Source organism: Archocentrus centrarchus, assembly GCF_007364275.1.
Source record: "Archocentrus centrarchus isolate MPI-CPG fArcCen1 chromosome 18 unlocalized genomic scaffold, fArcCen1 scaffold_23_ctg1, whole genome shotgun sequence".
NCBI lineage: Eukaryota > Metazoa > Chordata > Actinopteri > Cichliformes > Cichlidae > Archocentrus > Archocentrus centrarchus.
In genome coordinates this window covers 7,871,337-7,941,690 of record NW_022060145.1, presented here as the reverse complement: position 1 = coordinate 7,941,690, position 70,354 = coordinate 7,871,337, and the positions used below count along the sequence as shown (strand labels likewise).

The following is a 70,354-nucleotide window of genomic DNA, read 5'->3' as shown; positions in this document are numbered from 1 at the left end:
CACGTACACACACACACACACGTACCAGTCATTCCCTCATGTACACACACGCACATACACACGCACGCACATTCGCATGCACCAGTCACACACTCATGCATACGCACATGTAACATACATGGACACCTAATGTGGGAGAGCGGGTACCAGCACTAAGCCAGCGGCAACCCAGGGAAGCAGCCAACCCAGCCCCGAACAATGAGCCAGTCCCCATCCCAGGCGGGGTGCATGGAACCGGGGTGTGAGAAGGCCCGCCCGCCCCCTCCTCCCACTCAGCGTGTTGGGGGGGTGATGTGAATGTATGTACTGAGAAGAATGTGTATGGCTGTGTGAAAACTACAGTGCTTTTAAAATTGGAGGGACAGATGTAATATGAGCACTGAATAACAGCGCCCATCCACACCGTCCCCCCAAGGCCCTCAATGTCTAAAATGTAAATAAAATTGAGGTGCAGGCAGCAGTGAACAGACAAGTGGGGCCACCTCAGCAGTGCCACCCACTAACCACTGTGTGACACACCTGCCCCCCAAGGCCCTATATGTACTATGATGTGTTGTGAGCTGTATAATGCAATTAAAAAAGGAGGAGTGGGACATCACGCAGCACAGCGAGCAGAGCCGAGGTGATGGCCCTACTCACTGCAGCACGAGCCCCCCACCCCCGAGAACCTATGTGTGCATGATGTGATGTTAAACTGAGTGGGAGGAGGGGAGGGGCCAGGATAAATATGACCGGGAGGCAGAGGACTACCCCCCGGAGGAAGAGAGCCAGCTAGCTACTGGCTCACTAGGCACCCCAGTTCCCTACACCCCCCCGCAGCCCAGGGAAGGCAGGTCCAGGGCCTGAAGTGACCGCACCCCCAGGACGCCACCGTACTCCAGGCCGGCACCCACTGCCCCCACTGCAAACAGGACACAACACACACCCCACATGCATACAAAGGACAACAAATATCGCACACACACACACACGCACGTACGCACACATACACACGCACGTACACACACGCACACACACACAGACACACACCCCCACATACATACTCACACATACACACACACGCACACAGTGGTCCTGAGTCAGAACCAACCGGCCCCGTGTGGGGCAACTGCTGCTCCCTCACCTGAGCGCCCCACCACCCCATGGGGGAGGGCACCCAGAATCCCGGAATGCCAGACACCCCGACACAGCCAACCCACCCCACACGGCGGCGCGCCCAAGGGGGCACAGACCCCTCCAGCGCAGGGAGGGGCCCAGCCAGGAAACGGGCAATCCCGGACACCAGGGCCCCGACCCCCGCACCCCGGCCCCCACAGAGGAAGCCGGCCACCCGGACGGGGCCAGCACCGCCACCACGGGACCCCGAGCCCCACACCCCACGACCATAAGAGCACCATCCAAGTCCCCACCACCAACAACCAGGGCCCGGACACAGAAACCACAAAACGGTAGCCACCGCCTCCAGGCCAGAGCCATCAGACACCCAGGCCCCCCCGGCCCCCCCGGCCCACCCCCAGCCACCTACCGGGTGCGCCATGAAACTAGACCACAGCTCGTCACCCCCATCATGCGATGGAGCTGATCAGTGGGGACCAGAGAGATTCAAATTTTGCCAGTTGATTTTTAGAGGTGGCAGACATTCTTTCCAGACTAATGTGGTCTAAAAGTAGATTCTTATAGTGAGTAACGCATAAATCATTTTTTGATTTCCAATTCATGAGGATAGTTTTCTTAGCGATGCATAAGGTAGTAAGAACTATGTGTGATATATTTGTTTCCATGTTTAATTCACTTAAATCACCTAGAATGCACAGTTTTGGTGATGTTGGGATATCGCAATTAAAACATGTGGATAATTCCTCACATATCCTCTGCCAGAACCTCTGAACAGGTGTACAAGACCAAACTGCATGCATATAGTTTTCAGTATGGTTGCCTGAACAGTGGGTGCATATATTTGTGTCTCTGAGGCCCATTTGGAACATCCTGTGTCCTGTATAATGTATTCTATGGAGAGTTTTGTATTGTATAAGTTGTAAATTCGGACTTTTAGTCATTTTGAAAGTGTTTAAACATATCTGTGTCCAGAAGTTTTCCTCTGGGTTAATGGAAAGATCTCGCTCCCATTTTGTAGTTGGGAGGGATATTGAATCATTAATTTTTAATAATAACTTATATATTTTTGATAGTAATTTAGGGGTATAAAGATTTAGAAATTCTGTTACCAGTACAGGGGTTTCTAATTTTAAATTATTTAAATTAAACCTTGCCTGTATGATAGACCTCAACTGCTGGTATTCGAGAAATTTGCTATTGCTAATTTCATATTTGGAAATAAGTTCTTCAAATGAAATAAAGGTCCCATCGTGAATAACATGTTCTAAGTTCTTTATTCCTTTCTCTTGCCATGTTGAGAAGTTCAGTACTGTTTTTTTCTGACATATATCTGGATTGTTCCAAATGGGTGTCAGTTCACATGGGATAAGTGAAGACTTTGTTATCTTTAAGAATTCCCACCAGGCTGTCAGAGAGGTGTTTATGTTAAGACTTTTAAAACCGCTATGATGTTTAATACTGACGCTAATGAAAGGTAAGTCAGAGATTTTCACTTTTCCACAGAGTGTTTGTTCTAAATCCAGCCATGGGCTGTCTAAAGGGCTTGATTTGATCCATCTTGAAATATACTGTAATCTATTGGCTAAGAAATAGTGATAAAAGTTTGGGAGTTCTAGACCACCACTACATTTTAGCTTTTGTAAAGTTTTTAAACTTATTCTTGAGGTTTTATTTTTCCACAAAAATTTTGAAATGTTTGAGTCTAGAGATTTAAACCAGGCAACAGAAGGTTTATTAGGGATCAGTGAAAACAAATAATTGATTTTAGGCAAAATCATCATTTTTACTGTGGCAACTCTCCCCATGATAGATATAGGTAGAGAGTTCCAACGTGTGAGATCATCCTCTACTGTTTTTAATAGAGGAATATGATTCAACCGTACCAGGTCTGACAGCCTGGGGGAAAAATTAACACCTAAATATTTAATATTGCCAGATTGTAGTGAGGTGGTCGTGGTGTTCTGAAAATTACAATTTAGAGGTAAAACGTTTGATTTACTCCAATTGATGGAGTAGTCTGATATAGATGAGAACTTATCTATAAGTGTGATTGTTTTTAGAAGAGAAGTTTGTGAGTTCTCAAGGAAAAGTAATACATCATCAGCATAAAGGCTTATCTTATGGTCTGTGTTTTCTGTTTGAATTCCTTTAATATCTACATTTTGTCGGATTGTTGCTGCTAGTGGTTCAATGAAAATGACAAAGAGTGAAGGAGAAAGTGGGCAGCCCTGTCTGGTGCCTCTCTGCAGACTGAAGCTTTGGGAAATAAGATCATTTGTTCTAACACGTGCATTTGGAGAGCTGTATAATGTTCTGATCCAGTTTTTGAAGGATGAACCAAATCCAAATTTGTGTAGAACTGCTAACAGAAATTTCCAATTTACCCTATCAAATGCCTTCTCTGCATCTAAAGAGACAACTGTGGTTTCTAATTTATTAATAGAACAGTAATCTATTATATTTATCAGTCTGCGTGTATTATTGGCAGAGTGCCGACCCTTGATAAAACCTGTTTGGTCTGGATGTATAATAGATGGAGTGATTTTTTCTAACCTTCTGGCAAGGACTTGCCATTGATTTGCCATTTTCTGGCTTTTGAGGAACCTATAAAGCTGCGGGTATCTTATAAACTCAGTGGAAAAACTCCTGCAAATAGCTGTGAGCAGCAAACACATTCATCAATGAATCTCCTTAATAACATACAGACAGATCTCTGTGTGTGCATCTCAGCGATTTTATCCTGACGGACAGTTTAGGAGTGCTTATTATTGTGGTTGAACAGCTAATTTGTGTTTTAATCTCAGCAAATGTTAGCCTGCTTGGTAAACACAGAGTTTCTGTTTTGAAGCATTGTTTCTGCAAACTTTTCAGCTGTCTGCCTTTTTTGCTAATGTGAAATAATGCATTTGGCACCATTAGTAAAGTTACGTGCATGATTAGCACCCCCACACCCTCGTCAAAACACATGACAACACTTTGAGGCAGGTTTCACTGCCCGTGAGGGCTTACTCAGAGGTTAAATATGGACAAGCTAGTGGCTAAGCTTTAAATGGTGACAGACAAAACAGGTTTTGATTAGCCAGGAAAGCAGCAGATTTCTTTAAAATGTTACAATTTGCTGTTATCAGTAAGCAGAGGTGGGAAGTAACGAAGTACAAATACTTCGTTACTGTACTTAAGTAGATTTTTTAGGTATCTGTACTTTACTTGAGTATTTATTTTTCTGAGTACTTTTTACTTTTACTCCCTACATTTTTACACAAGTATCGGTACTTTCTACTTCTTACATTTTCAAACAGACTCGTTACTTTTTAACACGTCAGGGAGAAGTTTGCGTTTCCGGTCAGTGCGCCGTCAAACATCAAACGATCTGAGCCTAAACGGAGGAATATTAACATATACTGTAAGAGACAATCGTACTGCGTATCCTCCATCATCGGGGCTTATCGGGTACAAAGGGATTAAATACACAAACCCATGTAATTAATGTCTCATTTACAGCGCTATAATCAGGGGTCACAGCGGGCCGGACCGAATCCGTAAGTTATGCTCGCAGGACATAAACAGCTTAGCTAGCGCTACTGAAGAGGAGCGAGCATGAAGGGAGTAACGTGTGGCAGGTAAATGCAACGTTTTTAAATGCTCAACAAATATCAGCAAACACACAAAGTGTGTGCAGTTTGTCACACAGTGTGTCTGCTAGCTAAAAGAAGAGCTGCTGCATGTCAGGGAGAGCAAAGAGAGAGAAGTTCACTCAGAGATGGAGAAAGAGGACAGGAGAGGAAGAAGAGAGGCTAGAATTAAAGGTAAGGACTGGAAAATAAACTGAAGTATGCTGACTTTGTGTTATTCAAAGATTGGATGAAAATACTGCAGTTTAGTACGTAATAAACAGGTTATCTAGTTGTACTGTATTTACAGTAAAGCTCTGTGTTGGTGCACTTTGTGTTCATGGTCAGAGTTACAGGTTACATCAGTGCAGCAGAGATGAGTTTGAATCAAAGCTGCTGATGCTGAGATTCATTCACTGAATCCAACATTTCTACAGCCTGTATGCTGTCAGTGTAGGGGATGGAGATCAGCTCAGAGAGCTGTGAAATACTGGGTTACATCTTTGTGAGTTCAGTTCATCCACACAGAGCAGTAAACCTCAGAGCAGCAGCAGCAGGTCAGCTGATCACAGCCTGCACACCAACATCATTTACTGGAGCTCACAATAGAAAGTTGTGATTCTTCTCCCCATGCAGAGCCACTACAGCTGATCTTAGGGTTCCTCCACCTTCTGAATCCCACTGTAACCCCTGAGTATCCTCATGTTGGTGTTTAGGTGGAGACACAGTCACCCTCTACTATGGAGGACACAGAGAACAGAGCTGTGTTTAAATTCCCTTTCACAGTTTGTGATTCAAGCTGAGTCCATTCATTAGAATTAAAATTTAGATTGGAATAACGTTTGTGTTCTCATGTATTATTTTATATTATTACAATAATATATAATAAGGTTCAGTTAGCTTTACACAAAAATAGCAGGTAGAAACGTCCTCCAAAGAGCTACTTTTACTTTCTTACTTTGAGTAAATTTCAGAGCCTGTACTTTTTTACTTTTACTTAAGTAAAGAAGTTGAACCAGTACTTCGACTTTTACCAAAGTATTTTTTAACACAAGTACTTGTACTTCTACTTAAGTACAGAATGTTAGTACTTTTGCCACCTCTGTCAGTAAGTAGCTGATGAAAGCTGAGCCTGTACTAAACGTGCAGAGCATCAATAATAATCTGGCTTTCTTTTAACCATTACATGTTACTGAATGAGACACCTGGCGTAATGATACTTTGATAATAGTTCAGATGTATCAGTGTGTCAGGAATGGAGCAGAGCAGATGGAAAAGGAACTGACAGCACTCAACAGTAACTGTCCATGTCTTAATAATATCTGTCTAATAAGATTTATATGTGTAATAATTTGATATACTTAAAAAAGTAGAAACATTTGCATTTTTTTCCTCAGCCATCCTCTTCTCTTTATCCAGTCCCATGACAGCCTATCCCAGCTGTCATATTGTGAAAGGCGGGTACACCCCAGGAAGGTCACCAGTATGGCGCAAGGTTAGCACAGGGACACAGACAACTATTCACACCTACAGCCAATTTAGAATCACCGATTAACCTAACGCGCATGGTTTTAGACTGTGGGAGCAAACCGGAGCATTCACGCAAGCAGAGGGGGAACATGCAAAACGCCACAAAGAAAGGCTCCATCTGGCTGGTGGATTCAAACCCACAACCTTCTTGCTGTGAGACAACAGTGCTAACCACTGCACCAAGGTGCTGGCCAGCATTTTTTTTTTTTTAACATAATAGTAATTAAGTAAGAATAAAGTAAACGTGATGTATCAGAAAAGTGTTTTCTGTTTCTTTTCCATATGAGATCACATAGAAAATAAGGTTTCACTGTTCGGGGATGTCACGGTGCGGGAGCAGACCGTGTGGAGGTGAGGACCCAGAAGCAGGACTCAGGAGCCAGCAGAATAAATGAATTAAAGGAAAGCCTTTATTGGGGCTGTAAATGAACCAGCAAACAACCAAAGGTAAAGGGACAAACTGAGATAAACTTAAACTGGGAGATACAACTAGGGAAACAAGGAGCAGCACACAGCCACTTAGACAACAAGATTGACGTCTGACCAGGGCAAAACTGAGACAATAAATACACAGAGGGAACGAGGGGGTGAGTGGAAACAGCTGGGGCAAACAGGTGAACAGAATGACACTAAGGAGACTCAGGGAAGTAAAACAAAACACAAGCACGCAGGACACAGGACTGTCAAAATAAAACAGGAAGTAACCAAACATGGTACACGCATACTTGACACATGAGGAGACTGGCACACAGAGGGATTCCAAACATGACTAAACAAAGACAACACATAGGCTGACACAAGACGGGGAAACAACTAAACAGGGAAGACAACGAAGGCTTGACACGAAAGGGATAACAGACACCAACACACAAGAACACGGGGAGACAGATACACAGAGGAGCACAGACACAGGAGCACAAGGACACGGGGAAATCAGAATAGCATATAAATACCTAAAACCAAAAACAATACAAAACTACAACAAACCGAGAAACTAGAAAACTCAGAAACACAACCAGAAAATACAACAAAACAGAACATCACTAAAAGAGCTCAGAACACAGGGCCACCGGCCCAGGACCATGACAGGGGAGGCCTGAAAAAGGTCGAGCCTTTAAGAGCACGGTGACCTGTCTTCTGTTTGGTGCTGTTTTGTTTTGGCTCAAGGACAGCTGAGCTGCCTGCTGATAGTGCAGAGACATCCTCCTGTCTACTCTCCTTATCTGGAGAGGATGATTAGGAGGGGGTGTGCGAAGCTCTCTGTGAGATTAGAACTTCAGAACGGGAGGACCATGCCTACTTTAACACGTGTGTTCAGTTTTTCTCCTTGACATCAATTTCATATTCCATAATAAACATACCTGTATATGACACGCTTCATCTCCATCCCCTGAACAATTATTTCTGCATGAGCGGCAAACCTGGCATTATCATGATTTCCATAATGCTGCGGACCCTTTTCAGTGTCACAGGAAAGATGTTTGTATCTTTCGTTTCATCAGACAACTCCTTTACATGAAGAAGAGCTTAAAAGCCAGTGCTTGTCTTTACAATGACGCTCTCCTTGAATGGCCTAAACACAAGCAAAACTAATTAAATTTCCACTGCAGCGCTGGTGGTAAACTGCTTCCCGATGAACATGCTGCTCTGTGAGAAGACAATGCTTCCCCCCTCCAGCGGCTTTCAAAGACAGAGCTACTCAAAGAAGAGCCAATCGTTTGACCTTCCGGCAAGGTGACTGTGTTGCCTCAAGTCTTTACTTACCTGTCAAAAAGATTAGCACATCACACGCTCGCAACAATCCCCTGCGCTGTTTGAGTCAGCGTACAGTAGTTGCTCTTTAACAGCCCTTCCTCTTGACACAGTGGTATGACTGTAGATAAGCTGGGTGGGGGGGCTTGTTAGTGACAACTGGAGACAAATGTGACAGATGGCTTCGGGAGAGCATTTATCTGAACTGACATTGTGAATGGCTGGACTGAGAGTAATTAGATTATTAATAAAGATTGGAATGTGAGGACACAGCTCACTATGCCTATAAGATTAGGATCAAACTGCATGTTTAAACTTTACTGACATGGGCCCTAATGATTAATGATTGAGGCCAAATATTACCTAAGACTAGTAAACAAGTCTTATATTTCAAACCCACAGTGAGTAGCAGGCCTGTTTGCTGCTGGAATGAACAGGGAACGAGAAAAAACCCCCAAAAGGCTCTGCTTATGTGGCGCTTTCATTTTTTGACTCTAGCGTTTCACATCTGACTTTGGCGCCTTGTTTCCAAAGCGTATAACTACCCTCTTTATATATGGTGACAATTATATTTCTCCAAGTAAACATCCAAACAAACAAACACATACTTTCCGTCTTCTCCATAACCCCAAATTATGTCAAAGTCATACTTTGCAAGCAGGAAGCTGAATGCTGTCATGATTTACAGTGAGGTTTTCCTCCTTGCGAGGATAGCTACAGGTCATTGCACAGTCTCACATTCCTTGACTGTCAAAGTAAACCTGGGAGTTAGCCGAATTACATCATGCAGGGTCAGATTTCTACCTCACCTTCGGTGTGTTTGCACAGAGTGGAGCGTTCAGGCCGAATACGGTGTTTACACAGGCAACGGGAGCACATGTTGGACGCAGGGGCGCCAAACGCTGGCGTTAAATGTTTGGTACTGACCACTTAACTGCACTTATTACATGCAGGCAATACAAGCAGTTCAGCACTCGGCTCAAACCAGACAGACAAGACAGTGTTAATGAACCATCTCACATGGACTCTCTCTGAGTGTGCAGCAGGTAATGGTTAGCTACTTCGCCCTCGCTTGCCTCAAACACACCTCGCGTGTTTCTCTTGGTATGTTTGCATTTCAGTTACAGCCTCAAATTACATCACCACAGCTGAGGCCAGATAAGACCCGGTGTGTAATCATTGCTTTATGAGCTGTGTGCAAAGTAATGCAGTGACACAGTCACTGGGAAATGTTTGCTGAGCTCAGGGTGGGGGAATTACCTGTGTTTGCCCGTTGGAGGTGCACATGGGCCTATCAGATTTTTTTGGAAGGAAGTTGCTGCACGACTTTTGAACAGCATGCTGATTGTTCATGCTAGGTATTTCATCATCAAATACCCATTTAACTGTCAGAACATAACCCTCAGCTGTTATTTTTAAGCAAACAGTCTACAGCCATATTACATGCTACACTACACTGCCAAAAGTATTCACTTATCTGTCTTCACACACATATGAACTTGAGTGACATTCCCATTCTTAATCCATAAGGTTTAATATAATGTCGGCCCACCCTTTGCAGCTATAACAGCTTCAACTTCAAGGTTCAGCAGTGTGTTTATGGGAATTTTTGTCCATTCTTCCAGAAGCGCATTTGTGAGGTCAGACACTGATGTTGGATGAGAAGGCCTGGCTCACAGTCTCCGCTCTAATTCATCCCAAAGGTGTTCAGTCAGGTTGAGGTCAGGACTCTGTGCAGGCCAGTCAAGTTCTTCCACACCAAACTTGCTCATCCGTGTCTTTATGGTCGTTACGGTTTGTGCACTGGTGTGCAGTCATGTTGGAACAAACCACAAATTTGGGAAATTTTCCAAAATGTCTTGGTATGCTGAAGCATTAAGAATTCCTTTCACTGGAACTAAGGAGCTGAGCCCAACTCCTGAAAACAACCCCACACCATAATCCCTCCTCCACCAAACTTTACACTTGGCACAATGCAGTCAGACAGGTACTATTACATGCTACCTTACCTTGTTCAGATGAAGATGACATTGCATTGCTCAAGGGACAATCTCTGCATTTTTTTTTTTTTTGTGTACTCCAGAGTTCTTGTAGAGAGTTTTGTAGAGAACCGACATTTGGTAATGAGCACTGAAGAACGTACGTTTGAGGCTGATGGAAGTAAGTTTGTAAGGTAGTGTTTTAGTCACATGTTGAAGTATGGGCCAAACTACATTTTTCAGTTGCTGTTGTTGCTGGAGGAAAAGTTGGGTGTCACCACAGACTATAAAGACTGATGAATATAAGTATATGGATAAAAGTATAGGGCCACACCTCTTAATCTTTGAGTTGAGGTGTTTTCAGTCCCATTGCCACAGGTGTATAAAATCAAGCACCAAGCCATGCAGTCGGCCTTTACAAACATTTGTGAAAGAATGGGTTGATCTAAGAGCTCACTGAGTTCAGGTGTGGCACTGTAATAGGATGTCACCGTTGCAACAAGTCAGCTCGTGAAATTTCTTCCCTTCTAGATATTCCACAATAAACTGTAAGTGGGATTATTGCAATGTGGAAGTGTTTTGGAGCCATAGCAACTCAGCCGTGAAGTGGCAGATCACGTAAAGTTACAGAGCTGGGTCACTGAGTGCTGAGGCTCATACTGTGTAAAAGCTTTGCTGACTCAATATCTGCAGAATTCCAAACCTTCTCTGGCATAAACATCAGCTAAAAAACAAACAAACAAACAAAAAATCCTGCAAGCCATGAGCTTCATTGCATTGCAAGTGTCAGATGGAGTGTTGGAATTGGACTCTGGGGCAGGGAAAATGTGTTCTTTGGAGGGATGAAACAACCTCTACCTGGTGGTCTGATGCATAAGTCTGGGTTTGGTAAATACCAGGAGAATGTTAACTGTCTGACTGCATTGTCCTAACTGTACAGTTTGGCGGAGCTATGAGGTTATTTTTTTCTGGGTTGGCCTGGGCCTCTTAGTTCCAATAATGGAAAATCTTAATGCTTCAACTTACCAAGACATTTTGGACAATTCCACAATTCCAGCTCTGTGGGAACAGTTTGGGGAAGGCCTTTTTCTGTTCCAGTCCACAAAGCAAGGTCCATAAAGGCCTCTGAGATGAACTAGAATGGAGACTGAAAGCTAGAATTTCTTGTCCAACATCATTGTTGGACAAGAAATCCTGTTTTAAGGCCTTGACTTTAAAATTGGCTCTGTGGTTTTTTATTGTTTTTTGAAACAAAACTGAACAACAGGTATTTGGAAGAGAGGATGGAAGCTAACCCTAGCAAACCTGGCTAGCTAGGTGGTAATTAGTGCTAACTGACATATAACAAAGATTTCAATTGCCAAACCTGCAGCACAGACTTCTTGGAAAGTGGCCCTAAATGCACAGTATAAACATATAATAAACAACTGCATTAAAAATGCTCCAAAAAGCCCCGAACACCACATACACGAGCGAATGATACAGTACAAATCTTGAGCCATGATGCAACATGAAAGAAAGTCCCCTTCACAGTTGTCACAAAGGAAGAAATTAGAGAGAAAATTTTCTTTCTTTCTTTCTTTCTTTATTTCTTGTGCCAAGCTGTAAATATCATTTCTGCCATAAACTTGGGTATTTTATTTAAAGTGTTGGTACTGACTCCTCTTTGGAGACAGTCTCAACTGGACATTCAAGGAACTTCAGGCACTTGTCTGTGCCCATCATTTTGCAGCTTCAAAGTTTGCCACTCTGGTATGGAGGGTGAAGGTGGGTATGACATTTAATGGATACGTATCCACTGATCGTCAGCTCAGAAGCACATATATCATTCTAATGATGGCAAATTATTAAAACCTAGGAGATTACAAAAGTCATTAAGGCAACAATCACCAAAGCCAGTCAACTTCAGCATTTGACAATCTCTAATGTCCAAATTGCATTAAACAAGCCATCCAATTGCTGTTGATATATTTATCACTGGTAATCAAAAATCACCTGACCAACAATAGTGTTGCTAAACAACACAGTGCCTTAATATGTCAAAGGTCTTGCAGACACAGTGGAATGCGCCTGTTCCACGTCTGTTAATGGGCCAAAGTATTGACTGACACCTATCTGCACTGCTGGGCTAGGAACGAGGGCATCCATTGATTTTAACGCATCATGGAAAAATGAGCTTGTGATGAAAGCCCATTTATGCCTCCAGGCCTCGCTGCTGTTCGAGCCTGTTTTCCATCTGTGTTCAGCAAACCCGACAGAGCCATTACACTGATTGTCAAATCGCATGGCATACAATAAATAATCCCACTCAGGCTTTGACTTGCTTGTCTAACTTCTGATTCAAGTCGGTTTGCCTTTATAATCCTGAAGACATTATTTAGAGGCCTTGTCGTCAGTTCTTTCGGGCTATATCTCCCATTTCAGACTAGTTTACAATGGTTGTGAATTGGAAAGTTAGGTGGAGGGTAACACAGCTCCTCTGAAAGCTGCCAATCACTGAAACATTACAACATATAATGAAAGATGTTGTCTCAGAGAGGGTTGTACAGTTCTTGTTGTAGCCAGCTCATTACTTGCATTACACACCTATTATCTCAGCTTAGCCTTCAATTGTCGTGCTACAATAAAGGCTTAATAAAGTCATAAAATCCGGCCATTGTAGAGTTACAGAGCAGATCATAGCTTCAAGGCCGATGACGTTTATTTGCAGTGTTTACACTGGAGATGCTGAAAAATATTGGTATGATGTAATGCTAGAATTCTGCAGGCATTCAAGTAAGACAAAGAAAATGAAAAAGCATGAACAGAAAGTGAAGTAAGCCCCAATCGTCCTAAGACCTGTGAATTCAGTGAAGTTTTGTTGTTTTATATCACTGGAAGAATGCTTCCAAACGCATTGCATAACCTAAGAAAAAGAACTGGAGACAGCTCAAATTCCAAAGGTGACTTTGAACAACATCTTTCTTTTTTCTTTTTTTTTTTTTTTTTGTCAAAGAGCGGCAATAAATTAAGCAGCTATACGGCCTTTGCTTCTTCACTTAAAAACCAGCTCTTCTGCTTGATTTACGAGGATGCCCCACAGGATGAGGAGGCGAGGACTTCCGCTTGGCTCCAAATGAGAACATGGAAGGAAGGTCTCCGAGGTGCTTTAAAACATGTTTACATGTCCCTCGCCAGGTGAATGAATCACTGCGCTTCATGACTTGGTCGCACTGTTTAAACATTTGTTATTTTTCTTTTTTTTCCCCCCAGCTCACAGATGTCAGATAGTTCTGCTGCTTTTACTGGACTTCAAGCTTTAAACAGGTGTAACCATGTCCTCTAGTCATTGTAAAAATGAGGCAAACAGGAGGAGCAGGGACACATTCCCCCTGCCGCCATCAAGTTAATGCAAGGGAAAGGCAGCAGCCAAAGGTTCACCTGTGGGTGGACTGCATTGATGGCAAGAGTCTGCTGATGATAATGAAAGAAAGGGGGGGTGACAGGGTTACAAAGTTGCAACACCTCTAAAGATAAGAACAGGCGCTTTAGTCTGGCTTATTCTGCAAAGGCTCCTCAGGAGGGTAATATTTTTAACTGCTCTTAAAGATGCATGAACCAGGAAATTGTGTGCCCAGAAAATGGGATGACAGTAGGTGAAATATATAATAGATAAACATTTGTCACAGCTGAAAACTGCAGAGCATGTATGCGTTCTTATCTGTGGCGAGGACTCCTTCAGAAACTCTCCAGGAAATTCTGTTCACACAGCCACGTTGCAAAGCCGTGAATGCTAATGTTAAATAGCTGCCTGCAAGTAGACAGCTTCTTTGAGTGCTCACCCCCCCCACACACACACACCCCCTCAACAATAACTGCCCTGCAGCTACTTATGAGGCGCTCAGAACTTATTTGTTTAGTGGCAGATCTGCTGTGAACATGCCTGAGAAAATGCCAGACAGAAAGTGTCAACTGCCTGCGAGGGTTTCAATCTCACTAAAGCTGTAGGGAATTCAGGGGGGGGAATACAAAATCCGACCTGCATGAACTTGTTACTTGCAGTCAGGTGAATAGATTCATGCTCTTCTGATGTGTTGAGATTCCTACAGAGAGAAATGCTGCCCAGTCATCATTGTTTATTCCAGTGAAATCTGATTAATTTTGGCTAAACTGCTACCTTGCCTGCAGGATCTGTTTAATGACTTTCGGGAACAAATGCAGACATTGGCCCGGTCGGTGCTATTGTCATAAAGTCAGCACATTTCTGTTTGTTGACAGGCACTGAAAATGAGCTGCCAACAGACATGGCTGCAGGGTTAGACAAACATAACACCATTGAGGGACACTTTCTCATGAATTAACAGATTTCATTGGTAGGAGGGTTGACATTCATTACCTATAAGTTAACATCATGGTGTGCATGAAGAAACAAAGTGTTCTTACAGATGTCATGCTATTTCATTTAAAGATCAGCTGCAGATATTCAGCCATGCATTATGCTTGATTTATTCTGTTTTAAGGTGCACTCCAGTAATAGCATTTTGGACTCTACTAGAGCAGTTTGATGCAGTCCCCCAGTTCATCCTTCTTCCCAAACAAGCCATTCTAGCTCCTCTCCCTTTAAGCCAACTTTTTTCTGATTGGTTTCCCCTCATAAATAGAAGGTTTAAACAGCATGGGGCATCTGTGCTCACAGACAGAGCTGTGTCCCATGAGCTGGCCATATTAAAGACATCCGATCTTGCAGACATCATACAGAGCCAAGAGTAGAAAGAAGCTTTAGAGCAGTCTGAAGCTTATGCTCATAGGGATTACTTTGGCCATCTTTAGTATGTGCAGGCCACCACTGTAACATTATATGTGGCAAAAATAGGGAAAAGCATAATAGTTCCCCTTTAATGTTGAGCTAAAAAAAAAAAAAGCACCATTATAAACAGAAAGCCCATAGCAAAAATTTTCAGTGCTGTAAAATGTTTTCTGAAGCTGGAATGTCAGCATCTGTACAACAAAAGAGGACGCCTGTGTGAAAGCCTTGCCGTCACACATCTATCATTCCTCTGTTTTCAAAAGTAGGCCGCAGTGGAATCCGTGCTATGTTGCATTGCTTGCCAAGCGCCAGAGATTCCCCATGAATTGAATCTTTTCCAGCTCAATAAAGAGCTCACAGAGCGATAGAACATTAACTGTAAATTAATCATTTTCAGCCCTTTTGTTTCACACTATCACATTACTCCCGTGAGACTGAACACCTCGGTGATGCAGGAGGTTGGAACTTCTTTTTTCTGTAGAAGCATAAATAGATGAAGACGTCTTCCTGAGTGGCCATCAGCAGAATATTTTACAGCTGAACAGTTTTTCAGTTGAGGGAATCTGACTTCCAGGACTTTCGCCCTATCAGCAATGTGCGAGATCATTAGTCTTCATTAGTCTCTGAGCAAAAGTACAACATCCTCACCTGTGTGGCTACATCACTGAGAAAAGGCAGGGGCAGAGTATCTAGTCATCTATCTACATAAGCAGACAAACTGTCAGCGAGCTGTGCGGCGGTGATTCACATGATGATCCAGCACAAAGGAAATCATTAACACAGCCAGCAGCCTGAGCACCGTTAGGTCAGCTATTGCTCTCTCCAGTCACCATGTTATTTTAAAGCTGATGTCATCCCAGCTGGTCCATACTGCACTATTGATTATATGGATTAACCCTAATCCCACAGCAAACTTACAAATACAAACCTGTATCTGTACCAATAATAGCAACAACGACAACAACAACAACAAAATACAGGAAGTGAACCCTAGTTAGTATAAATCACTTCTGTAACCCTTCCCTGACATCAGAAATCTCCTGAGTCCTATCAGTAACAGCCTGTTAAGAGGCTTTACCCCCATTCACCCCACCCCGGCACAATGGGGCTGTTTGTAAGGCCAGCGAGGCATCCCAGGAATCAGCTGAGACAGGTGGCTATCCCCACAGGGTATGTACATGGGGGCTGGGGAACTGTATGGAGGAGTAATCAAGAGGCAAGATGAGACAAAAGCATGACCTTTTTCCAGCCATGTCAGTTTTCAACTGCTGAATGTGTAGAGAGGAATTAAAGAAAACACAAGTACATTATTATTAATAACAAAAGGCTTTTTGCTTACTTTTTATATACTGCTGAAAAAAAAGTACACTTTTTAATCAGAGTACAGCATCAAGTCAGTTAAACCTCTGGGATATTGATCTGGTCAGTTAAGTAGCAGAGGGGGGTGTTAATCAGTTTCAGCTGCTTTGGTGTTGATGAAATTAACAACAGGTGCACTAGAGGGGCAACAATGAGCCAACCGCCAAAACAGGAATGGTTTTACAGGTGGAGGACACTCACATTTTCCCCTCCTCATCGTTCTTGACTGCTTTTTCACTAGTTTTGCATTAGGCTAGGGTTAGTGTCACCGCTAGTAGTATGAGGCAATACCTGGACCCTACAGAGGTTGCACAATTAGTCCAACTCCTCCAGGATGGCGCATCAATACGTGTCATTGCCAGAAGGTTTGCTGTGTCTCCCAGCACAGTGTCAAGAGCATGGAGGAGATTCCAGGAGACAGGCAGTTACTCTAGGAGAGCTGGACAGGGCCGTAGAAGGTCTTTAACCCATCAGCAGGACCAGTATCTGCTCCTTTGTGCAAGGAGGAACAGGACGAGCACTGCCAGAGCCCTAAATGACCTCCAGCAGGCCACTGGTGTGACTGTCTCTGACCAAACAATCAGAAACAGTGGCGAGAGTATGCAGGCAGTTTCTGGAGGATGAAGAAATTGATACCATTGACTGGCCCCCACACTTGCCTTACCCTCTGGGACATTATGTTTCGGTCCATCCAACACCACCAGGTTGCACCTCAGACTGTCCAGGAACTCAGTGATGCTCTGATCCAGATCTGGGAGGAGATCAACCAGGACACCATCTATTGTCTCATTAGCAGCATGCCCTGACATTGTCAGGAATGTATACAAGCATGTGGGGGCCATACAGTTTACTGAGTACCATTTTGACTTGCTGCTATGAAATTTTGGTAAAATGCACTAACCTGCTGCATCATTTTTCCCTGTGTGCTATCGATTTCATTTTAAATAAAGGGATTTCTATTCTATTCTATCTTATTCTTTGTCCTCTTTCAGCTGTGTGAAATGGGTTAAGTACACTAGACATGTTGATTTAACAGGGCAAAACCGATTAGTCCACACATATAAAACTAAGTCAACATTCTTAAAACAAAGTATAATTTAAGCGTCAGGGTTAAACATTATCCCAACCAGTATTGTGTGTATTTCAGAGCCATATGAAGCTGGTTATCACATTCTTCAAGAACCAAATAATTTTTTAAATGCTGCTAAAACTTGTGACACTCTGAACATGCTTGTTGAGAGTGTTAGCAAAAGCAGTCTTCTTTCAACGTCCACGTGAGTAGTTATGCCAGTTAATTCTGCCATTGTCTGCACTTAAGTATTGCCAAAGCATGGTTTTATGAGACATGATCACTCGTTTGTGCATAAAATATTAATGACTGGCTAAGCTGACTAGTATTTAATGTGCTGAATAGCAAATCCTGCAGGGGAGCTTCTAACAGTATTGCCTATTAATTGCATTATTATTATTATTACTAGTAGATGCCCATGTTACACATTCAGTCTGTGATCACTGTTAGGTGGTCACTAGGCAACGTTATGACATCATAATAAATCATGTACAATGAAAGTTATGCAAATAAATGTAATACTGTGAAATTAAAATGATGTAATGCTTTTATAAGAGCATAAATGCAACAAGTAGGTCATTTTAGCCTATTGGTATGTGGTTACTAGGCAACATAATGGCATCATGATGAAATCTGATATAGATAAGAACCTTCAGGACCTGAGATGTGCCTGTGTGCCAGTTGTAGTTGCTCAGCTTATGATCATGTAGGAGGAGTTCACAGAGAAACACAGAGATTTTGTGTTTGTGATGGATGGATGGATGGATGGATGGATGGATAATAACCACTTCCCAACACCAGCACCATTTCAATCCATTTCGTACAGTCCCTGTCATAGCTCACATCTCAGAACATATCAGTCCATGCTTGTGATATTTTAGTCCAGATCTAGGTGATGACAAATGTAGAAAGAGATATTTTGGAAGGTTACAATTATGGCTAGACACAAAAAGTCTGAGGAAACCAATTCCACGTTCTCTAAATCAGCCTCCCTTTTGCATGCAAACTTTCGGGTAATTCAACTCTACCAAAATTACACCACAACAGTGGAGCGCATCCAAATTCTGCTCTAGTAGATATGACCCCATTCTTTCATTGAAGCTCTGTATTTGAATGAGGGGGCTTTAAGAGGTTGCCAAGGAAGCTTTGGCAGGTTTGCACCCTGAGCCCCCCTCGGACATTAGAGGTCCTTTACCTCTTAAACCAAAGCACTTGAGTGAAACCTTCAAGGTCCTGTTACACCAGCTTTGCAGAGGAAGCTTTTAGTGGCAAGTTTTGAGGTTTGAACTTGGACGGCCCTCCAGAGAAGTGAAGGGATGGACACTAACAGCTTTGTGTGTCTGTCAGTGTGGATTTGTTCAACCAGGGTTGCCAGCAGACTGAGAAGGAGCAGAAACAGACTGATGTGATGTGATACAAAAAGCGGATGACAGCTAAGAATGTGCCGAGATAAGCCACAAAACATTACATAACACATTTGATGCCGTATAATTACAGAAGGAATAGTGATATGATTGTTTTGTTTTGATGCCTAATTTCATAACGTGACTTCAGATTATAGTATCGGCTACTGGAGTGCCATGAGAGGACCATGGGAGAATCCCTCCTTGCAGGCCTTGGGGGAGTGTAGCATTTGGACTTTCCCAAGAGGATCACATCTCCTTCGCATGAAGGATGACAGTTTGTAGAGGAGCACAGATTAGATGGGAGGGAAAATGGGATCCCACAGCGATAAGAAAGCTGCAGTATCTGGTATGTCGTGCAGAAATGATGACAGAAGAGGACTCATATGCGCAGATCCAGAAACAAGATCAAAAACAGCAGATTGGTAGAATATCCCGGCTGTAGGTCATCATTAAGCCATGAGATCAAGGTTTCCTGACCTCTATAGCCGATCAATCGTAACGCTTTCCCGCTGACCCCGACCTGCCCTCATTTGGCCTCAGAGAGTGTCCGTGAATTACGAAGCAGTCATTTTGGGAAAAATACATTTGCCAACCATGAGGTTAAGCCCCGACTCAGGGTCATCTTGTTGCCAGGAAACAGTTGAAAAGATTCTTGACCTCTTGGCCTGTTGCTAAGAGAGCTTCTTATCCACGCTAGTTCAGCCCAGCGAGGAAATAATTAATGTGGGAATAACTCGTTTGTGCCTATTTTCAACCGCACAGCTGCTTTATTCACGTTACAAATCAAACACGCCGACTCCCCGAGTTATCTCAAAGGCAAAATAGTTCAAAATAATCAGAAACGCTACAACTTCTGTAATCTTCAAAGCAAAAATTAATAACACATATTTTTCCTTCAATCTCCTCTGTGACTCACAAGTTTGCTACTGGAGAGCAAAGCAAAAGTTCAAAAGCTCTGACGGGGTTATTGCCTTCTGTACGAGTCTCTTTGATTCCTAATATAGTCACGGAAAGGCTTCCTGGCCTGGATAGAAAGAGCAAAGGGGAGTGAAAAAAAAAGGGGGGGGGGATCAAATGGGATAGAGGTTCATTTTGTTCTGCTCTCTCTATCTGCTGAAGGTTCCCGGCTTATTTAGCCCGCTGTTTAATCTCAGCTGGCTCAACGGCTCGGGTCGATGTAGAGCGGTCAGGAAAAGGCACCAGATCCAGAAATGCATCAGCCACAGCCAGGCAGTCACCGGGCAACCCCACATATAGTAAGACAAAAAAGAGTAATGAAAGCATGAATGGGCTGCTTAGAGAACACAGAAAGAAAGAACCAAACTGAAAAGAAAAAAAAAAAGACGATGGGTGGTTGTTTTTTTCTTCTATATAGCAGCTAAGTTCCTGTGAGCGAAATGCAGGTGAATCAGTCAGTGGGATAAAGGTTCCACTTTTGTGGCCGCTGATGACTAATTAGCCAATCCTTAGTTCCTAATACAAAGGAAATGATTTCATTCACTGGAACACATCCTGAACAGTTGAGACATGTTGACATTAGAGGGGGTCAGAGGGCAAAACTGGTTCCACCAGTTTGCACCTCTGTAAAAAAAAATCATTTCACAACCAGCATGATAATAGTAGCACAAAATTTGAGAAGGAATGCTTCTGGCCTTTTTAAATGCTGAAAAACAGTGTTTGATCTTATTAAGGCCTAGCTTCCTTTGTTTTTCAACTTCCATTTTCAATACCACTATGACCCAACTATTCATAAATCCATCTAAGCATAAAGCCAGGCTTTATTGTTAGTGCTATTCATGTGTTTTAGATTGAGTGAGGCATTATCATTAATTCAGACTGAGCCAGTTGTTAGCTTAGGTTAAGCTTTAAAACTTTTTCTTTCTATTAGCGTCTCCCTTACCACAGCAGATGAATCTGCATATTTAATTTGGCTGATTTTTTTTAATGTGGGATGCCCTCCCTGACACAACCCTTACCAAGACATTTGGGCCTCCTTCCCCTTTGATCCAGGGATGTTTCGTGTGTTAGGTGATTGTGTTAAACGCTCCGCTACGGAGACACAGGTTAGCTTTTATCTTTTTATCTGCCAAATCACGCATGCGGAGCGTCCCGCTGTGATGACCTCTTGTAAATAAGGGAGCAACATTTCAAGTCTGAAATCTGAAGCCAAAAACTGCAGTTCCTCCACTGGCCACTTGAGGCTGTTTTCAAAAGTGAGTCAATCCCCAGAGACTCTCATGTTAAAACATCCAACTTTGTAGCAGAAATAAACATGTTTACAGCCTTGCGCAAACAACTGTTTTGGCAGTAAAAGCTAACTTCCTCCCTTCATGGCAACAGTGCAGGTCGTGGATTTTGACAAAACTCATCCATTTCAGTTGTATCACAGCTTAAAGTTACATGAATAAGGGGTGAAGCAGCTCCTTTGAATGCATAGACAGTATAAAAAAATGGACCCCGATGTCACCCGTCGGCTTCTGAGGTCTCGTTTTGAAGCTTCGATATGAGCATTTCCGCTGTTGCCATCTTGGTTGCAAGGAGGGGTGGATGGGATTGAAACTGCATGCTTTGGCTAATTATTGGCTAGTGACATCTCGTTAGTCAATGAGTGTACAGCTTCATATCACAGAAAGGCCTCCAATTTGAAACATGGTGTGACCAATATTTACAGAAATAGATTTAAAAAAAAAAAAAAAATATGGCCCAAAAGCAGTGACTGAACCCATAAACTCAGCAGTGTTTCCAGATGTCAGGTCAGAGATGTGTTTTCCCATAAACTTAAATAAAAGACTTCTATAGGACCAGAAATATTTTTGCAACCACAGCTATCGCCATCTGGTGGCCTTCAGACAGAATGCAGGTTTTTATGGCTTCATTTTTTTCTGGAAGCTACACCAGTGCTTGATACAGTCTATGTTTGGGAAGTGGGAGTTTTAGTATTTTCTGCCTTTCTAATTTGAACGAGACATGCTGTCACCAGAGATACTCTAAAGTAGTAACAGTGTATGAAAAAAAAAAAAAAAAGCAAAAGTGTTGAGTTGAAACATAAATTAAGGTTCACTGTACCGGTAACACACCAATTACTACAGCGAATTAGATGTAATTTGTTACATCCAGTGAGATTCCTGAACAGCACAGCCCAGATTAGGTCTCATGGGTTGCTATTCTAATCTAATCTTTGTAGTTGTACATCTGATAAATAACCAGGTGCTCCCTGTACAGTATTTAGGGTGCATCCTCTGCAAATGCCAGTGCCCTGTTTTTGGAATATTACAGAAAGCAATCCAGTGCTGCATCAAAATTTCCTGGGCTGTTCCTTTGGCTCACTCCCCATCAAGTTTCATCAAGTTCAGCCTGGTAGTTTTGGTGTAATCAGATAAACCAAGACCACTCTGTCTCGACTCTCGCTTAATTATGACTGGAATGCAGCCTGACCAGCCTGGAGGGCAATAAGTTCTCAAGCTGTCCAATTTCTGTATTTGGGTTTCTCAAAAGTTTCTTTGTGATGTTTACAGACGCATCCACAGGGCGCTTCTCTAAATATCAGCTGAGTGATTTAAGAGAGTGCAGACACCCGTTGTTAGCATTTATTATTTGCAGTGACACAAACAGTTTAGAGCGTCGTCTGCTGTGAATACAGCAGACCCTGAGAGTGGCAAAGTTTCACAAGGCCTTTAAAAATAATTCACAGATTCACAAGGTGGCAGAAGGCCGACAAAGCTCCTTAAACACCTCCTCTCTGAAGTTTATCTGACTTAAAAGCAAGTCGGTTATGACGAACACTTTAGTAATAATCTAGGGACAGTGAAGTTGCATGCCATCATCCCATCAGCACTGGAGAAAATGCCACATGAGGGAAAACATTACATCCAACCTTGACATTCATTAAGTGATTTTCCTATAGAGAAACTTTTCCACAGCTTCATTACTTCCCAGCATGGAGCTCCTCATGCCTGGTATTGTAATAGGACTAAAAAAAAAAAAAAAAAAAAATGAATGCACTACTGTCCATCACACAGAACCACATTCATTCCAAAGCTTACACTATACACAAAACTTCAATTCACTTTGATATAACATTGATATTTATGAACTTTTCCACTTGATGTAAAGTTGCAGAAAAACTTCCAGAACTCCTAAACAAAGCAAACGCCTGCAGAGAGAAAAGCTAATTAAACTAGAATAAAATAAGCCAACATTGTTTAGTCTGTATCTGCAGCTTCCTGTCTGAGGGGTGCATGTTGTCTCTGGCTCTTTTGATCCCCCCCGCCGAACCCCATTCCAGCACCCATATCCTGTATCCTCATTTGGTAGCATGGTGACAGTTTCCCAGATACCAGACGGTATTGGTTTCCCTTCATCTTGTGGCACAGGTCCAACCCCAGTGTCTAATTTGCTAATGGATCCCTGCTGGAAGCTGCTGTCTCAACTGTACAGGCGGCGTAATTATATGTGCACGAGTGAAGTAACTGAGGACTAACTAAGGGAATGAATAAATCATTGTTTTGTACTTTGCCCCTGAACGCAGGGGGAATGCAGCTGATTTTCCTTTTTGTTTGTTTTCTGCAAAGCCTGGATCGTCATTCACCCTCAGAATAGTGCGACCGTCACTGCTGACAGGCGAATTGGCAAACTTGACTGTAATTTAAATTGACAGCGGCATTTCTCGCTTCCTTTCTAAAGGTGTCATTATACGGCGGCAGCATGAGGGAATGAAAAATGGGGAATGAGCTTAAGTTTAAACCTGGTGCATCTTATCTCACAAGTGACAGCATGCTGCAGTTAAAGACGGCAGCTGTCTTTATCTCAAGGGTTCTATCAACCGGTTGTCCCTTTCATGTAGGAAACGTACGCTTGTTAAGATCATAGAAAGGGCCAAATGGCAGCTCCTGTTCAAGTGTAGTCTACCATGCAGCACCCAGGAATTTCTGACTCAGACTTATTCAGCATAAACTCACAGAACCTGTTCGGTACGTCCAATTATTTCACGGCCACTAACTCGAGTCTCAACATTCTCCCGCAAGCGATATTAGCTATCAGTTAGTCATTACATGGGCACATTTGGGAAAGTCAAGAGAACATTTCTTTGTGTTTTTAATTGAATTGCTGACATGGAGGTCATGCTGCCATTTACAAGGCTCTTCTGGTTTTAGTGGAATCAGCTCGGTTCAGCTTTACAGGAATCTTAAGCTTGCCAAAGCCCCTGGGAAGCAGAGATAAGGAAAGGCAGCGTAAAACCAAATAAAGCTGCTTTGCACTTGGAGTGAGACAAAGTTAAAAGCATGCTTAATATGCCTGGATGAAGCGATTATATCTGTCTGGACCTAATGTAACACTTACAGTGTCCTTTGTGTCCAATCTTGAGACTGCTGGCAGCATGTAGAAAACACCCTAAACAGCATTCACCACAGTGCTAGTTCATAGCATACTGTACATACAACTCTATGGACAAAGAGAGCACGGCAGCATTTCCAAGTCAGCGTAACAACTACTGAAGCACAGTGGGCAAAGGCCACTCATTCATTTGCAAGCCAAACAGACCGAGGTTCTCATCTTCCCCGTAACGACTTTCCCTGCATCCCCCGTCTGGAACTGCAATTATCACATGAAAGATAAGGAGCCAGCATGATGCGTTTCAAAGGAGAATAACATAACAGCCCATGAATGATTCTGCATGGCTGGCATTTCAGCATTAGTTCTGTCTCGTTTTTTTTTTTTTGCCTTAGTCATTGCAGTGCGGCCATTCCGCCCAGATACTCACGAGCGTCTGGTGACATCATTTGTCATCTTTGAGAATGGTAGTTATGCCAACTTTTAAAAAAAGGACTCCAAGCACGCCTCCTCTGTTAACAGCCTGGGAATTTTAAAGGCTACAAATAAACAGCTATTTGCCCAATTTAGAACCATCTTCCTGTTTTTAACAATGTCAATTATCAAGGGTAATTTTCCATGGCACATTGCACCACACAGTCTGACCTCACTATTAAGATTATTCTTAACTTCAATTTACTCAAAAAAAACTGAAGTTTGGATTCCAAAGTGAGGTTTGTTTCTAAAAGCGGGCAGTTTCCTCAAGGTTCAGAACGTGTCATGCTTAGATGTTTCTTTGCTTCAAAAACACAATGAGAGCGAGGAGAAAATAATATATTATTTCATTTTCCACAACAGAGTCATCAAGAATCAATTTTTTTTTAAAAAACCAAAAAAAAAAGAAGCTTTTGCTTTAAAAAGCAGGCAAGTGTACAAACATGTCAACACAGGAGCTTTAAAGCTAAAATAACACATTTATGTACAGCAGTGTATAGCTCTCCTTAAACTACTCTTTAACAGCAGTGAATTTAAAATGTGCCCACAGAGCAAACACGTGTCTCACATATGCCCACCGTCAATAAACCTCCCATCTGCTGGTAAAGCAGTGCCGCCTCGGGCTTAAATTATCTATGAGACTATCAAACTGCTTTGGTTTTTCAGTCAAGAATCTGAGCTTTAAATGTGCAACTAATCTCTTGTGTATAAGGCTACATGCTTTAACTTCTGCTGCTGCTGCTGCTGCTGAGTGGAGTTTATCTTGGGAGCTCCTGTCGGTAAAATAATAATAATGGCTAAAAGTTTAACACGTACAGCAGTGGAGCTCAGGATTTGGCATGGGAGCAAAGTGCACTTGCTGTGACACATCGACTAATCACTTTGCCACTTGAAAACTGTTTTACCTCCTCAAGCACTCAGCATGAAATGTCCAATTTTCCAAATGGCTGCTAAATCCTAATCTACTCCCGTTACTCGGATCAACTGATTGCAGCTCACCTGACGCAAGCTCCAAGTCGGGTTTTCCACAGATGGAGAGGAAAATTGGCTGTTCGATATTTTTTCAACTTTTAAAAATACTTTTAGGCTAACAACTGTGAAAGATACAGCCACTGAGGTGCTAGATAGCTGAAATTAACTATAACTCTGAATCATAATAAAGCACCCTTTTTAATTAACCTGCATTATAAGGTGTTAAGACATTGTTGTTAAGTATGAACGGTTTGAAGAGGCATGTCTAAGTCCACAACATCAGGAAAGTGTTCTCAAAGTAAAATGTAACATTAGTCATCGGGTAAGACATCTTGCTATAATTAAAAAAAAAAAAAAAGCATTCATTTTAAAAAGGGAAGAATACTTTTTGAAACCATTCTTCACAAATTGCAGTAGTCCCTCTGTAACCACCACATTTAGCTTATCATCATTATCCAAAGCAGTAATATTCATCCGACTCCACCCTGAGTTTCAGAGGCGATTTGGCAAAGGCGTCGCCATCGATCACAGTTTTATCCACAAAGCAATCGAGGTCCGTAGGTGAGGGGTCATCCGGGAGGTCTTCTGCTAGTGTGTCCAGGTAACTACCCACAGACAGACCATCCAGCCCGTCGCTGTTACCATCGTTCAAACTGTTGAAGCTGCCTCGCAGTGAGGCGCCGTCCTGGCTGTCCGACAAGCTGTACAAGCTGCCGGTCAGGCTGCCATCTTGGCTGGCAACGCTGCCTTTGTCATCTATCATCCAGCGGATGGACTCGATGCCCTCGTTGATGGACATAAGCTGCTGCATGAGCTTTACGTCAATGGCTCGCAGATTTGCCTGCATTGTGAAGAAAAGTAAACATTCAAGTGAGGTCATGGCATTTAGCATTTCAGGAAATGCGCTTGATCGACAGATCAGGATCATTCTCCTATCTGTTCATTAAATACATGGCTGTGGCAAGCTGAGGGTAGACAACACAACAATCTGAGCAGTCGGGCAGAGCGTAAACAAGTAATCCATGACTTGCTGTGACAACAAAACAAGATTATTTTAAAACTGCACTGTCATATTATCCTAGTAAAGACTCATAACTACATGTTAGGGAAATCTGTTTATGTTTCAGGTGTCTGAAAGAAAATAGCACCCAATATGTTGGATTTTTTTTTTAAAAGTCACCAAATCTCAAGTATTAGTCTTAAAAATCCTATATTTGTGGGGTCTAGTAGTGTTTAACAAAAAGAATTGTGCACTGACCTCTTACACTAAATTAATTTTTTGGGCTTTTTAGTTTATATTAAGACACAAAGCAGGAGGAAGCAAATGACCCAAACTCAGAGCCTGGGAACATTTGTTGTGCCGCACGAGTCGCCTGCTCAACCCAGGGAGGGACGCCAGCACCCCATTTAAATTTGTGGCTGAATAGACAGTTGCGTGCTAGAGTATTTCTTGTCGGTCTTGTTGGTTGGTGGCTGCAGCGTGACATTTAAAAGACAGGTGTTAAAGTACTCCTCTTTTCTACAGCAGTGCAAGAAAGAGCCCTGATAAATACAAGAGACGCCATGAAACAATTACAAACCAGCACCATCAGTGTTACTATTTGCATGAAGGTTCAAGGCTCATTCTTGGCTTCAGAAATAATAGTTGAGATGACACTCTCACCCACTTATAAAGAATCAACAGAGGAAATATAATCTACTTTAGTCATTGTTGGGTCATGTGACACCGGAAAAATGACTTGTCCTCGTGTCACGGCACAGCCAGGAGACAGTTTTTATTCAGGATAATGGATGAACGAGGCCTACTTTACACAGTACGGCCATTGACCAAACTTCCTGCCCTGACAAACCACGCTATTGAGGGTGTATGGAAGTGCCTATGGAGTCATTCAAAAGGGATTCCCCCTGTGTCTACTTGGTGACAAACGCCCGGTCTGAATGAAAAATGGTAAACGGGCAGCTGCAACATCCTGCCTCAGTGAAAATACGTTGAGGCAGATGAAGGCAGACAGGGTTGGTAGACTGTTCCAGACAGCTGCTTTGACACAACAGCCTCTCTTTAGAGTGGATTTGCAACCGCCCTTCATTTGGCTCATATTGCTGCTGGTGTGTTTGTTTTGCAAGTATAACCACCTGCTTTATACACACACACACACACACACACACACACAAAAACACAAGCTTAGCAGATGGAGTTACACCAGAATTTTAGGCCAAGCAGCTATGTCATGTTAATAGGATGGCACCACTGGGTCTCCATCGCTAAATGAATATCAGAAACACAATTAGCACAGCACAGTTTTATCTGTGCTGGATGCAGAACATGATTTGTGATGCTAAACTAAAAAACAATCTGATGCGACTCTTTGCAAACGGGCCATTCAAAGTTAATTTGCTCCTTTTCATAAGCCCTCCATTACTTCAGGCTCTCAAATAATGCGAAAGAAAAGCTAAATGCTATGTTCTTGGCACAGGCTTGTGAGTGTGCCTGCACAAAGCAGTCTGATTGGATTAGTGGTTCCAAGTGTGAAGGGAGCCGGGAAAACAGGCAAGCATTGATGGCCCAAATTTGAAATGAGAGACCACTCACAGTTGGGATTACACTCAGCTCATTTTAAAATTCACTTACCCCTTTTCTTCTTATACAGGGCACTTACATAATAAAATAGCAGTTGGTAAAGGAGTCAAGTAAGACTAAAACTGCCAATTATAGGTCTACTATTGTCATCACAGTAATCACAAATAAACTAATCCTATCAGAGCACAGTCTGTGGCAGCGGGTCAGTCTGCTGGCCGTGATGCAGCCCTGCTAGACTGCAAAACCCGGTCAACTATACCATCTGCTCAGGACTCCTAATACCTGTCTCGGCCTTTTAAAAACGGCGTTTTGTTGTGACTGTGCCAGAGCTTCAGACCAGCAGGACATTCCAACGTCATTCGCGAACAATTTGAGTGATCGTAGATAAAAATGTAAGCATGAGGAGATAATTGCAGCTGCACAACTGTAGTGGACTGAATCACAAGACGGGAGGGGGGCGAGCGCCCTGAGGTGATGGGAGCTCGCAGACAAAGGGCCTGTGCGTACTGCAGAGCGCAAGTGTGAATGGCTCTCACCTGCTCCCCGGTTTCAAACGACAATTACTGTTAATACCTGTTTTTCTTTTTTTTTTTTTAATGCATGGAGCATAGATATTGCTATTGTGCCTAGTTAGGCCTCAGGCTCACCTGGCAGTAAACGCAAAAAAAAAGAAAAAAAAAAGTGCCACCCCGCTTTAGGTAATAATTAAAACATTATTCAACGCTTGAACCTCAGTAATTTTAAAGAGAAGACCAGCAAAACTGTTGTATCATATCTTTAAAAGCTACCACAACAACTCCTGCTCAGCTGTTCAGACATAATACTTACCATCTCTTGTTTCAGGAACAGCATTTTGCTTTCCAGTCTTTTTAAGTCCGCAGAGTTAGCGCAACATTTGCAGTTCCCTAAATGCGGCGCTGCTGACTTTTCGTGTTTTCCTCCAGCAAGAGAGCGAATGAGACTCTCCGGAACTTTTCGGCCCAACTTTGTCTCTATATCCTTCAAATCACGCACGACGCTGTTATCCTCCTCCATCGTGGAGTCACACCAATTAGCTGCGACCTTGGAAGTTAAATTCCCAAAGGTTGGCTGGGCTCTTCGGTCGGGGAGACGCGCGCGAGCTACGTTCAAAGAGGAATCGAATCTAAGGAGCCAAAAAGTTTTAAGACGCGCGCGCTCATCGCAGCTTCACTCAGTCACGGCGCGGAGCGATGTGACGCTAAATACCTCACGCGGGACACGCCGCGCCGCTGCCACAGCAACAGACCTCCCATTTAAGCTCCTGAATGGACAGTTTAACGACAGCGTGCTCTCCACGGACCCTCCCATCGGGGGAGCTTCCTCTGAAACCAGACACCCGACAGGTGAGGCGAAACCGCCACAGTGTGACCAAAGGAGGAAGAATGGCAGAGGTGTTTCCAGCGTTTTATTAAACGTATTTCAGATGTGGCGGCTCAAGGAAATTAGAATATTTGTTCACAAAATTGGAGTAGAAAACTGGAGGCAAGTTTTGTTTTTTTATAATTATGAATAATTGTTGTTGCAAAGTCTTACATTTCTCCTTACTTAGTCGCCCCATGAACCCCGACCCCTGTGGAGAAGCCAAGCTCGTGCTGTCAAGGGCCACTAGTCAGGAGTCCAGTCAGGTAAATGCTTGTTGGTGCTCACAGGTTCTTATAACGTGTAATAAAGACAGCTGCTAGACATGAGAAATGAAGAAGTAGCAGGGGCGGGTCCAGAGGGGTCAGGGGTTATGGGCACTGTCACTAGCCCCCTGAAATATGACTGCCCCAATGCCCTCCACCAGTAATATTGTACTGGGGCACTTCACCCTGCAACGCCAAGTGTATTATATCTGATCCATGAGTTATTGTAAGTTTTTGAGACCTCCACATCTTCATTGTGATTTAAAACATTTTTATCAGAAAAACCAAAATAAATTTCACATTTTTAAGCAATAAATTGCACAAAAATGCCAGACGTAGCAAAAATGATACAAATTAAAACTCATATGCAAAAATAATATTTAATTAAAAATAAAATTTGTCAGGGTTCATTAAACACTCCAGTTTCAAAAAGGTTAAATTTTCTTGCAATTATTTAATGGTTCAAGCTCTACAGGATTAAGATGCAACCACCTCTAAATGAGAAGATGGAGACGAATGTGACTTTCAACAGTGCATGTACTCAAGTACTTGACCTTACAGTTTTAGTGCTTTCATATTCTAACTATTTTTTAAGTTCTACGTTTATGTTTTTTACGTTGCTTTTCTTTCAAGCCTTAAGCTACTTTTGGCTGCTCCCTTTTTACAAGGTTCATCTGCGTGTTTGATTTGACTTTTACCCCAGACGCCCTCCCTGATGGGAGGGGTGTATAAAGTGACATTAAAGTGACAGACACACAAATGATTCAATAATTATGATCCAATAATATAATCTTTTAAACTATATTAGTCTGAAAAGGCAATCTGCATAATTAGGACTTTTACTTAAAATATATTTTGATCCTAAAACCTTTGGGCTACTTATTAGGAGGGGTGGCTCCATCATGTAGTGGTTTATACATTTGCCTAACAAGCAAATATTCCTGGTTTGATCCCGGGATGAGACACAAATCCCTCTGGGGTTGTGTCAAGAAGGGCGTCTGGTTTAAAATCTGTCAAATTAAACATACAGACCCAAATGCTGTGGCGACCCCTCTAAGCTACTTAAGTAGGATTAGCTCAGAATAATACTTTGCACGTATTATTTAATGCAAAACAATGTTTAAACTTGTGGGCAGTGCCACTTACTGTGCAACACCATCTGCACGAGGGCACGGGGCAGCAAATGAGCCTGAAAATCACGCCCAGTGTTATCTATGCCAGTTCTCTACACTGTATTCATCCCATATCAAATGCTGTGATTTCCCGTGGGCTCCTGGAAACACCCTTAAGGTGCAAAAATAATGTTCAGATGCCAAACTATTTAATCTAAAGCCCCCAGATTCAACAGAACTTTATATGTAAAAACATTAAAGTATAAAGGGTCACTTCAGATGTTGTTAAATTACAATTCAGCTGAAAACACAGAAAATAAAAACTCGAGACTCAGCCTTTTCATTTATCTAAATCACCACGTTGTTTTTTCCTTGTTTCTTCATTTATTAGCAACATTTCAAGTCACGTGAAACAGTTTAATAATACATCATTAAAAAAGCATCTCTCTCTCTCTCTCTCAAACATGCCGTCTTGCCGAGTTCTAGAAATTGAACTACAGCACCCCCTTGTGGATAACATGGCTTAATTGTTTGGGCACTTTCATGAAACGTACCTGTGCTGGCACGGTGCAGCTAAGCTAAGCAAACCTAAGATAAATACTGGGGATATTACAGCCTATGTATTTAGTGAAAAAAAACAAACAAACTTATGTTCAAGTTTCACTTCCTTCATTACTTTAGCTGGGTTTAAAAAGCTGAAAAGGTTAAAAAGCTAAAAAAAAAAAAAGCTGAAAAACTCACTTGCACATTCCTTACACTGAAACACGGAAGTCAGCTGATCTTGATACCTAATTACAAAAATTCTTTGTTGAGTGGGAAATGTATAAGTCAGTATTTACATCTACATTATTTGTAAGTACCAGTTTTGATAGAGGTGCCTAAATGCAGCAAAAAAATAAAAAGAAAGAAAGATGATTTTGTGTTCTAGTGAGAACAGATTGAGCCTTTAATATAAACCCCACAGCTGTGCCACGGTGAGAGAAGAGGCACTTTAAAGTAGGGCTTGCGTTTGAGTTTATACAACAGATTGGCTTTTCTCATCGTCGTAGCGCTGGTACTGATCCCCGAGCAGAGGCTGGTGGCCCTCCGCCTTGTAAGAGCGGGCACGCACGGCGCACGTGGTGAGAGCGAAAATGACTGCGACAACCACGAGGGCAACAACTATGGTCATGGTTATGATTTCACTCAGGCTGAAAGGTTGACCTGGAAGGGTAGAAGCAAACGGTGATCACTGTCAGCATCTGCGTTCCTTCAGAGGTGAAAATAAAGGCATGCAGTTCAAATGTGTACCTGGCCATTCAGCTTCATAAGAGTAACCGAGATTTTCAGGGGCAGTCGCAAACATCTCAGAGTTGGTCACTGGAGGCCAGAAGGGCACCATGTTGTAGCCCCTGTTGTGACCGATGGGAGCATTTTGCTCTGGATACACAGCCGCATCTGTCAGGAAACATTTTAAATTAGCACAAAAGCTCACCGTGCTATCATCAAGGGCAGTTAGTTTTTTTAAAACCAGATGCTGCTAAAAGACCTGGACTGTGTCTCCTCAACCATTCATCAAATATCGCGTCAGTATAGGTGTGGAGCAGGACAAAGATGGGGTCGTTGGGGGAGAGGTGAGTCTGTCCTCCTGTCCCATTCAGGAACAAATGAGCCAGGTTGTGGAGGCTCCTCACTATAGGGTCGTAGTTCCCCTTGGGGGCGCTGTAGCCTGCCAAAATAGCATGAGAGGGCATGAAAAACTGTGTATGTGAACGTAAAAGCATTGCATGACAGACAGAAATACCTTTGTGCTCGCTCACCTTCAACGGTGTTCCTGAAGCTATCAGAAGATGTGGAGTAGTAGGGCGGCGTGTCAAAAGTGTTAACCTGCAGGCAGTCTGCCACATCCTGTGGCTCCGGGAGACGCTGGACCATCGGCCTGTTCACGTTTCCTGCCGGGTTTCTTCTGATGGGAGTAGTCTCAGTACCTAAAGGAGGCAGGAAAACAACATGGATATCATCATATTTTCAAAAAAGAACATCACAAGCCTGTCTGCTTTGGTGAACAAAATAAACAGCCTCACTGTTGCAGATGGTTCCCAGCGTGTCGTAGTCCTCCACGCTCTCACAGACGACTCGCCACAGGGAGAAGATGGAGTTGGGACTCAGAGAATTCATGTCAAAACTGCTCCTGGCTCCCATCAGGTCATCCGTGCAGATGTCACATGTGTTTCCACCGATAGCAAAGTTCCAGTATGGCAGGGCGAAGGAGGGGTTTTGCAGCATGTCCTGGGTATTGGGTATGAATAAATCAAAGGATGGCTGGCTTTGAGTTTGTGAATTTCAAGCCTAGAAACCAGCCTTGGACAGGGCTGTACTTTATTGTGATGCTAATCAAATGTACTCAGTCTGAAGCCGGAATAACAATCATACTGATTTGCTTTAAAGTTGAGCTATTTAATGAATGTGCTATAAATAAAAGCTCTCGTGGAAGGGTCTGTAATCCCTTTAGTATGTAAAATGTCTATATGAAGACAGAAGTCGGAGATGCATGAGGTGCCATAAAGTCAAGATGGATTCAGAAATGATGAAACTTTCTGAAAAGAAATTGATGTGCAGTGCTCTTGCTCTGCTTCCAACTTATTTCACGACTTCCTAATGCAAAACCTCGTAATTTAAGATAAGGCACACAGGTAAAGAAAATGTGTCAATAGAGGATTTATAGGGGCAAAATATTCACGAATCTCAAAGGAACACAGCCCGTCTGCTTGGCTGTGAATTACTCTCTGCTTCAATTCTTCTTCTCAGGGATTTTTCAAAGGAAAACTTACCAAATCCCACTCTTAAACTCTATATGTTCTGATATGAAACCAGGCAGGTAAAAGAATGAGTTCAAGATAGATATTTTTTCCTCAACAGGAAAAAAAAAAAAAAAAAAATCCACCACACTATTAAAATCTAGGCCTCTACTCACCAGATATGATTTAAATGCAGTAGGACAAGGAGTGGAGAAAGTTCATTCTAATTCTTACTGGGAAAATGAGCTCTTTCTCAAACTTTACCAGTCTGACAGATTTGAAGAAAAAAAAAAAAACAAGCCGCTAATTAGGGAGCACAGTTTAACCACAAACTTGCACAGGATAAGGATGGAGTTTCTCTGCAGGAGTCCAACACTCTGACAGGGTTCAAACCCAGACAGCAGCAGCAGCAGCAGCCTCATTTTCTGAACTTAATTGTGACCCGCTGGATGGATACAACAGCAACCCTGTGCTGGAGGGGGATTATCAACATTCTCCACGCATCACTTTGGTGATCGTTAAAGTCTAATAACGCCTCTCACCAAAGCTCCTTTCAATACTGTTTTTCTCCAAATGGATGGCGTGCAGACCAAATCGAATCTCCAATCCGACGTGGTTAAAGTCACATTTTGCGCGCTGCTCGCTTATTAAGGTGTGACATTGCTTCGTCAATTATGATTTCTTCGCCATTCCAGTTTGCGGGGAAGCGCATTATCCAAAACAAAACAGACAAGTAGGGGAAAAGAGGCAAGAAGGAGATTTGTCGGTGATGAACTGGTAAATTAAAGATGTCGATAAACAATTAAGTGCTGATTAGCTATTCTCAGGCAACATAGTCAGTTCTTTCTTTTTTTTTTCTTTTAGTTTAAAAATCCTATTGACAGGACATCAGACGTGTTTGGAATTAGTGTAGTGTGAGCTGTTTTGGACCTAATTATCTGCAGCATCTTACCTGCATGTCTCGCTCCAGCTGAAGCAGGTGGTACCTGTGCCAGGTCAGGAAACCGGGGCCCTCGTGTGAGAAGTCCACACCCCCAAAACTGGCCTGCCCCGCGCCCAAGAAGGTCTTGCTGACGGAGTAATAGTGGGACCAAACGAAGTAATTGTAGATAGTGATGTTTTCAAACTGCATAGTGTTCCCGTCAGGGCCAAAGATGTTCGAATAGTGCCGGGTTGCGATCACCAGATCAGGGTGCACAGCGCGCTTGGCCTGATCCAGCGCGTTCACGAACGCACGCTTCTCGTCCGCACTGAGCTGCATCACGTTTCTTCTTACTGGAGGATTATAGCATTGGAAAATTTGTATTAGCTCAATCAGTCATGGGTTAACTGAAAATCAGTTTTTCAATACCAAAGATACGCGTAACCGGTACATTCCTGACAGCTGTCGTCCTTTCAAATGACCTTTGTTGAACTTACCAACAGGAACTCTTTGGTCGCAGTTGGGCCCGGTCAATCCATGTTTGCAGCGGCCGCAGTTATAACCGCTAAAGTTCCCATTGCATTGACAGGTACGATTGAAAAAACGGATGGGCCATCGCTCGCGATCATCCCGTCCATCGTGCGGGTACTGAGGCCCATGCGGGCGAGTGTCCACCGTGATTGGCACACACTGTCCGCGTCCAGTGCTGGAGCCACACGGGTCATTAGCCTGTCCAGAGGGCGACGGACAGCACTGTCCACTCCTGAGTCCCTCTGGAGTCACACACTCTCTGGGGAACTGAGCGTTCACAACCACCGCGCCTACAAGCACCAAAAAGCAGCACTGCCACATTATCCAAAAAACGCTGATAAATTTTACGCACGGCCGATTTCGAGTCAGTTTTACTGACTGGATAATTACCTACAAGAACAAACCTGGACTAATTATTTGTTCCAAAAATACACTTGCATCACTTCACACCAGGAATTATTTCTCTGCCAAATGAGTGGGTGTAAATCTCCACCTTCCATGCGCCCACGCGGGACTGAACTTCTGTTTTCCCCCCAAAAACCACTGAACCGTCGACCTTAAATACCGGATTAGCGCATGACTACCCGGATTTACTGACTCCCGCGTGATCCCATCACATAACATCGTATTTCCTACTGGGGATGGAGAAGGTAGTGTGCTCCAGTCATGCACAGTTTTATTCTTCTAAAAAAAAGTCCCTGGATGTCTGCAGTCGCCTGAATAAATGCAGCATTAAATGTAAGAAAGTCCAATTAATAACCGACTCTAAGAAACACAAATTATGATGAATGACTACGCCCACACACAGTGTAACGTCTCAGTGCGCTTTTATGAGCACAGTATGAAAATTAATTTGCTGTGAAGTAATAGCCCCCCACCGCGCATACACACACACACACACACACACACACACACACACACACACACACACACACACACACACACACACACACACACACACACAAATCTCGCCTTTGGCAAAAGAATACATATTTGGAGAGTTAAAATAACTAAAAAAAGAAAAAAGAAAAAAAAAGGGATTTTCAGCGTGTTGAAGAAATTCAACCCAGTGTATAAAACACTAGGATCTAATCTTGCCTCAGTGGTTTGTTAAAGCGATCATATTTCGGGTCATTTGACTTCTCAGGAAGGCCCCCTCCTCAGTCTTTCCCCAACCCTCAGCCTGCTTTCACTGTCCAGAGCATGGGAAAGCACGAACAGCATTTATTCCACAAGAAAAAAAAAACTCTTCTAGGAATGCAGAATTCTTTCTGTTATTTCTGTGTGTTTGAAATCAGAATAAATCACATGCAACCAGTTCATATTTCCAAGAATTTCATATACAATAAACTCAAAAGCTGAATTCAAAACAGGTATATGAATACGGCTTAATCAGCCTTTTAAGTGGCATGCGCTACAATATAAAACTCCTGTACAACACTGCCTTTGAAATATAAATCTTGTCATTTGCGGGTTTATGTTTGCCTTGCAGAAAGGCCAGCGTGATAGATAGTTATAACTTGCCTAAAAGGAAAATTGTCTGCCACTCAGAACACACACAGAAACACAGTGTTTGTTGAAGGCTGGCGTAGCACACGGCACAAACCTAAAGCACACTCTTCTCCATCAGAAAGCCCCTTATCTCCAACCCTGTGGCAGTAATGTGATGTGAATGAGGAGGTGAACAATGTCATGGGGACTAGCTGTGTGATGTCACATCTGAGAAATTGCACGTAGGGAGGCGGAAGGTTTTTGAGGTAGTGAATGTAATGACAGTAAGTCTGTTTGTCGGAGATAAAGAAATTATAAGGATTTTTTAGGGGGGCACACCACACACTAAAGTCTGGGTGCCCCACACAACCAGTGCTGAAGCTTGCTATGGGCTGTTGTTCCCACGCAGACATATTTTAACAGAGTTCAGTACTTACCTATTGAGCTTTATCAACAATTAATAAAGAGTAACCTTCGGATTCCTTCGTTTTTTTTTTTTAACCAGCTGTGTTACTGGTAGGAAATCACTGCAGGAGTCCAGGAGAAAACTTCTCACTGCAGTATGTTCTCTATACCTGATTAATAGGGTAAACATTTTTTTCACCCTCCCTAATAAAAAAAAATACTAATTTGAAACAGACCAACAAATTAAGAATATATGAATTTTATGATCCCACAGAACCAGAAGGTGGGACATCATGTGGCATGTCATCAGGAGTGAATTCAAGCACAAGCAGGAGGGTAAAGCTGTTGACCTGTCATACTCAGTGTTTCATCACACGGCCCTTCTTTTTCCAGCTAATATAGAACTTCAAAGAACTGTTAAATATTGCTTAAGATTCCTAAAGGTGGCAGCGCCTAAAAGGAGAGATGCGGCATCCTTGCCAGCATAGATGCATACATAAAGTACAATTAACACCCCCCCAAAACAAACAAACAAACAAACAAACAAACAAACAAACAAACAAACAAACAAACAAACAAACAAACAAAAAAACAAAACAAGGGGAAGACTACCAGTGTAGTACCAAATTTAACAGCTAGGACATGTCACCATGTGATCAAAGACCAGGCCGGAGAAAAAAAAAAACATGAATTCTTTTCTATATTTGCTAATAACAAAGGTGTGATTTCTTTTTAGATTTCTTTTTCTTTTATGTTGATACCGTTCACTGAGTGTGAACAAAATTGATGGAAACCACGCAACTGTGGCTGAACTACATAACAAAAAAAAAAGAAGCAAAGATATTTTCTTGTGCTTGCGTAATAAATTCTGGCACTACCGACCAGGCGAACAGCAGCACGTTTCCACAGCTCATCCTGTTTCACAGCAGCCTAATCGGTCTTCATGCCCACTGTGACGGGCCCGTTAAGTTTGGCGTCGTAACGATATCGAGAGTCCAAATCTGAATTATATCGCCAGGTTTTAATTACTTGTAGGGTCACCTCAGAAGTCGCATTTTTGTGAATAACCTCTGACCCCTTGATGTGTGGGTGTGTCTAAAGAAGACTGTCGACACTGACACCCCCACACTGAATGATAACTTTAACTTAACTACAAGGAAAAAAATCTTTATATTTATTATGCTATCTGCTTTAGACTGTGTTGCTGGGTTGTGGTTAAACTGGTTATGCTTAGTAACTCTGATTAACACTATAATCCCCTATAATCATGCTAATTTCCTTACGGACTATTATAATTAGCACAGCTTTTACTTTGAAGGTGTGGATTCTCTGTTTCCGGTTTGCCTTGCACATTTCACTCTTGCTTGTCGAGTAGTTGGCGAGTGTTTGCAGACATGAAAACTATGGGCGTCAGTCTGCTAGATTTGCAGTACAGCACCACCTTTGTGATGATTTCACCTGATGACTGCCAGCAACCACTCGCCAATTGGTCAGGGAGTATGCATTTTCCCTACTAACAACGGGTTTCCTGGGGGGTTGTTGAACCCCCCCATTATAAATTTCCAAAATTAAAAGCATGTACAAGTGATTTTGTTAAATAAATCTAACCTGCTGAAGTTTTCTAGTAAAACAAGAGAATTTATTCTATTTGTATTCAGCAAGCTATCTGAATCCAGTTTTTCCAGGTCCAGTGTGAGTAAGATGTACAGCTAGTGTTAGAATGTCCTGTGACCTGGCATTGTAAATACTCTATTTAAATGTAACAAGAGAGTAGAGGTAACCAGTCAATCTATGAAGCAGAGCCTCATAAATAAACATTATGCACTCCGGCTGCCTTCTGTTTGTTAAGGAAGACCACCCTACCTTCTATGTAAGCTGCAGTGGTGAGTGAGACAAGCATCACCTTTGATGAAACACTGGTGATATGTGGACTCAAGAGGCTCTAAAATGGAGGGGGGAGTATGCTCATAAACAATATCGCCATAATTAAGCTCAAACTGGGGTGTGCAATTAGGTTCTGTCCAATAGAAGACAAGACATATGTTTCTGCTCAAATATTCAATATCTTCAGTCTGCAGAGAGGTGTTTCACATGGGTCTTCAGTAGTTTTATAAAGGGTTGGGAGAAAAATCAATTAAAAAGGCATCATTTTTATGCTCCCAGCCTGGCCACCACTATAGAAAAGATCTGCCTTTGTCACTGGTGGCATCAATATGATTTTAAAGTGAAAGTGAAGCATAATTATTGTAACATGTACAACTCTCCTCCGCTTTGATCATGTCACCCCCCCCCCCCCCCCCCCCCCCTTTACCTTTTCTATGAATTATCTGTGCAACATTCATTTGAAATCTCCCTCCAGTTGCCTTTCGAGCGTGTGGATTTGCTGATTTGCTTCATTGTTCTGCAGGTGGATGAGCTGGGGAGGGGGGGGGGGGGGGGGGGGGGGGGGGGGGGGGGGGGGGGGGGGGGCAAAAGAAAAACCTCCAAATAAGCTGATGATACTAGTGAAAAATCTTGATTATTTTGGTGTGCTGCTACTATAACCTCAAGGCAGTTTTGCAACTGGAGGAAAAAAAAAAAAGCCTGTTTTTGCTCACAGAACCTTAGATAACTCCAAGGACTTAAAATCTAGGGCAGAATCAGCAAGGCAGATGCTTTCAAAAACATCTCACAGTCTGCCCTTAATTCACAGCAAGCCTTACCCTGGATTGCAAAGAGGGTGCTTGATGGCTTTTAACCATTAGATATTGTCTAACAACATCTAGGACATGTATATTAGCTATCCTCCAGGGGATCAACATCCTCTAATTAGCAGCCAGATGCTCTGCAAATTCACACATCAAATGCTCATCATAGGGAGATCTTTCAGGAGAGGAAGAAAAAAAACAAAACAATTAATGTCAAGGTTTTAGCTTTAAATAACAACATCTGCTTTTATTTGAATGGTAAGTAAATCAGTAGATAATTAGCGTTCCTCAAAAACAACGCCAGCAGTTAAATGGTCGGATCACAGCAGTCCGGCCATTCTCCTCTGACCTCTGGTATCAACAAGGCATTTTCACCCAGCGAGCTGCGGCTCATTGAATATTTTCTCTTTTTTGGGCCATTCATCTAAAGATGCTTGTGTTGGAAAATCCCAGTAGATGAGCAGTTTCTGAAATACTCGGAGCCTGGTGAGTGTATTTCTGCTTGACAGCGTTAGCATTTCCAGCAACGTCTGAGTTCCCTTCAGCTGTCTATGATGTCAGTAAAAGTAGATATCCCTCATATGGCCATCTCAGGTGTGAAGCTATGGCAGGAGCCCCACCCACCTACTGTCCAAAAAGTCTTTTGAGAGGGGCAGCCAATCAGGAGAAAGCTGGCTCAAAAGAAGGGGAGCGTTAACGGACCTTGAACAGCTGTCATAGGGCACACCCTGGACAGGTCACCAGCCTGTCGCAGGGCTAACACAGAGAGACAGACAACTATTCACACTCACATTCTGTAAGAAAACATTTGTAAGAAAATAAGTGATATTTGTGAAGATGAAATTCCTCATTTCTCTCATCAGTAGTTTCATTTTGTGACCTATTGAAAGGCCGTGACTCTTGGGGTAGAAAACAGCAGGATCAGTTATAAAAAGTAGCTAAAATTAGCTTCTCCTCAGCCAGGTGCTACACTAAAAACATGCTCGATCCATCAATGAAAGCATTGTTTGCGCTGATAATCCAAGAGCAAGCTAGTAAAGGCTGAAGTTTTGCTTGCAATGGAGTGTTTCATGTTGTTAGTTCTCCTTCATCCACCCCTGATAAAAAAGTATAATTTCACTGTCAAAGATCTGAGTCTTGTTTTGATGCAGTTTGCTTTAAATTAATACGTTTCATTCAGGGGGCAAATTGTCACTACCATTTTGTTCTTGGTAAGATGTAAGGGTACTGATGCTGTCAGTATTAATAATTTGCATGTCAAGTCATTCATCATTTAAATGTTCTCCTCAGGCACATTAGACATAACAATGTCATAACAATGCCACAGTTTTAAAAGAGGAGAACCTTTTTTTTTTTAATTCTTTCATTCTCCAGTGTGATCCTTTACTCTGAAAGGCAAAGAATCTAAACCGAGTCACATGAGTTTCACATTGGTTATCATAATTCCAGCTCGGTTGTACTGTTTCATAATTGGGGCGTGACGGGGAGGATTATACAAAGCTAGCACTAAGCTCATTCTCATGTCGTAACTTTTGAAAACAAAGCCACATTCCTTATGTATCTGCTGTTCCAGTATTCCCCTCAGGACTATTAGGAGGCCTGTTAGTGTGGCAAATTTGTTTGGACCATTTAAACATCACCCCCCCCCCCCCCCACCACCTCTCAGAGTTCTTATCTTCATCTTTTTAAATGTCAAGATGAATACTGTAATAGTTATAATTATAAATCATTCTGACCTTAGAGTGTTATACCTGCCCTAAATGAGTTTTCTATGATTTATCGTCATGGGTGTTTAATAATTCAAAGTTCTATTGACCTGAAAATGCACTGCAGTATTTTAAGGTCATATTTCAGGACGGAAGCCACCTGCTTTTCACTATTTGTCTTTACTTTCCCTCTGCCAAACATCCGCAGACACACCAAACTAGGCCCTTTGCTGCTCATGTGTCACTTCAGTTCAGTTTTAATTAAACTGACAAATAGACCGAATTTATTACTTTTTTAATATATGTACAATACATTAGACATTATTGCAATATATTGATTTAATAGTGTAAAAAGATCAGGAGTATGACAAAGATTTTCTGAAGGCTGAAATGGATATCACAGCACTGAGATGCACACAAAAAATAACATTTTTGGCCTTTCGTTGCTGTAAATCAAACAGATTGAGTCACTGTGAGAGCTTGACATGTAAATGTCCAACAGAGCCTCATGGCACTTTGTGAAACAGTCTTAGAGTTTAATGTATTTTTTTGTGGACCATTAATTTTAGCCTTTTTTTTTATTACTGTTTTTATGATTGCTATATTGTTTAGTGTATTTTTGTTCTCACTCTTGGTCAGGTTTCAGCAACAAAACTACTTGGGAAAAAAGACAAACACACCCAGTTCCACTCTCCTCTGGGATCACTGTTTAAGCCTCGCTTTTATCCGCTGTGGATTTAGATTTTCTGTTGCTGTTTGGTTAATTTTAGGGAGCAAATCTACTGGGTTTGGTTTAATAAAAAGGAGAGAGAGAAAAAAAAAAAGCAGAGAATTAAAATGCAGCTGTACTCAGCGTCACCAAAAAAGAAAGAGAAAATTTGGTGTTCACGTACAAACACCAATTTCATGACTTTTTCATGAACTGCGGCCGGGCTCTGTTAGTCCTGTGACCACTGCTCACGCTCGCTCTCCCCCTCCGCTATTCCGCGGGTGCTCACAGCTCTCCCTGTGTGTGAATAAAGCTTGGGGAGGATGGAGGATCATGTGAGGAGATGTGACTTGGGCTCAGTGGTAATCCTCGCCTTCGGTAAAAATGGCGCAGTGGGAGTCATTAGGAGGGAGCTATATAGAAGCGGTTCATATGACTGTCAGCCTCTCTGTCTTTCTCCTCCCCGCTCCTCTTTTTCTAAGACGATGCCTGCAACTGCTTGTCATTGCTCTCCGCTTTCTCATCACAGGTTGTCTTCGTGCCATTTATTTGATCCCATCCCCAAGTCCTCATGCTCATTTCCTCCTCTGTGTTTTGCACCTTTACGAATGAGTCCCATGTGAACGCACTATTACAGCTCGAGGCGTCTATGGAATAACAGCAGTAGAGCCTATAGCCGAGCTAGTTACTTTGTGAGGCTGCACTTGAAGTACACAGGTACACAATAACATGCCTACAACAGCTATGCAAGCCTGCTGAAGTTAAACCCTGCATTTACCACAATCAGCACCAAACAGGACGGCTGAGCTCCAGCTGAAGGGAAATATCATTAGTTTTGCAGGTTTTTGGCTATGAGTCGAAGGATGGTTTTTGTGTATGGATGGCCCAAGATGAAAAGTCAGAGGATAACCAAAGTAACTACAGCTCTTTGACCAAATCAGTAGCATTCATTGTCTGGGCTTTTCAGATGTAGTAGACTGACTCAAAGAAGGTGTCTGAGTAATTTACATTGTTATCATTTGAGCAGTAGGAGAAAAAAAAAAAAAAAAAAAGGCTGTAAATGTTATACAGCGCATACAGAAGACAAAAATATATCTTTCCGACAGGTTGGACTAATATTACATGTCACATTCCAAATCATCTAAATGCAATCAGTCGATTATGAACAGTGTGCGAACATTTTCTCATGCTGAAAATCCGGTTCACTACTTAATTGAGCTGGGAGTGAATGGAGGTTTATACTGAGGGACTGTCTGATTACAGAGCGAGGCAACCTCATGACCAAAGCCCGGGGGATGTACGGGTTGAGGAGTGTGCGTGTGAGAAAGTGGGGTGGGTGGTTTCTTACGTCCTTGCATGTTTGGTTTTCATAGCGGCAGATGAAACTGCAGAACTATCCGGTGGGCCTTAGATCAGCGGATAATATGTGTTTTTACCAAAACTAATGCAAAGAACAATGTTGCACGATATATGAAGGCACTACAGCTCTGTTACCGCATACCGACAACATTTCCTGTATCCTTAGATTTGCTGTGGTCATGACCGATATATCTATGCTGTGGAGAAATCAATTTGGATCCTTGAATAGGTGGGGGGTGGGGGAGGGAGAGAGGAAAGAAAACTCCATTAAGCTTCACACCATATCTGGCACAGGAATACAAATAAGCTGGGGAATAAGGGAATGCATTCCTATTGCAAAATGCCTATGTGCTGGGAAAGACAACAGAGACTTTTCAACAATTAAACAATTAATCCGCGCAATGGAGTTTTCTGTGATAAGCACATTAACAGTCACAAGCTCGGATTCCAACACAAATTAGTCGTGCTCGGCGGCTGAGTAATAGTTAGTTAGGGAAGGTGGGAAATAATGACTGAAGTAGTTTAATTATACTTTATAGAAACTCTGAACAGGAAGTGATTAACAAGAAGACAAACTTTAACAAAGCAGAATTGGTAACAAACAAGCCTTTCACTCTGTGGGTGTAATACAGTATAAAAACCAGCAGAGGACAGTGACATCTCATGTATAGATATGTGCCGAGACATGCACCCGACCTGTTTCTGCAGCTCAGAAGGGCAGGGCTCCGTTTCCTATCAAGCTGTTATACATTACAGACACAAAACTGCAATTTTTCAGCAATAATTTTAACCATGATTCTTTATTTCTAATGCAATCTGGCAGCCTAACCAGAAGTTTTACAGGTAATACAACTCAAGGAAAACTGTTACAGGCACTGCTTTATAGCATGAGTATTCATACTGAAAAGAAGTACTCTTTCACATTCAGACACTGAATGCAGACTTTTTTTGGGGGGGGGGGGGGGGGGGGGGGGGGGGATGAATATAAATACTGTTACATTTAAGGTTAAAGTGCTCCCACTTCAGGGTAGTTGAGAAGTTCTTAGGCACTGTACTTCCCATCCGTTTTGCAGAAATACAGAATAAGCATTTTATATGTGAGTCAGGGAGAACTTCATTTGTTCCGCCAGGGAACTTGTGAGAATGTAGTGCCAGCTTGAGGTAGACTGACACGCTGATGAATAGCAGGAGTTAGTCCCTCAAATGGAGGCCTCCGCGAATATCGGGATACTGTCTACTTAGCACATGCACCAGCATCTTAAATCTGCTGCTTTCCAATACCAAAGCACTTCAGGTGATTTACATAGCAATAATTTAAACAGCAGAGGTGCTGTGACCGGGCGTTAGCAATAAACTACAGAGATCTACCGCCCAGACTGCTGCTACCACTTGATTGCTTTTTAACAGTCATTCGTCTTGCCGGAGCCTCTTTAAAGGGCATCATTTTTTGGTCAACCCTTTGCTCTGCTATGTAGATTTCTTACTGATGTATGAAAATGAGGGAGGATATTGACATGGGAGAGGTGAGAGTAATTCAATGGGAGCTGGCTGTGTCACAGTTCATCGCAGACAGCGGCGGTAATTAGTGAAGAACACAAGTCCTGGTGCAAGATGTGGCAAGAAAGCAGCCGGGTCGGGGGCTTGTTCCAGCCTCGGCCAATTAAAATGCAGCATAGAAGTGGATGATGAGAGAGATGGAGGTTGAGAGTGTGCTTCTCTTTACAGAGAAAGATTATGCTGCCTTTGTTTATGTGACTGGCCAAATGAAAGCATCATCAGTGGAAGCTTTTTATTTATGTCAGAAGACTTTGCTGTTAAATTGCTAAAATCTCGACCGTATTTGGTTGAACTTAAAAACAGGGATGCCTGTTTTTGTGAGTAAAGTTTCCAACTGAGTGACAGTTCAAATGGCCCAATTTCATTCCAGTTACCACCACTGAGAGTTTTTGGATCCTCTGTTCTGGTAGCTGGTTCTATTAGTAGAGTAAGGCTACTGCTAGTGACGCTTGAGGCTTGAAGACTGAGCGACAAAAGCAGTGAAGTTGTACAGTAATGGGCAAAAGTCTTGAGCTACCCCTCATTTCTTGAGATTATGCTTCCAAGGAGCCAGACTTCCTCATCAAGTTTTCTTTGGACATTGGCTGCTTTTTCACTCATTTTCTGCCCTGTCCTTGTGCCTGACCTTATTTAGAGGAATGTTTGTTTGTTAAGCTACTTAACACTGAACTAAAAAAAGGGACTTAGCTCAAGGGGCGAACCGGTGTTGTGTCTGCACATAACAGGCAACTTAGCAAAGAACCAATTTAAAATGGTATCTTTGGGCACTTTGTTACTAGCAGACTTTTGCAAAAATACAGTATATTTGTCCCCATTTATTTAATTGAATCTATAAAAAATGCCAAATATAACACAGTTTCATAGGCATAACAACACATTAACAGGGTGATTTCCAAAGAGCTACTGACCAAAAAATTGGCATATCTCGGCATGGTGCAGTGTGTCCTTAAGTCAGTGGTTCTCAAATCCAGGCCTCGTGGCCCAGTGTCCTGCAGGTTTTAGATGTGTCCCCGATCCAACACACCTGAATCAAATGGCTTAATTACCTCCTCAGTATGCAGTCACGTTCTCCAGAGTCCTGCTAATGACTTCTATATTTGATTCAGGTGTGTTGAAGCAGAGACACGTCTAAAACCTGTAGGACACTGGGCCACGAGGCCTGGATTTGAGAACCATTGCCTTAAGTGATCTGATGAAACTTGGCAAGTGGAGGACAAAAGTGGCAAGAATAAAAAACTAACTACAGTAGATGAACAGTATCTGAAGTTCATCCTTAAGAAACCCCCATCCTTAAGACCCCCCCCCAGCAACGACCTGAAACAGGACCTGAGAGATGCATCTGGCCATTCAGTCCATCATCTACTGTTCATTGAAGCCTCATCAGAAATGGTCTCAGTGTAAACATGGCTGTCAAGAAGCCATTTTTAAGGAAGGGAAATTGGGAGAAAAGGTTGAGGTATGCCACATTACACAAGAACTGGACTGAAAATCAGTGGCAACAAATCTTATGGCATGATGAATCCAAATATGAAAACTATGGTTCAAATCATCTTCACTATGTTCAGAGGAGGTCAGGAAAGTGGTACAACACTCTCTACAGCCATCTGTAAAACACGGTGGAGGCTCTGTCATGGTTTGGGGCTGCATTCAGGCCAGTGGTGTCGGAGATCTTGATGAAATTATGAAAACAGAAAAGTACCGTCAGATTTTGATCCACCATGCAATACCATCTGGAAAGCATTCCATTTGTCAAGAATTTTTCAGCATGACAGTGATCCCAAAAACACTGCCAATGCAGTAAAACATACCTGGATAGAAAAACACACAATGGAACCCCGTCAGTCATGGATCTGCCTCCTCAGAGCCTGAAACTCAACATTATTAAAGCAGTGTGGGATCATGTTGACAGAGAATGGAACAAAAGGCAGAAACATCCAAAGAAGAGCTTTGAATGTCCTTCAAGAAGCCTGGAGAACTATTCCTGAAGGCTGCTTAAAGAAATGAGAAGAAAGCCACCTCAGAGAGTTCAGGCTGTGTAGAAGAATAAAAGTAGTCATAACAAATATTGACTTTCAAGCTTGTTAGAATTGTATGAACTCTGTTTTTGCCTCATATATTTTATTTCCATGCGTGTTGGCACAGTTCTATAAATTGCTTTCCATTTTCTTAGCAAAATATAAAGAACTGAGTGGTGGCTCAAGACTTTTTCACAGTACTGAAGCTAAAAGTGTAAAGTAAATAGAATATTAAATAAAATATACATGGATGACACAAGAAAGTGAAAACATGTATTACCATTGTCCATTAAACGTGATACACAAAATCCACAAGCGGCCTTTCAGTAGACTCGCATACCTTCTTCTCTACGCTTTTTAGGATGCCCTTGAATACATTTATTAACATTTCAGTGTTTGAGTCTAGACCTTTATGCAAATGATTCCATGTCTGAGGTGCACAGTGAGAAAATGAAGTTTTCCCCGAGACTTTTCAGAACCTGGGGCACATTAGAAAGAAACTACTGGAAGAGTGCAGCTGCAGACTACCAGAGCTCACACAGAAAAAGGTACAGAGCTGAACAAGAATTTTTACCCAGGATCGCTCTATAGTCAGAAATAATTCTTAATATACGATTGCTCGTGTAATGGTAAGAGCTGTGGCCAGAGGCAGTCTTTTTTTTTTTTTTTTTTAGGCTCTATTGTGTGAACGTGATATCATTTAATGTTGGACATCACCTCCCATTTGTCTCATTCTTGGTAAACACCCAAAGGAACACCTGGAGGATATTCAGCTATATCTAATAAAACATTCACATAAAATTATGAAATCACACCATTTTATATTGAGCAGGTCAATTTCACTGTGACATCATAATGTTCTGCAAAGCAAACAAACACTGCTTTGGTCACTGTTCAGTGTCATAACTCAGGAACCAAAGCGAGCTAATCCTTGTGATCATATTTCTGATTTCACCTATCTTGGGTGCACCCCTAATAGATTCCTTGAACGGTTTCTAGTTTTGATTATCTTTTGATTATGCTTCTGTATTTTTTACCTAAACTAATTCATTAACTAAACTGATGAAAACCAAAACTGCCTCTCAAACTGCACACAATAAACGGAGCTAGGTGATGCTGATGGAGATCTGGTAGGAGGAGTAGAGAAGTGACAGAACGCCGGTTGCCCAACACCCCAGGCTCCACCTTCTCCGGGTTTATATCGTGCTGCCATCCACCAGCAACCAGTCAGCACTGGGAACAAACTAGGGAAGTGAGAGAGCAGGTTAATGAGGGTGACCATAAAACAATAAGATAATAGCCGGACCAACAGCCCGAGGTCACGCGTAACATTCTGTCTTTGTGTCAGGTTGGTTTGTGCTTTATTCCTTGTATTCCTGTTCATTCCTGCCCCCTCTGCGTTTCCATGTCGGGCTTAGTACTCATCTCTGTGTTTTATCTTTTGTGCTTTGTCAAGCTATATATTTGTCTCTCTATTCAGTTGTGGCTCTCTTCCTGTCTTATTTTGATAGTCTTTTGTCTCGTGAGCTTTGGGTTTAGTTCTGCTTGTCTCTCTATCTGTGATTAGGTTCAGCTGCTCTCCCACAGGTGTGTCTGTATATATTGTCTCTCCTCATCCTTTGTCGCATTCTCCCTCATGGTTGTGTGTCCCTCTGCTCCAAGTTGTCCTAGAGATTCGAGGTTTTTGCATAATTGTCCCCTGTTCTGCTTCCTGGAGTATTTTTGTATTTTGTAAAAGAACTCAGCATTAAAGCTGCTTAAGTTTATGTCTGTCTTCCGAGTCCTACATTTTGGGTCCATCTCCTGCCTGCCACACAGCCAGCCATGACAATAACTCCTCTGGCACCTGGAGCTTCACGACATGGGTTTTCATGGCCGAGCAGCTCCTGTAGGTGGCCCAGTACTTTTGTCCACACAGTGTATCAATTTGGACACTGTGACTTGACTGGTTGGCAGGACATACAACCACAATTCAGCAATGCTAGTTTTGGCAGAGAATTATCAGCTAATACCCGATAAGCTGTGTGCTCCATGACTGTAATCCATTCTGAAGAACCAAACTGATTTGTTCCTTCCGTTGCAAGCACAGAGTACACAAATTGTTGGTTATGATCCCTGCTTACAACAACCTCTCATCATTTATGCAGGTGGCCTCAATTTATAGCACAACCCATACTGTTCTCAACTCCTGTACTGAGTTACACAACATAAACATCAGTACTGGTCCTTTGACTGCCATCAGCCTATTATATGATATTTAGAGATGGAGGTGGCTGTTCTGTATTTCAGTTCTGCACAAAGATAGAGCAGTTAAAATGCCAATGCTGTTGTTTCCTTGGCACCAAAAGGGGAATTAAAAAAAAAAAATGCATCCAAGTGGCATCTCACATGCTGATTTCCAATGCAGCTAGTTAAATCCCCCAGCCACCACGAACAAAGGGCTTGGAAGAAAGAAGCAGAAGATCTAAGGCCTTGGACGATGATTTGTAAACTCCAGATTTGGATTCCACTGTGACTCTTTTGGACAGATGGCCATCGCTATGTGAACAATGTGTGGAAAATGTTTTGGAAAGATTGCCTCAAACTTTTCTGCTTTGGCAAAAGTGAGCAGATATTTCTTACAATCTACACTACGTGCTGCATATGTGGAGTCAGTCGGAGTGTAGCGCAATGCGCCCCTGTCTGTGGGCGGATGAGAGTCAGCTACTGATGTGGCAGGAGTTTTACAAAGATGGAAGCACATTGCCCGTCAGGGTAAGGCATGCTGGAACAGAAAAAAAAAATGTAAATGAGCCCCTGACTCATTGTCTATTGATTACAGTCACACGCACGAGGTTGTCACATCTCTAATAAAGTGTTCCCATTCCCCCCCCTCACATGTGTGCTACTAAAAGTTTTGTGACAGATATCAACTTCTCGCAAACTTATTGGCAACGTGTTAATCCAGGCTCGCATAGAATCAGCTTCCTCAGTATGCGCAAGAGCTTTCCTAAAGGAAATTAATTCAGCAGAACTTCTGGATATAGACCTGCATTGATCTGTTGCTGCAGCATGTCTTTTTGTTTGATGGAAACTCTGATAACAATCCAAACACTGCAAATGCAAAGCTTCTCTGCGATAATGATAGCACCGTGGTGTGGGGGCATTTTTCATGAAATCAACACTTGTTAAATTTGAGCGCACTGTCTCAGAGGTGATCTGGATTAGGCTGTTTTCTAATGAGACAGAGCGTAAATAAACTTCAGAGTCTACATAGCTTCGTAGAGCTACTGCCACCTGAGTGCAAAACAGTGTCAATCAAGACTCACAAATTCTATACCTGTAGGATGAGTCACTGTAATGTATTCTAATCCCTTTTTCTTTACACTATTCTTAAACGATCCAGGAAATCATTATCTGAGAAAATCCACACAGAAAGCAAAAAAAAAAAAAAAAGTCTCCAAATTCACTTTCACGTCCTAAAATCTGCCTCCCTGCACCCCCCCCCCCCCCCCCCCGCTCTCTCTCTCTCTCTCTCTACCACTCCCAGATGTGATGAGGTGCCGGCAAATGCTGTTCACCTGCCACCATCTCCCTGTACCTTGCTCGGGTGGCGAGTCATTTATTAGCACTCCATTATGTCACGTAGCCAAATGTATTTCATTTGTTATGCGTGCAGGGGTGACGAAGGTTGAAATGTTCTTGCTAATTTAATGCCTATTGAGACAGAAAATTGGATCTACTTCAGGGAGCCGTGATGAGTGTCGGGATGCCAGAGCTGCCAATTTCTGCCCAAGATTAATTAAAATGAAATTTCCACGGGACCTGTGACAGTCGCTCGTCTCCTGTCCATATTTCTTCATAATTGGAATCTCAGTCAGTCTCTAGAGGAGGAAGGGGGTTTCTTGGACAATTCAGAGAACCGTGAGGGATTTGCTGAGCTTTGCACCGGTGAGAGCCTGATTGTGTTTGGACAAAAACACACACTTTGAAACCTTGGAACATGACACATGAAAGAGTGCAACTCATTTCAGGAGGGAAGATGAATAAATGAGTGAAGGACAGTGAAAGCCCACTTACACTCCACCAGAGGCCAAAACCAGTACAGAAGAGAGAAGACCAACTACAAGGACACTGTGTTTAGCTGTATAGTGGAAAGTCATGCATAACTAGAGCCACTTTACTTCACACAGGTGTGCTGGCACAGCATGAAAACCACAACAAGCTCTATCACTTTGAGATTCAGGACAGGTGTGTACTTTCCCACAGTTAGAACTGTGAATCATTTCAAACGGCAGCACAGCAAAACAAAAAGATGCCGCACCACGGGGGCCTCGGTTTACCACTTCTGTTCTTCTGTCAGGTTTGTGTGTTAAAAAAACAGCCATTTATCAGCGCACTGTAATGACTGTGGTACCAACTTTACTTTTATGATATTACAACAATAGCACCAAAGTATGTCAGTGTATAATTAACAGCTGTTGCTGCAACGAGCTGTAGCAGCTTTTATTCAGTGTAGTGCTGAAGGAATACGCCAATTATCTGACTTTTTCTGACTAGAGAACATTTTGGTTAAAATTTGTAACATCCATCCATTCATTCTCTTCCTCTTATCCTTTTCAGGGTCGTGGGGGGGCCAAAGCCTATCCCAGCTGCCATAGGGCGAGCGTCAGGGTACACCCTGTACAGGCCACCAGCCTGTTGCAGGGCCAACACAGAGACACAGACAACCATTCACACTCACATTCACACCTATGGGCAATTTAAAGTGACCAATTAACCTAACCCCAGTAACTGCATGTCTTTGGACTGTGGGAGGAAACCGGAATACCCGGAGAAAACCCACGCAGACACGGGGAGAACATGAAAACTCCACACAGAGAAGCCAGGAATAAGATGGAATCGAACCCAGACCTTCTAGATGTCATTGTAGCTGTGAGGCAGCAGTGCTAACCACAGTGCGGTGGTTACAAATTTGTAACAATTTTTGTAATTTTATCTTTTTTTTGTTAAATAAGCTAAACGCCACTGATTTACATGTACAAGCCCGGCCTATTCATCACAGTTTGTAGTAAACTTGTCTGAAGCCTTTTGTAGCTCTGGAGTGAGTGAGCTGTTCAGAGTTTGAAAAGGTACTTTGAACAGAAGGCCCGTGATAAAAACTGGTGGTGTGGAATTTAAGAGCTACAAGGATTTTCCAGAAAGGCTCCACTGAAATTGCAATGAAATTACATAAATGCAAGTTTAATGCAAATTTACTCCTAAACTTGTCGACAAAATACATATTCTATACATATACAGCATTAATTGCATATGGGGTTTAACATGTCTTGTGAAATTCACATTTATATTTTCATACCTCACAACTAAATTTTCACATCTGTGTCTCATATTTTTTATGGCTCTCCATTGTACCTTATTTTTGATTTACTATAGTTGCACATTGCAATGCAAACAGCATTTCAATCATGCGTATGACCTGTACATAATGCAGAATTGACAATAATGTTGAATATAATTTGCCAAAAAAAGAAAAAAAAAAGAATTGTGTCAAAAACTGCAGTTCCTCCAGTGTCCGCTTGAGGCGCACTCCAAAAGCCAGTCGAACCCCACTGACTCCCATGTTGAAAATGACCGAGTTTAAAGTGTAAATAAAGATGAACACAGCCTGGTGGGAAAATTCTTTTGTTCTCTACAGTCAGTTATCTCCTTGACTCAACTTTTTACATAACTCTCCCTTTCAAATTGAATTAAGGCTTGAAGTTATGCATTTTTTATGTTATTTTTGATAGGACTGTAGAGTAGGTAGCAAAGTAGAGGGGGAGTCTGGATATTTATAGAAGGAACAGAAACTCACTCAGTCAGATTGTTAAATGGTCCAACAGGCTGACTGCTGAGCCACAGCTGAACCCAGCTTCCCTGCACACCAGACAGTTACAGCAGTTAGCTGGTTGGATTTTACTTGAACACTCGCAGTTTCTTCCGTGTGGACTGAGGCTTCTAGTCCCACAGCACAGAACAACGCGGCTTACAAACAGCTTTTTTTCCAGCAGCCACCATTCAGATGAACAAATCATAGTTTTGCTGTCCTACATGATGCTGTGTCAGTTCTCTATTATTATTTATTCATCTCTTCACTATGTTGTATCATGCTTATCTGTTGTCTGTTGCTTGTGTTGTTTTGAAATTTTGTGTGCGTAAGGATGGATGATTCATGTGCTACAGACCAAATCTACCTGTGGGTAAGAATAAAGTAATCTGAGCCTGACTGTGGGTCGCACAATCAACCAGGTGAGCCATAGTGGCCCCACAAATGATGCATTATTAGTGGCGTGGCTTCTTATCACTGGGTGTTTATTAGATGTCACAGCAGCTTAATTCAATCTACCGGACTGGACCTCTCTGAGCGTTTTTAACACCGTTATCGGAAAATTTTTTTTTGTGTGCAATTAGTTATATAGGCAATGCAAGAAGTCTGTGCTTTGTGAGTTAAATGTCAGTATTATTTAACCGATCTGTTATACATGCTAGTTAGCAGGTATCTGTAACATTGTGAATCTATGGATAGACTTTGCTAACCAAACTAACGTTAGTTGGCTACGTATGGCCGCTTATGGCTCCAAAAACAAAGGCTCAAGGCTTCAAAACAGGATATTTGTGAACCAATAGATGTGGGCCGGCTTTACATCCACCTTTTATATACAGTCTTTTATTATAGGAACTGTAGAAGTTAGCGTTTTTGGAGTTTGTCCCATACAGTGGACTAAAATTCTCAATATTTTACCTTTTTTGCCATTAATTTTTTTTATTTTATTGTTTGTGATGTACCTAATGTAACAATATGAAAGCACACACCGGACGTTTCATGTCTTTTTTTTATTTTGTTTACAACAAGAAGACTGGAAACTATGTAGAACATCTTGAAATAGGTGTCAATGTAATAAATATTCACAAAATATGTTTGCACATTTAGGAAGTGACAGCCATATGGTATCCAGATGCTGCGCAGTGTTTTTGAATTTCAGTTTTTACTTAAAGCCGACCTTTCAACATTATTGCAAAAGTAACTGCACGGACCTTTGATGCTGCTACGATCACAGCTGCTAGAGCAAGTATTATTATAGATATAATAACAACCCAGTCACAAAGGTGCAATAGACCTGTATATGACCTAAAAGCATAATGTTTTTTTTTTTTGTCTGATTAACAGTTGTATTTCACTCCTGAGAACAATCAAACAATCCACAGTGTGTCTACCTCAATAAGCAGAGTACTTTCCCCCCCCCTTTCATCCAATCTGTAATCCTCAGTCAAAGATCAAGCTGCTTTCTTACCTTTCTAGGTAGACAGGGGCTTAAGTACTGTCACTGGATGGATTTGGGTTAGACCGCGGTTGTCTGCGAAGCCTGCTTTTTCGACTTACTTGGTCAAAGCAAAAGTGCTCATAAGTTAAATGCAGGTTTCAGTGGGAATTAAGGGCAGCTGTGCACACACGCACATTGTGAAATACACACACACACACGCACGCATCAGGGGTAAGTGAGCAAAATAATAATGAAACGAGAGAGAACTAGCAAAGAACTGGAATAAAAAATGAAGGAAGGCGGACTGAGGCTGCTGCAAAAAAGCACTAGTACTGGTTAATGACATTAGGAGTTCAACATGATCAAATAGTGCAAAAGGAAAGAATTTCATCTCTTAGACAGTAAATGAAAACATGCATCAACTGGGATTCCTGCTAATTAAGGACCCGCACAACACATGCATCTGTCCTTATTTCCTTTGTGGGGCTCTTCTTAGCCCACATGAAATCTCTAACAAAGCCACAAACTTAATTATACATTTAAGATTTAGGTTCTTTTAAGTTACAGAATCAAAACATTTTTATCTTTGCAGCAGTAGAAGTACTGCTGCCACGAAGAGTACAGTGAACTGACATTCTGCGTATTGTCGGGAGTCGTTGCTTTTCTTAAGAGAAGATGTTTGGTGCCCAACCCCCCGGGTATGACTCTAGTTAAGAAGATGGAGCATGGCACAGCATTGAAAATTTTCATTAAATTCAAAAACTCCACTAACCACATCTGTCCTTTTGTCCTTTCCTTATGAAATGTTCTGGCAAAGAGTTTAAGATCTCCATGCCCCTTCACACCTGGGAATAAAAAAAATAAAAGTCTTAATATCCAGCCTGCACATGGCTTATGTAAGTGTTCAGAAATATGTATACACACGTGACTGCATTAATTACAATCAAATATCAACAGTAAATTAATAGAAGCAATACTACTGTAATGATTCTGAATGATAAAAATGCAATATAATTATAAACAGAAAGTCAGCATGAGTCAGTATGTACAAACAAGCAGCTAAAAACAGGAAGCCGGTGTGGCCCAACATGAGACGTGCAGACTGGAGTGATCTCAGCAGGAGTGGAGAGAAGGGGGAGTCGAGTTTGTAAAAGTGTAAAAAAAAAGTAATGTTTCAGTAATAATGGACCATTATTCCTCCAGATTTCAAGGTGAGCAGAAGCATCCTCTGCATCTCAAAAATCTACCATGTTGGATAGTGAACTTTGGGGGAACTCTGGATGGAGTCTGGATGTAGTTACTGCTTCCTCTTAGGATCTACAGCCACTGTGGCCGGAAGAGGAAGATAGTTTAGGCCGGGCTACCTTTCCTTTCTCTCTTTCTCCAAATTTAGGAGTAGATATTCAGCTTCAGTTCTTGATTAGATTTGGCAATTTAGGAAATCATTTATATGAATTGGTCCTTATGATTTGATTTCATAATCTGGTTGAGCTTCATGCTTTGCCCCTGCCTAAAAGCTTAAATAAATATCCAGTCTGCACTTAGAGGCTAAATTGTTCTTAAAAGTAAAAGTTAAGACTTGTGTATAACTTTTACACTTTTACTCAACAGTTCCAGCATAAAAGTAACAGATCCTTTAGGGCCTATTTTGCTGGCTACCAACGTAAAAACTGAGCAATTCACCAACTGCACTGATCATTAAGGGGAAAGCTGCCATTAACAAGTGTGTCTGTCACACTCCAGTGGATGCATTGGTGGCAACTCAGGGTTCAGTATCTCGCCCAAGGATACTTTGACATAGGAGTAGATCGACCCACTGACTTTCCAATCAGTAGATGACCTACTCTAGCTCCTGAGGAACAGACGGTTAGGTGCCTTGCTAGAGGAAGCAGGATAGTCACTTGGATGTTGGTAGTTACAGCAACGCGAGTCACCCTGCCACCAGCTTAGACTGGTTTCTGGTGATTCCTACTAGGGTAATACCCTTTATGAGCAGAGACCTGTACCTGTAAACAGACAGCCAGTCCAGCATCTGGGATCAGTTAAAACCACACAGTTTCCTGAAGAGGCTTTGCTGATGATTAAATCAGTCATTTGAAGACATCACCCTAGAATACAGTCAAGGTTAAACTGGGAACCCCCCCACCCCCACCCCCTGGGATACATAGCAGTTTGAGTTCAATGTTTGCCATTTTTCAGTTTCTTTTCTTCCTTTGTATTTAAGGCAATTCAACTAAAATAGCAGGCCGTTCCTTGCCTCACAGTAACTGCTGTCTGCAATTTAATCATATCCCAGAGCCATTTCTGAAAAGCAAACAATTACTTTGTGTTTTCTTTTTCTTTCTTTCTTTTTTTAATGTCAAAAAAACATTAAAAAAAAAAACCTCATTCTGGGACATTTAGGAGAAAAATATGTTTAAATATATACTTAAAGTAGAACAACAAAGCAGTTCAGTTGAGGCCGCAATCTAAACTCGCATTCGAAACACAAAAGCGGCACACAGGGACGGCAATTCATCGAGCCTTGGGATCTGCTATTTACGTTTTATGTTCTGAGGCAAACACCGTACAGTACCTCAGCCATTCGTACCTCAGATGGAGCAGCCTTGATGCTGAATTGAGGCAACAAGGAGACAGAACAGAAAAGGTCGACTTCTGAGCAGATGACAGACTGAAGGCGCCTTGACAGTGGAGAAAAATCATAATGTTCAGAGCCTTCGACATACAGTATCTCTCTCAGGAGAAATGTTCATACCGCATACATACAGCACACATGCACGGATTAGCACACACTGAGCTAAATGAACGTGTTGACGTATAAAATTGGACACAGTGGAAATAAAAAAAAAAAGACACAGGCACACCCACTGCCATTGGAGTAAAAAGATAATACCCTGTCTTTTATTCACATTTGGGCCACTTACATAACTAACTGTCATGAATTATGTAATGACCTCTATTATTAATTTTTAAATGCATCCCTCTTTGAAGCATCTATAATTGGGCATTTATATGTTTTGTGCCTTGTCTCTGAGGTATCGGCTCTCTCTGACGTGAGTTCAGTGGCAGCGAAACAAAAGTCTCCGAAGTGGAGAGCGCACATTTTGCCTCATTGCTATGTGGCTCAAGAGTACAGGCTGGATCTCTCCGATTAAAACTAAAGCAGAAGAGGTTTCATCCTGTCACAGGGAATAAAAATGTGACACGCTGCTCCCCGCCCTCCTCCTCCTCCTCTTCTTCCTCCCGCTCTCGGAAAGTTTCACAGAAAAATCTTGCAGACTGAGGAGAAAGCAGACTGAGGGGTGTTGACTCTGTGACAGCTGTCACGAAGCATTGTCAGCTGTTGTTAAGCCTTGTGTATTTTGATTTCTGAGCTACACTGAAGGCTTCGGCGTCACGGAGCAGGTGTGCTAATTTACACAACAGTGAGGTTTACTCGGTAATGCTGCTCTGATGCTAGCTGCTGCGCTCTGACATCACGTCACTGCCAAATTAGCTCGGAATGTTCCCCTCGGAAAATGGAGACTTTGCGGCAACATTTGGAAAATGCGGGGTCGTTTGCAAAGCCATCATCATAACACTAAGGCTTTTAATTAACACCACATTCTTATTAAACGTATGCAGTGAGCTGCAGTGATTCACAATCAGCGTTGCTCATAATTAGAGCAAGGAAGACTCTATTGGGTATCACGGTTAAAGCGGCATTCATGCATAATGTTACAAAGAAAAAAAAACAAAGAGAGACTATTGTTAACCAGCCCCCTGGTTGTTTTTTTTTTTTTTCTTTTTTAAATAAAAGCTAAATAAAGGTACAGTAGCTCGCTGATACCGAGGCTGCCTGCATGAAAAGATTTGCCAAATACACAAAAATGCCATATGGGACTCAAACATATAACACTTCATAATATCAAACCTGGTTCAAAACCTTTGTAGGTGGAAAAAAACCTCAATTCCCAGCAACACGAATGGAACAAAATTGCACTTTTTATGTAATTTCTTTGGTTGAAAAGAATGTCGTGACAAATATTTACTACTGGGTTCAGTTTCTTTTGAGAGTCAACAGCAGGCTTTCTTATGGGGAACTAAGTTGCAAACAGTAAGGCAGAGTTATTTCCAAAGGAAAAGACCACCTCACTGGGATTTAAGACCCTCGATTATACAATCTGGCCTCATAGTGCACCATGACATCACTGGTTTCCATGTGGAGATCATGAAAGTTTCATCAGCGTTGGCACAAAGAGAGCCTAAATCTATTTTTCATTATCATTCACCATCCATCATTCATGGTAATCATCTGTAGTCAGAAGTTTTATGTGTGTACATACAAAGTTGGCCCTCGCCGGCCACTCGCCCTTTTGGGAGACTCACTGTTAATGCTCAGTGATTAACTGTTCTCCCCAAAGTGCCATCTGCATTTAAGTAACTGCAGTAACATTTAAAGGAGGAAGCCAGCCTTTCTCCTCACACAGACTGACAATGAGGGAAGACTCCTCCATCATACCATTGATCACAAATGTGCCCGTTATTGTGAGATGCCCTTAGGCCTAATTAAATATTAAACCTTTTATTGGCTTCCACAAAGGTATTTGTAAATACATTTCATGCCAGGGAAAGCATCAAAGATTCCAAATTCCCCTCCTGACACAAAGTTGCGGTTATTGCTGCTCAACCCCCCCGCTCCACCCAAACCATTTAGGCGCATTTAGAATGATGAAAGAGGAAGGAAATTGCTGCCGATGGCTTCCAGGGGAATGGATAGTATATACATCTTAGTCTATCTGTGAGAAATTATATGTTCCTGACTTCTACGAGGTTATAAAATGAAGTCATAAAACACTGCTATGTATAGGGTTGTGTTCTAGTTTACACTTACTGTAATTCTGATTATCAGATAAAAAAATAAATAAAGAAGTCAGTTGAAGCTGGAAAGCAGACGCTGCTAGTTCAGTGGCTGCACAGAGTGCAGCTGGATAATGCACATTGTTTTACTGCCCCACGCCTGAAAGTAATCACAGCGGAGCAGAGCGGGTGGACGCTGACTTGCAGTCAGTCAGTCATAAACAACAGGTGACAGTACACTCGGCATGTCTGTCCTGACAAAGCGCTTTAATTGACTGCCTTGCCTGACTTGAGCAGATAAATCAGGATATCCATCATCAATAGAACTGCACACTATTAAGTCATAACCCCAGCCAAAATAAATGGAGGGAAGCGTGGTATAAAACATATATTGGCCTTCACTTGCTCTGTATATCCATAATTCACGGGCATAAATTATACTGCCTCAGCCTCACTGCTGAGTATAGCTGTCCCTCCTCATTTGCTGGGGGGGGGGGGGGGGGGGGGGATGAACTGAGTCAGCCGGAGCACTGTCAGAAGGCACAGTGTGAAGTTCTCAGCGGCAAACAGTAGATGGAGCCCCTAGCATTGGCTTCACCTGCAGCGGAAACATTACATCAGTGATTTATTTTTTTCCCCCCAGCTCCGTATCATCATCATTACATGCCATTTATGTCATTAAGGTTGGCTTGCGCATTTGCGCGCCCCCGCATGTGTGCATTCTGCTTTGGCCCGTCTCTCAACAGAGGGGCGCACAGAGCACAACATGGGTTTACTTTAAAAAAAGCTAAAAGATCATTGCAACAAATAAGGTTGCATGCCAATTTGTTGTATTTGTCATCCTGAATTTATGCTCTATATTTCCATCATATGCCTTTGGGTTAGTTAGTTTCAACTTTTGTCCGCTGTCCCTCTGTGGATGCAGTTTGTCTGCGCTGGAGTCATTTTGTTGTCATGATTTTATTCCCTGCTTCTTTTGACATATTATATAACCCCCCCCCACCACCACCACCACCACCACCACCACCATCACCACCATCACCACCACACACTGATGCACATACTTTTTTGGCACAAACAATATGGATGGACGTAGATCTGAAAAATTGCATACTGAATTAATATGCAGGGCACTCTTATTATATCAGCAGGTTAAAAAAGTTGTGAATTGACATTCAGCCTAACGTGGTACCTCGGCTCACTCTGAATTTAATCATAAGTTGGTAAAAAGTTTGAGTTTTTTTCCCGTGAGGAGCTCGCATAGTTTCGTCTATATCTGCGTGTCAGACGGACCACTCATCATTTTTCAACTTGTAACCTATACCTCACCGTAAAGAGCCGAATGCAGCTGTAATAGTGAAAGAACGCTGGTGCCTTGATGGTTGTTTGCTGGAGGAACACAATGGGAGATGAGCACGAGAGATGACATTTAGGGGGGGAAAAAAAATGGAAGTAGTAGAAGAAGAAGAAGCAGTGTGGAAAGCTTCTGGCTTGGGCACCGAGGCATGGACGCCACTCCTCAGTGCTGATTACTGCCACAGCTGAGGAAACCTGTGGGTGTAGAGGCGAACCGGTGACATTTTGAGCTTTCTTTAACAAACTCTAGATAGAGTGGGCTTGCAGCTTGTACTATACTTGGGAAATGTTGCCTGGCAAACAACAATCGAACAACCGGTGCTGCTACCGCTGCATGTGACTCTGTTCCTCTGCACAAACTCTGAACTCTTTGTCCTCCCATAGAAAAAAACATATTCACTTTCACAGCCAGACAGTTCTACACACACACATAAAGACACACACACACATGCATAGCACAGCAGTAGAGCCAGGCCAGATTGCTGTGACTGTAGATATGTGGTGGAATCATCAATCATGAGAGCCTCCCCCTGGTCAAATCAAGTTTGTCCTGGTGTGAACAGAATGCGATGCCAGCCGAGCAAAGACAGGCCCTTGCTGGCTGGCGGGTGCGCGGGCATGCCGGGGCCTTTCATGACATCTGGGGGCATGTCAGTCTCGTGGCAGATGGATGGACGGACGATGATTAGGACTAGGACGTGGCTTCCTTAGGCCAACTGGGATGCAGCTTCCACTGGTGACAGATTCTCCCGTTCCTCAGTCCGCCCTACAGCGAAGTGAAAAACAGCTGGAGGGATGGAAAGCTCATTGTTCAACTAGCATCTGTTCTCTGGAAAGTGCAACTCTAAAGGAAGACTGAGTTTTTGACTCAGCATCTTGGAGTTATGGTACCTGACGTCTTGTGTTTTCATTTCAAAGTTGGAGGCAGAATTGTGCGTCTAGTCCTTGAACTAAGCCATTAAGTGTTATCAGGTCCAGGTTAAATCACTGAAAATATGAGCCTCCAGCCACAAATTCAGTCTGCAGCTGCATTCAGACGAGCCTTGAGCAACAAAGCCGTTTTAACTTCTGCTCATAAAATACAAACCAATGTGGCTCATACACAGTGGATACTGCTGCTTTACACGGGAGCCGCAGAGATACCGAAGCACCCCACGCTGTGCCCATGTTACCAATTCCTCTCCCTGCATTCTGCTATTTGTCAAGGTCAACTATTTCATCGGAATTGAACGGAAATCTGGGCTATAACCATGTTTGAGCAGCAGGATTCAGGGAAATGAGAAAGCTGAAGTGCAGCTCACAAGTGTAATTGGTCTCCTGGCATCTCCACACACAGCTTGATTAACATGCCTTTGAAGCATTCCAGGCACATTTGCGGACAGAACAAAGACACGGCAGATAATAACGATCAGAAATGCTAGAATTTCTACCGGTTATTGATGGACAAGGTATTCGAACGTCTCGGACATCCGCCTTTGATGTGAATTGATAGATATGCTTGGTTCCCTTTAAGGTGCAGTTATCTTCAAAAAGCCAGACAGGATTAAAAAGAAAATGGGGCCGAGCAAGAGCAACATTAATATTAAGGTTCTGTCAGGGCAGGACAGAGAGCCTTCAGTCCTCGCCTTAGCTTGAACCAATCAGCAACTGGCTGAATTCTTTGAAAACACACTAATGAGAACTGATTGATAGCAGACCGCCATAGTTATACTTCGGTATGATATACTTGATCATTTATTAATTGCCTTTACCAGTGAATTCATGTTAGGATCACTGGAGGCAATAACAGTATCCACTAAGAGGCAATGAAAGAAACTATCCTTAACAGAAATATGACCGCTTTGATAGTTTGTTCCAATACTTAAAACGACCTGTATCTTTATGTTTTTCATCACTAGTTTAAGGTCATTTGAATAAGGACTGCTCGAGTGATGGAGAGGCAGGAGTTTTCTTCTTCTTTTTTTTGCTGCACTGTAGTATCCTTTGTGAGAAGCAGGTTTAGAAGTGCTACATGGGTCAGTGAATTCAAATCATATATTGTCATCATGAACACAGTCTTTGCAAATGTAAAAAGTAGTTGCTCAAACTTCCTGATCGGAAACCACTAATAAGAACTGTTTTTATAGTATTATGGTTCCAGTTTAGTACAGCATTGGTGGTGCTACACTGAGCCTTGCAGACCCTCGAATTTACGTTGTAACTGTTTACTGCAAAGTGGGGCCAAGATAAAAAAATAAATAAATCAAATAAAACAGTATGTTTATATTTTCATTGGTCCTTTAGTTTTGTTACTGTAACAGACAGAAGTCATAATGTACAAAGAACCTGTGTGGTTGAAATCCCACGGTCCAGCTCCATCTCCAGCTTTAACTAAAACAAACCATTTATTCTGCACATGCCTGCCAGTTGCCCCTCTGGATCACCTGCTCAAGATACAAACAAGTAAGGTCTCAAAGTCAAACCACAATAACTGCAAAATCTTATCATACCCACCTTGGCTGCTGCTAACATCTCATCTCATCTCCTCTCCTCTCCTCTCCTCTCCTCTCCTCTCCTCTCCTCTCCTCTCCTCTCCTCTCCTCTCCTCTCCTCTCCTCTCCTCTCCTGTTTCTGCTGAGAAACCTCCCTCACTTACCTTTTCTCAGTGAACTCATTTTTATTTTACAACAAAAGATGTAAAAGTGCTGTCGGCCTCCCGAGTCTGCTTCCTGAGTCCAACTTGCGGTTAAACATGACATATATATACTGTTACAATGGTGGATGCTCATATTAAACACGACCAAAGTTTCAAATATAGAAGTCAGTGTATGTACAAGTAATCCCTATGAGCCTAAAGCTCAGGCTTCAGACTAGCCTTTTCCACCGTTTCCAGATTTTTCCACTCTTGGATCTTTATAATGTCAAAGAGAGGTAATATCCTTAATATGGTCATCTCAGGCACTAGATGCGAGTAAAGCAGCCCTTCCATCCTTATGTGCAACCTTGTGTTTGCAAAGGGCAGCCAATCCAAAGAAAGTGAGGGTGGTCTTAAAGGTAGAGGAGCTAATATGGCTTGTTTCACACAGTGCATGAACACAGAGGCTAGTATAAGACAAATAAGCATAAATTTGAACTGTGAATCAAGTCACTATAATAGATTCCAGGAATAAAAACATTAAGCTGGAAATTAGCATAATAGGTCTACACTGTGTTGTAGGATGATTTGGATGATTTGATGTGGATTTAGTAACACATCTGAGCAGAAACTAGAGAAGAATCTCAGCTCATCATGTAATATTTATAAAGGATACAGATCTGCAAAAAATCAAAGTCATGTCTCAGCTTTTGCCCCCCCCCCCCCCCCCCCCCCCCCCCCCCAAAAAAAATGCATTCAATCAGAAAAGGCTGGAGAGATGAATGCTCGTTTAAGCTTCACAAGGTCACACAGCTACACACTTTTGCACTTAAAGGTGCCTGATTCAACCACCGAGCTCTGATGTGGACAGCGCGCAGTTCAGCGGGAGCAGCTGGTTCAGTTCAGTGAGTACTGCACTGAGTACCTTGCATTTTCACGTGAGCTATTGAGGACAGTAGTGCTGCCATTGATTTCCTCCATCCACAGGTCCAGACATGCCACACTGTTTAAGCTATTATTTTCACATTGATTCATGAGCCCTCAAAGGATGACAGAGGGTCATTGTGTGTTTCTTAACCAATTTGTTCCAAACTCACTTCAGCATTTTCTACCTTTCCTTTCGTGTATTGTCTGTGTTGTTTCGACAGTCTTGACTGAACTAAATGTCATCTTATACCTTGGGTGGCAGATGTGGAAATCAGTCACAGCAGCCACAATTATCTGATCGTAGGCCTGCTTTAATTTAGCTTTAAAATGAAATCAAGTACGGTTAGTGGTTTCGGCTTCACCCTAAAAGGCAACAGCACGGTAATCACAACTCCATCAGCATGACATTAAGATCCAACAAGCCATTATCACAAACACTTTTGGTCATAAAATAGCATTGTTATAAACATTGTGGGTAGTTTTTCTTCTTCTAGTCCCCCCCCCATCCACTGTCTATGGATCCACGCTGAAAGAAGATATCCGTGTTCATGCGCATGTTTGCTTCCAAACAAGACTAGAACACTTACATGTGTTTCAAGGCCGGATTTTCCATGTGACATAACTTTCCCATTAAAGTATTGCTTTTAAACTGGAAAACAAACTGAGGAGAGACGAACTGAAGCGCCACAAAGATGCTTCGTATCCATCATATCATATTTTTTTTTTTAAAAAGAGACACTACAAGCAAACGCAATGGATTTTAGCCAAATATACTTCAGCGTTTCCCATACTCGTTCGAAATACGTGCTTCTCCTTAATCCGCCACTGATGTCACAGCCACGTTTTCATAACGGCACATGCACCCCTTGAGTTCGTTATTTTTTGACTTAACGTATTCCCTTCTGTGGCATTGAAAACACACACACACACACACACACACACACACACACACACACACACACACACACACACACACACACACACACACACACACACACACACACACACACACATATATATATAGTGGCAACACATTTGACTAATTGAAAATTCCACAGGTTGAACTCTGTTACATAATCAAAGAAAATGACTGTGAAGTTTTTAAAAATCTTTACTTTCTTTCCAAAACACTTCAAATCAGATCAAGGCAGAAAATGAGGTTAACTCCTCTTTGAGCACCATCCAGTTTAAGCCAGTTCTGTTTTCATCCAAACTCTCTCACAGTATATATCCTTGGGAGTACAAGTGCTCCTCTTCCTTTGCATGCATATTCAAATAGAAAGGAGAAGAAAGAGGGTAAACAATTAAAGAGACACTGTGCATACTTCTGAATCTGGAGCACTACTCTGTTGAAAGAAGGGAATTAATGTAATACCGCATTACAGCCTGCATGTAGTACTCCATAGTTACATGGAAAATGCTAAACTGGAGATGAGCACATACTGGCATCCACAGAGTGCAAAGCATCTTTAAAGAATAGTATGTCCTTCACCCTTCTGGGACATAACATTATGCTAACAGGGTGTCTAATCACAATTACGTCAGATTTAATGAACCCTTTTATTTCATGGCGGAGTCACAGTGAGTGCTTCTTCGAGTATTACTTTCATATTGCTTCCAATATTTTTCTAAATTAAAGTGTGGCTAAGCTGATTATGTCATGACAAACTGCCGCTCCTGGCTGCAGGTCATTAGCTTGACTGTCTCGGAGGTCACATGTGGGGTGTTTAAATTTTTTCTTGCTCAAAGTTCAATAGATGATTTAATTTGTTGCCTTGGAGAAAGAGTTAATTAGATAATGTCATCACCACGGTGCAGTCTGCTGGGAAAATTAAAGTGAAATAATATGCAACAAAAAAATAAACTTCTGATGCACTTAGCAGTTTCAATCTTATATTCAGGCAATATTGTAAAAATATACTGACACTTCATTAGATACACCTTGCTGCCACCAGGTTTTAGCTTCTGAGCTGCCTTAAATCTTCATGGCACTATTCCTGGAAACATTCCTGATAGCGTCATGCATTTAGTGGTTCCAATCTCCTGTTCCACCACATCCCAAGGCGTTCTGTTGGGCTGTGATCTGGTGACCCGAAAGGGCATTGAGTACAGTGAACTCACTGTCATGTTCAAGAAACCAGTTTGAGATTTGAGCTTTGTGACATGGCACATTATTCATCTAAAGATGGGCACACTATAGCTATAAATGGATGGACATTATGAGCTGCAATACTCAGGTAGGCTGTGGTTTTGAAATGATGTTCATTTGATACTAAGTGGCCCAAGTGTGCCAAGAAATGATCCCCGCATCATTACATCAACACCAGACTGAACTGTTGATAAAGGCAGATGGATTCATGCTTCATGTTGTTTAGACCAAATTCCGACCCTGCCATCCAGATATCTTGGCAAGAGTGGAGGCTCATCGGACCAGGCAAGATTTTTCCAATTTTCTATTATCCTACTTTGCTGAGCCTGTGTGAAATGTAGCCTCAGTTTCCTGTTCTTAGCTGACAGGAGTGGCACCTAGGATGGTCTTCTGCTGCTGTAGTCACTATGCTTCAAGGTTTGGTGTGCTGTACATTCAGAGATGCTTCTCTGGATACTTTTGGTTGTAACGAGTGGTTATTTGAGTTACTGCTGCCTCCCCATCAGCTTGAAGCGGCCTTGCCATTCTCCTCTGACCTCTGGCATCAATGAGTTATTTTCTCCCAGAGAGCTGCCGCTCACTGGATATTTTCTCTTTTTCAGACCACTCTCTGTAAACCCTAGAGATGGCTGTGTGGGAAAATCCCAGCAGCCCGTCTGGCACCAACAACCATGCCACGTTCAAAGTCACTTCAGTTACCTTTCTTCTCCATTCTGATGCTTGGTTTTGAACTTCAGCAGGTCACCTTGACCACGTCTTCATACCTAAATGAGTTGAATTGGTGATATGTGATTAGCTCATTAGGCATTTGCGTTAACGTGCAGTTGAAAAGCTGTAACTAGCAAAGTGGCCATTGAGTGCATACTGTATAGGCAAAATTGTCATCTGCATTGATTTGAACCCATTACTGATTTTGCTGCAGCCTGGATTTCCCCAACATTCCTGGTTATTCTTTTTCTCAGCAGGGTCCCAGGTGAAAGCCAATCATAATTAACATCTTAACTGAGCAGCACATAGTTAATGACAGCTTTGATTATCAGCACCTGTGTGACCTATGTTGAGTCAGCAGGCAAGAAGGACAATAACAAATCTGTCAAGTAGACAGAAAGAATAGGGCAATTAAGAGCTACCGAATGTGGAGTATTAAAAATACATATTAATTGGAGCAGCTTCTATAAATATGCAGTTAACGTCTGCCTGTTGAATAGATGTGTGTTTTTGTATAACGCAGCGCTCTGTTCCGCAGCCTGTTTTTGATGGCCATATGGGGGGGGGGGGGGTTCTGTTTCTGCTTCACCCAAAAATGTGTCCAAAAAAAAAAGAGAAACGAGTGAATCATCACATTCTGTTCTTTGTTGGTACAAATGAAGGCAGCACTTTTGAAGTCACTCAGGAGTTTGTAATTCCCAAACTGAGGACAGTTTGAGTTGATTTTTTTAACTGTTCAAACAGCAGCCGGAACAACTGAGAGCAAATATCACCGAGCCACATATAAAAAAGGAAGCCCCCATTGATGTCTTTGAACAAATTCTTAAAAGAAATAAAAAACAAAAAAAACAAAACAAAACAAGAAACAAACAAACAAAAATACAATTCTTTGAACACAGCCAGCCGGAATATATTTGAGTGCCAGTCCAGTTTCAGTGTTACTACCTGGGAGCGTCCGTGTAATTTCCAGGTGGATAAAATCTTCACACACAAACAGACGACCCTTTGGGTGGCCCTTGTGGCTCCGCACGCTTCTCCCACATACCCTTCAATATTTGATGAGGTCAATATTTTCTTTTTGTTTCACGGTCAATAATGCATCAAAATATCAGGCAACATTTTACTCCAACGTCGTCTATCTAACGCAGTTTCCACCTCGAAACGCTGTCAGTTCTTGGGGAGCTTTTATGCTACAGATCAAAGCATCGCAAAGCTTCTGTTTTTACCTGACTGCATAAAAGATCAAGGCGTGTAATGAGGCAACCTGAAAGGTGATAGTTCAGAAGATGAAAGTATTGGCTGCTTTGGGTATGTCAAAGAGATGCATGCTATTCTGAAATGCTATCGCATTCTTCTGTTGCTGTAATGATCATGGTTATGATTAATTGTATAATATACACTTGAGCTCTGCTCACCTTCATTACATTATCTAATATCTAAACTTAGCAGAAAAGTTGGTCGATTACTTCTTTGTTGTAACAATGCTTCTTGGCACTAAATCTTATACTGCCTGTTTATTTCCCCTTAAATGGTGCCACATGTAAGAAAAATACATTTGTGGGTTGAGCAGCAGAGGTGAGTATGTGGGCTGTGCCAATGAAATACTTGTCAGATCTTCTCTGCCAAAGCCAAGTTTTGATATATGCAGCGTGTGGGGTGCACAGTCAGTATAATGGGGGTAGAATGGTTCAGCAGTCTGACCACATATCCGGTTAGAAGCCATTTTTCAGCCTAGATGTTTTTTGCCCGGATGCAGCGCAGCCTCCTTCCAGACGGGAGAGTGGTGAGAAGTCTGTGTGCGGGGTGGGTGTGGTCACGGAGAATGCATGTAGCGCTTTCCCTGCATCTGGCGGTGTAGATGTCCTTGTTTAGTGGTAAACTGCACCCGATGGTTCTCTGTGCAGACTTAACCATTCTCTGCAGCGCCTCCTCCTCTGCCACAGTGCACCCAGCGTACCACACAGTGAGGCAGGTGGTGATGACACTCTCCACCACACAGCTGGAGAAGGACCTGAGGATGTCTGTCTTTAGGCCCCCCCTCTTTAGCTTCCTCAGGAAGGGCTTTCCTAATGACAGCTGTGGTGGTGGTGTGCAGGGTGAGTGCGTTGGTGATGGAAGGGACCATTTCCACCGCTATTCCCTCAATATAGAGAGTACGGGGCGCCGCACCAGTCCTACGAAAATCCACCACCATCTCTTTGGTCGTGGTGGATTTTTATAGGACGATTTTTTTTTATTGAATGACTTCAGGATTACTGTTCATTTATGTAAACGGACTTAAGAAGCTAAATCAAGTAGCAGGTGTTACTAGCTCAAGTGAGACAGGAGGTTACTAACTGAGTAAATGTTGATAGTAATACTCTCACACAAAGACTATGAGATAAAACAGGCCCTGGCAAGAGGTAAAAAAAAAAAAAGCCTTAGAATGAAATAAAAATGAACTAATGATGATGTAATAATGATAAAATAATAACAGGATAGTGTAAAATGCAGAAACAAAGTTTAAAACAGACAGAGAATCTATAATTGGAGTCACATAGCATGCTACTAAAAAGCTGACCCGAACACCAATCAGCTAACAGGGTTATTAATGCTGCCCTCTGGACGTGATAATGACAAAGGGCACTGTAATCTGACAGGCACCTCGCAGCGATTTAATTCTAATGGATCATCAATACAGTAAACAAAATAGATCAGTTTGTCATGGCCTGCTGTCAGCCTTGCAAAGTGCAGCAAGAAAGCTCATGGGATAGTAGCACTTCATTCTCACTTAAGCCCCCGTGGCTGGGTTGTTTGGGAATGATATAAATGTTCCCCCGAGCACCATAGAGTTGTCACTCAAAAGTCAGTCCTCCATTTACTTCAATCAAAATCCATAAACGCATGTTTTTATCTGTGATTTTCTGCTGTTGCCTCTTAGACTACAATGTTAAAATTGTTAATATCAAGTACAGTAGACGCAAAACTAAAGTGATCATAGGAAACAGAATAGAAAACAGGGAAGCGCACTGATAGAGGCGTCCGTCGTGCTTCGTTTGTATAGCCGATAGCATTACAGGTCAGTCGGTGACCTCTCCTTGTGTTTGTGAGCAATGATTAAAAATCCCTCAATTATCCATGTGGTTTCAAACACAGCGGGGTTCTAATTTGAATCTAATAATGCTCACACCCCGATGACTAATTCTGTGAAGGACGCAGCAACACACTCAAAATTTACATTACTGCCAAGAGTCTAAGCACCCACATTGCTTCTTCAGGGTGTTGGAAAAGAATAGCTCAATTGAGGAGGGCCATCTGGAGGAGGCATTACAGTTAAGACCATACCAATAACAAAAGACCATACCAATATGATGTAATGTCAGAGACTGTCTGGTGCAAAGTCTATTACAAAGCACATTATCATATCTTTTAAGCACATGTATAGCGTCGCTGAATAAATGCTTATTTAACTGAAAATGATCTGTATCAGATCAAATCACAGGTAGCTTAAAGTGATAACTCACACATAAAAGTAGTTCTTAATTCTCGCCATCGTTCATCACGCTAAGGGAGAGACGAGACTACAAGGTCAGGGAAACATGTCAAAGAGAATATGGCG

At 42.2% G+C, this 70,354-nt stretch overlaps 2 protein-coding genes across 4 annotated transcripts; both read right to left on the bottom strand.

The window, feature by feature from the left end:
- Positions 1-24,743: 24,743 nt before the first annotated feature.
- lurap1l (leucine rich adaptor protein 1 like) lies at positions 24,744-29,183 on the bottom strand. Its single transcript, XM_030722710.1, has 2 exons — positions 28,792-29,183; positions 24,744-26,226 (listed from the first exon to the last, which is right to left on the bottom strand). Exons 1-2 carry the CDS (start codon positions 28,996-28,998, stop codon positions 25,837-25,839), a joined length of 597 nt encoding a protein of 198 aa, XP_030578570.1. The 5' UTR covers positions 28,999-29,183; the 3' UTR covers positions 24,744-25,836.
- Positions 29,184-31,058: 1,875 nt separating this feature from the next.
- On the bottom strand, positions 31,059-35,472 carry LOC115775165 (5,6-dihydroxyindole-2-carboxylic acid oxidase). Of its 3 annotated transcripts, none has more exons than XM_030722699.1 (7): positions 34,918-35,472; positions 34,451-34,773; positions 32,785-32,989; positions 32,521-32,688; positions 32,250-32,429; positions 32,012-32,158; positions 31,059-31,924 (listed from the first exon to the last, which is right to left on the bottom strand). In XM_030722699.1, exons 1-7 carry the CDS (start codon positions 35,270-35,272, stop codon positions 31,737-31,739), a joined length of 1,566 nt encoding a protein of 521 aa, XP_030578559.1. In that variant the 5' UTR covers positions 35,273-35,472; the 3' UTR covers positions 31,059-31,736. The 3 variants fall into 3 exon arrangements, with proteins under 3 accessions (XP_030578559.1, XP_030578560.1, XP_030578562.1); XM_030722700.1 differs by having other exon boundaries at positions 32,521-32,672; positions 32,922-32,989; XM_030722702.1 differs by having other exon boundaries at positions 34,451-34,775; positions 35,006-35,078.
- Positions 35,473-70,354: the final 34,882 nt, after the last annotated feature.

Excerpts from the sequence above, each read along its gene's own strand:
- lurap1l (XM_030722710.1), bottom strand. The coding sequence starts at position 28,998 with ATGGAGGAGGATAACAGCGTCGTGCGTGATTTGAAGGATATAGAGACA. Across the intron at positions 26,227-28,791 it reads TGTTCCTGAAACAAGAGATG|GCAAATCTGCGAGCCATTGA; the intron begins GTAAGTATTATG and ends TTCACAATGCAG.
- LOC115775165 (XM_030722699.1), bottom strand. The coding sequence starts at position 35,272 with ATGTGGCAGTGCTGCTTTTTGGTGCTTGTAGGCGCGGTGGTTGTGAAC. Across the intron at positions 32,990-34,450 it reads AGCTGGAGCGAGACATGCAG|GACATGCTGCAAAACCCCTC; the intron begins GTAAGATGCTGC and ends CCCAATACCCAG. Across the intron at positions 32,159-32,249 it reads GTTGAGGAGACACAGTCCAG|ATGCGGCTGTGTATCCAGAG; the intron begins GTCTTTTAGCAG and ends GTTTCCTGACAG.